General features: G+C 40.5%; 2 protein-coding genes and 2 non-coding genes across 7 annotated transcripts; 3 read left to right on the top strand and 1 right to left on the bottom strand.

Annotated features, from left to right (window-relative positions):
- Positions 1-4677: 4677 nt before the first annotated feature.
- Positions 4678-35574, bottom strand: LOC128586602 (MFS-type transporter SLC18B1). Of its 3 annotated transcripts, none has more exons than XM_053592576.1 (14): positions 35397-35574; positions 33952-34091; positions 29801-29896; positions 29400-29473; positions 27454-27601; positions 23671-23827; positions 18145-18281; positions 15366-15467; positions 12830-12921; positions 11202-11297; positions 10332-10406; positions 9193-9286; positions 9044-9096; positions 4678-8522 (listed from the first exon to the last, which is right to left on the bottom strand). In XM_053592576.1, the coding sequence occupies exons 1-14, from the start codon at positions 35437-35439 to the stop codon at positions 8456-8458; spliced, it is 1374 nt and encodes a 457-aa protein (XP_053448551.1). In that variant the 5' UTR covers positions 35440-35574; the 3' UTR covers positions 4678-8455. The 3 variants fall into 3 exon arrangements, with proteins under 3 accessions (XP_053448551.1, XP_053448550.1, XP_053448552.1); XM_053592575.1 differs by having other exon boundaries at positions 35382-35574; XM_053592577.1 differs by lacking the exon at positions 35397-35574 and adding an exon at positions 35300-35392.
- A 15349-nt stretch (positions 35575-50923) lies between these two features.
- Positions 50924-63305, top strand: LOC128586608 (uncharacterized). Of its 2 annotated transcripts, XM_053592596.1 has the most exons (4): positions 50924-51001; positions 51332-51448; positions 53296-53393; positions 60896-63305. In XM_053592596.1, the coding sequence occupies exon 4, from the start codon at positions 60911-60913 to the stop codon at positions 61946-61948; it is 1038 nt and encodes a 345-aa protein (XP_053448571.1). In that variant the 5' UTR covers positions 50924-51001; positions 51332-51448; positions 53296-53393; positions 60896-60910; the 3' UTR covers positions 61949-63305. The 2 variants fall into 2 exon arrangements, with proteins under 2 accessions (XP_053448571.1, XP_053448572.1); XM_053592597.1 differs by lacking the exons at positions 50924-51001; positions 51332-51448 and adding an exon at positions 52806-52844 and having other exon boundaries at positions 53294-53393.
- LOC128587018 (small nucleolar RNA SNORD101) lies at positions 51931-52003 on the top strand. Its single transcript, XR_008380452.1, has one exon. It is a non-coding gene; the product is annotated as a small nucleolar RNA SNORD101 (small nucleolar RNA).
- On the top strand, positions 53150-53225 carry LOC128587060 (small nucleolar RNA SNORD100). The gene has a single exon (XR_008380486.1). It is a non-coding gene; the product is annotated as a small nucleolar RNA SNORD100 (small nucleolar RNA).
- Positions 63306-72089: the final 8784 nt, after the last annotated feature.

Genomic DNA, 72089 nt, shown 5'->3' on the forward strand with positions numbered 1-72089 from the left:
GTCCTTTGAAAATCTTCCTGGTTAGGGTGGCACCCGTAGCTCAGTGAGTAGGGCGCCAGCCACATACAGTGAGGGTGGCAGACCTGGCCCAAGCCAGCTAAACAACAAAGACAAGTGCAACAAAAATAGCCGGGTGTTGTGGTGGGTGCCTGTAGTTCCAGCTACTTGGAAGGCTGAGACAAGAGACTCGCTTAAGTCCAAGATTTTGAGGTTTTCTGTGAGCTGTGACGCCATGGCACTCTACCAAGGGCGACATAGTGAGACTGTCTCAAAAAGAAAAAAAATCTTCCTGGTTAGTCCAGGCGTGGTGGCTCATGCTTGTAATCCCTAGCACTCTGGGAGGCGAAGGTGTGTGGATTGCATGAGCTCAGGAGTTTGACACCAGCCTGAGTAATATGGACACTGCATCTCTAAAATAGCCAGGCATTGTGGCAAGTGCCTGTAGTCCCAGCTACTTGGGAGGCTGAGGCAAGAGAATCACTTGAGCCCAAGAGTGTGAAGCTGCTGTGAGCAGTGGTGCCATGGCACTCTACCAAGGGATGACAAAGTGAGACCTGTCTTAAAAAAAAAAAAAGAATTCAACCAGGACACAATGGAAATAAATCCAAAGAAGCTAGATCAAACGCACTGGTTTATTTATGCAAGTGATTGGAGAGATATACATTTGAAAAGTACTATACAAAAATTAAACTGAAATCTCAGACATGGGAAAAATTAACAGATAGATTAAAAATAAAAAAGCTGTGGTGCATTTTGTTGTTTTATTGAAAAATAGGAGTATGTCACAATAATTCACCAGTAATTCAACTTTTTTGTTTTCAGGTTGAATAAAAGAGGACATAAAGAAAAAATATATTTGCAGACTAAGATGACTTACAGCTCTCTCCAGGCCAAAGCCATCCTGTTCTCTGTAGACCAGCTGCTTTCTTCTTTCCAAGGCATGTGCTTCTGGTGTTCCCCTGGACTCTCTGTTTTGGTTTCCCTTTCTGGGACAGCTCTAGGATGATAGCAGTCACTGGTTTTAGGATTCTTTCCCTTAGGTACCAGGAGATAAGACTACCTGTTTTAGCCTAGCCTGGAGGTTTTGATCCCCAGGCTTTCAGCCATGTTGCTTTGGCATGATTTCCACTAAATAGAGACCAAATCTAGCAGGAGAAGAATCAGAGTAATAGAAGCTGGAGATGCTCTCACCTGTAATGCCAAAGTTCATTCTTATATTTATGCCATATTCTTTCTCTGTAGCACATTAGTCTTTCACTGTAACACAGATCCCACCCTAGACCTTTCTCCAAAGTAGAGGGAAATAAATTACAGATAGTCCTGTATCTAGTTATGATGTTTTTATTTATTTATTGAGACAGAGTTTCACGTTGTTGCCCTTGGTAGAGTGCTGTGGAGTCACAGCTCACAGCAACCTCAAACTTCTGGGTTTAAGCGATTCTCTTGCCTCAGCCTCCCAAGTAGCTGGGACTACAGGCACCCACCACAGCGCCCGGCTATTTTTAGAGACGCCTTGCTCTGGCTCAGGCTGGTTTCGAACCTGTGAACTCAGGTGATCCACTGCCTTGGCCTCCCAGAGTGGTTATGATGAGTTTTTCTCACTAGTTACAAGAGTCATGGTGGCATCTTATATGCCTGAGTTTGAACCACTTCCTAGATGTCTGACTATGACCAACTTATGTGTCCACTCCGTGCCTCAGGTTTCCCTTATGTGCAAAATGGTGATAATATGGGCTGAATAATGTTTGCTGTTATTATCGTTCTTGCCTGGGTCCCACAAGATGAAGGCCCTAGGCAGGGCCATGCCCATGTGGGTGTGATCTGTGTCTTCGACCACCCCGGTCAGATACCCACCTGTGCTTGGTACCACCTTGTTAAAAGAGCCTCAATGAGTCCACTTTCTCTGTGTTCTCATTGTTCTTTCTGTCTGCACAAAGTCTTTCAAGTTTTGGGGTTTTTTTCCCTTCTGGGGCAACTAGATCTGAATGGCTTCTCCAAAATTCATGATGGCTTTCCTTCTAACAGTACCATAGATTCTGGCCTCTGATCAAGGGCTCTCACTATTTCAGGCATCATACTATTAAAAAAAACAATAACAACGAACTCACACCTACACAAAACTTGCCGAGAAAATAAATTACTCATACTTTGCTGTTGGGAATGTGAAGTGGTATAGCCACTCTGGAAAATAGCTTGCCATTTCCTTGAAAAAATGAATTACAACCTCACCTCTCCCCTCCCAAGGTAACAGCAACAGGGAGGCCAGGCAAAGTCATAGCACCTCCTTCAGCCTCTTGATTCCTCTGGGGGAGGAGGGTAAAGCAGGCCAGCAGGACAGGATTGTGTTTGTGGGGAATTTAATTCCCCAGTCCAGGAGGAATTCTTTATGAGCAGTTCCTTCAGTTTCTCATAGGCTGTGCCATGAATTAAAGTGACTGCAAGTAAAAACAAAGAATAGGGGAAGTCTTGCATTTGTCTGCTTTAAAGACCCAGACTATAACTCTTATGCCATGATTCTGCAAAATGGAAGATCATTTATATGGAAGATCAATTAATGTACACTATCATTTTGGAAATTCTCTCTCTTCTGAATCAACTAACTAAAGCTTTAAACACTGTTAAGATAAATTGCCACAGCTATATGGATGAAGAACGTGTGGACAGATAGTTGCCACACGTTCTTTGCCACGTAGTTCTTTCCAATTAATAATGCTGCTTCAACTCAAAAATATTATTTTTCTTTCAAAAATGCAACAGCAAATGTACAACCCAAAACTATAGCTTCCTTCCCACATAAGATAACCTCAAATTTCTTAATTCACATTCAAGTCTTCCTCATTAAATCATGTTCCAGATCTAGAGGTAAGACCCAGCTCACCAATACCCGAGGACTCACCAAGTGAGTCAGATCGGATCTTTATCAGGTAAGTAACCAAAAAGGCAAGAGCAAGCCAGGAATAGTAATAGTATGACCAAAAAAAAAAAAAATAGAGAAAATAAACATTGGCCAAAGTTCTGAAAATGGAAGAAGAAAAAGTATTAGCATTATGTTCAAATGAAAGTTTTATCTGCCCTGGTTGTAATGTTATTAAAAGGAAAAAATCCAACGTATATCATTCAATAATCAATTTCATGACTATCATTTTTGAAGTATGAATAAAAGTGGCAATCTATTTGGTAGTCAATTTTTATCTTGATTGACAAAAACTTACAAATGGTATGATGTACCTGCTTTTTGTATTTGTCAAGATACTGCTGGTCTACTGTCAATAAGAAATGCACTTGGAGCTGTTTATTTTAGTACTGATGATAACATTGTACTAAACTATAAGCCAAAAATTATCACTGAACACCATGCTTTCCTAAATTATCCCCTACAACACTCACCTATAATAGGCTGAAATTAGAAGAGAAGCTGTAGATTTTCTAAAAGAACAAATATTTCAATTGCAAATTGTTCTTAAAAAAAGACTGAATATACAGGCTTTAGTTTCTTTTTTAATACTTTACATAACATTTCATTTTTTCCACTTAAATATGTTGTTTCCAAGCCTTACTCTGCTATGGATCTATTTCATAAAATGGGGACATATGGTAATATGTGATTTGTATTTATCCTTTTATTTTGGATTGATTTGTGTATCATACATATAGGTTACAATATGATCTTTGAAGGATTTTTTTTTTTTTGCAGTTTTTTTGGCTGGGGCTGGGTTTGAACCCACCACCTCTGGCATATGGGGTCGGCACCCTACCCCTTTGAGCCACAGGCACCGCCCACAATATGATCTTAACAAAAAATTTTTTTTATTACTAATGCATTCCACATTCAGCTACATAAAATAGTAATTCTCATTGTGATTTCTTTTTTTGTTGTTCTTTTCTAGTTTTGTTTTTGAGATAGTGTCTCACCTTGTTGCCTTTGATAGAGTGCCATGGCCTTATAGCTCAAATTTTTGAGTTCCAGAGATCCTCTTGCCTCAGCCTCCCAAGTAGCTGGGACTACAGGCACTCACCACAACGCCTGGCTATTTTTAGAGACGGGGTCTCACTGTTGCTCAGGCTGGTCTCAAGCTTGTGAGCTCAAGCAATCCACCTGCCTCGGCCTCACCGAGTGCTAGGATTGCAAGTGTGATCTAGGATTGCACCTTGCTCAGCCTTATTTCTTTTTTTTTATTTTTAAAATATGGGGTAAAAATGTTTCTAGTTGTATGTATTGACTTTGTTATGCTTGCGTCAGGGTTGTAAGTGTGCCCATCACCTAGTGTTCATCATACCATTAGGTGGGTTTTCACACTTTCTCACCTACCCCTTCTGCCTGTTTGATTTCCACTGAGTTTTCCTACCCTCTGTGCACATGTGTGCTTACTGGTTAGTTGCAATTTAATAGTGAGTACATATGGTATTTGTTTCTCCATTCTTTAAATGGAGATACTTAAGATAATGGTCTCCATTTAAGATAATGGTCTCCATTTCCATCCAAATTGTTGATAAATTCCTTAATTCATCCTTGTTCAGGGCTGTGTGTGTTAACATTTTGTTAATCCACTCAAATTGATGGGCACTTGAATCAATTCCACATGTTTCCAGGTGTGACCTGTAAACATTGGCAGGTGTCTTTTTAATAAAATGACTTCCTTTCATAATTCTCATTTCAAAAATTTATTTTCAGCTGAGTATCTTTGTTACGCTTAGAAGATTATAAATATATAAAAATATAAACACAGAAATTTCCTTTGATAGTTTTGATCTACATTTTGGTTTCATTTTTTTAAAGTGTTCTTTCATCTTCTTACATCAAAAAAATACACACACACACACATACATACACTTTTGATCTTTTTTTTTTTAGGCCTGCATGTTTATTTTCTGAAATATAGCACAACACAGCATGGATTGCTACATGTTCTGAATGTTTTAACAGACTCCAGAGGCAGAGAAAGACCTTTTGTTCTCTCATTCACCCAACAGACATTTTCTGGATGATTTCTGTATGTCAGGCACTGTGCTAAGCACCAAGGAATAAGACAGGGTCCCTGTTATCAAAAGACTAAGACTTCAATAGGAAAGACAGACTTATAAGCTATTTTTTAAATATTATGACACAGTGTAAGTGCAACAACAGGAGTACCTAGAAAATATATAGAAATATAAAGAAATCAGAATGAATGAGAACATTTCTTTCTACCTATAGAGACTCCTTCCGAGGAGAGATGATGTCTGAGGTGGTCTTTGGTGACCAAATAGGAATGTCAAGCTCAACTTCTCTTATGTACACTATCCCCCAGTTTTCATATATATCTGGTGCTTAGAAATACACTGAAAAATTATTTGTTATTTTAATAATTATTAAGCATGTAATATTTGTGCAGCATTCAAAGAAGAATAAAGGTAAGTATTTAATTCATCAAACAGATTATAAAACAATAGAGAAAACAGACATGTTCCAACATAATAAAAAAAATGAACAATAATGGGTAAAGTATTTAACATAACACAGGTTATATAACACAGGTTATAAAAGATCAGTCAGGCAAAATGGAAACTTGTGAATCAACAGGAAGACAGTAGGGTCAATGATCGAAGCTTCCATCTTAAAAAGCTAAGATTTCTTATCTAGGGGAGTCACTGAGATTTTTCTGAATCCAAAGTTTCACAGAAACCCCTTTCTGTCTCCTGTCATAGATGCAGGGTAGCCAGTCATTATCTTGTGCCCCAGAAATATCCTCAGCAGAACAGGGTGAGGCATCAACCTGGCTTTCCCACTCCGATGAAAAGTTTGTAGAATGCCTACAAGTCATTAGAACCAGTGCCAGGGTAGGGAAATCTGAGGTGTAACTGAGGTATTGCTGGAAGCTCAGTGCAGACAAATCTGAGCGATAAAAACTTCAGGGGGTCCCAGTCATGAGGGCCACACACTTCTGTGAAGTTTTACCTCCTGCAGCTCTAACAAGTTCTCACAGTAAATATGGGGGAAACGCCCCTCTACTTCATGGTGGGTGGGGGGAGGCACTTTTGGTCATTTTATCTTTGTACTTGTAAAATCATAAAATATGAGTTAAGAGCTAAATTTGGTTAAATACAAATACACTGGTATCCGAGGCATATATTGAAAATAGTATCTTGGGAATGGGAACAAAGGAAGTTCAGCGGAAATGCTGGAATCTTTGCCCTGACCTTGAACTCTCGACAGTCCACTGCGCTGCTAACAAACAGACTAGCGATCCCGAATGGTGCCACATACCCGGTTGGGGAGGTGCGAGCCGCCCCGCAGGCGCGAACCCGGGCAGACAGCGGGAAAGCTCCAAGGCGATTGAACTCAGGAGACCCAAGCCCCACCCAGCACAGGTGCAGCGCTCTAGGTCACACCCTTTCCCTGTTCTGCTCCAGGGAAAAGAAGGACCGGCCGTTTCTCACGCGCTTGACCACCCTGTGCGGGTCAAGGGCGAAGGGCCTGGAGGGAGGAGGGATATGAAGAGCTTGTGAGACAGACGCACACCCAACCTCTACAGTTAACGTCAATGGCACACCACCGTTTTTTGTTTTGCTTTGTTTTGTTTTGTTTTGTTTTGTTTTTTAGACAGAGTCTCACCGTGTCGCCCAGTGTAGAATGCCACGGCGTCATAGCTCACAGCAACCTCAAACTCCTGGGCTCCAGCGATCCTGCCTCCGCCTCCCAAGCAGCTGGGACTGCAGGCGCCCGCCACAACGCCCAGCAGTTGGAACCCGCCAGCCTCGGTGTATGTGGCTGGCGCTGTACACTGGGCCTCCCATCGTGGTTTTAATCGGCTCCTTAAGGATCCGTTTTGCTCCCGATTGCCTCTATCTGGCTAAGAAGCATTGCCATCTACGCACACCCTCAAACCGAAACCTGCGGGGTCATCCTAGGTTCCTCTCTCCTCTCTCCAGATGCTCAGTATACCCCTTTTGCTCTAATTCCACTGCCACCTCCCTGGTCAAAACCATGATTATTTCTCTCAAAGCCGCTAAAGTTCTCCCCCCATTCCTATTTACATGCCTTCCCGCTCACAGTCCGTGTGCAGACATTATGTACTGCCTGAAAACGGGAGTCAGATTTTGGAATCACCCCTTTAAAAGCCGGTTCTTCCCCCACACCCCTACCTCGTGTTTACTAGACTCTACGTCTACACAAACTATGAGCTAGTCCCCCTCACAAATGGCTTCTCATTCTCATCCAGCGGCCTCATTCTCATCCTTCAGGTCTCAGCTCAGAAGTCTCACCATCCCAGGGACAGGCCTTATCCAAATTAGGCCTCCACATCCGACTACTCTAGCAGGTGGCAGGTTTTTCCTTCTTAGCATTTCTGTAAGAACATTAGAGATTCTAGTATCTGTTTATTGTTTGTCCCTTCCACTGGTATAAGTTACATAAAAGCAGAAATTGTTCTTCTTCCAAGTTGTGGCAGAGAAAAAAAAGAGAGAGAGAGAAAGCAGAAATTGTTTTATCTATATGATCACAGCTAACCCTCTAGCATCTAGCACAGTGCCAAGTCCAGAGAAGCCATTCAATACCCAGGTGTTTTTGAACGAAGGAATAGATAATACTGGAAATGTGGCTACCACCCCATGAAAATAGATTGGGAGGTATGAGAGTTGTATAGCAAATATCTGCTCACATCAAAAAACAGCAGGGATTACACCTGAAGTCAAAGGAAGCTGTCCATGGGAGGATGGGGTGACCTGATGATGAAATATATCCACCAAGAATATGGGGGGAAAAGACAAAAAATGAAACATATGGAAGAATTGAAAAACAGAGACATTAGGGAATGAATGGTGTTACACCAAGTAATGTTTATAAATCCAGGTTATAATTGAAAGTAGATTATAAAAATAGAAGTTGTAAATATTATTCTTGTAAGTTTCACAGAAATAAAATTTTCATAAAATCTTAAGACTCTACAGAGTTTTTACATAAAAGGCAGGAATTTTGCCTTTGTCTCATGATACAAAGTATATCTTTTAAAAACTGATTTCAGAATAATTATTATATATATTTTGAGTTACTTTATATATTTAGAAGAGCATATTAAATCAATTCATCTCTTTCCCCATTAGCAACAACAAAAAAGGTATATTCACAGAATTAATGTACTTAGAATAAAAAATAAGCAAAGGAAATAAGAGACCTAAATAGAGTCAATAACAGCATCTTCAAGGAAAGTTCAGTCACTTAAGAACACAAACTTTTGCTGGTTTCCATCTATACTTATCAGTTAATGTTTCAAGTATAGCTGGTTCGGCAGGCCAGCTTTTTGGGACAATAGTAAGTGAAACCCAACACAGGATAGTCCAAAAACACATTCATACTTCCAAGATACCGGTGTGGGTCCACGGAGTTCTGTGTGTAAAATTAAGAAAACTTTTTCAGCAGTAATGTTCAAGGCCAGAAGCATCCACCTTCCAACTTTGTATCAATCCAGGATTCATCAAGCTACAGTTCATGAGGCAAGAGAGCAGTTTGCTCATCCTCTGTACTGAAGATGTTTTGAGATTTAGATCTACATTAAGAGAAAGAAGAGAAGAATTTCAATATTTCCCATCTTTAAAAAATAAAAAAAAACCCAGCCGGGCGCAGTGGCTCACGCCTGTAATCCCAGCACTGTGGGAGGCTGAGGAGGGAGGATTGCTTGAGCTCAGGAGTTCGAGGCTTGTCTGAGCGAGAGTGAGACCCCCGACTCATGGAAAAAAATGGAAAAACCCAGCCGGGCGCCACTGCGAGCGCCTGTAATCCCAGCGGCTTCGGAGGCTGAGGCAGCAGGATGACCACAGCCAGAGTCTGAGGTTGCAGTGAGCTACGATGCCATTGTCCTCTGCTCAGGGCATAAGGTAGAACTCTGTCTCGACAAAAAAAAAAAAAAAAAAAAACCAGTATCTACTTATCTATCCAACTGTCTCCTGAAAAGGGTCTACCAAGCTCAGAGTGCCTAGAAAGCTGGTGATGTATGTAAAATGTTATTTCTGTTCTATTTACACACATTAACTTTTAAAAAAGAGAAAAAAGTCCAAAAGTTGGCCTTACCTTCTTCTTCTCCTTGAATGTTCCAGTACATAAAATAAGCCCATGGCTAATCCCTTTAACACAATTAACACAAAAGGTTAAGGTAAATTCTCTAAGTCAAGTTTCTCCACAAATATAACAAAAATGAAAATAAAAAACTGGTTACTCACACTTATCAAAGCCCACAGGCCTTGTAAAGCTGCTGCCCATTCAAAACCAATTTTTTCATACAGAAATCCACCCAATGTTGGTCCTATAAAAGCACTAATAATAGAAAGAAGAGTATACAATAGTGAACAGAAGTATTACTACAGAAAAGTTGCCCAATCCCTCAGTCATAGGGCTTCCTTAAATTGGAAGCATAAATACTGAAGGAAAAAGCAATTCCTCAGCATAGCACTGGGTGTAAGAAAATAATTCTAACTGACAATGAACCATAAGGACTAAAAAAAAAAAGCCAATTCCTCAGCGTAGCATTGGATATAAAAAAAAAAAAAAAAAAAAAATTCGAGCTCAGCACCTGTAGCACAGTGGTTGCAGCACTGGCCACATACACTGAGGCTGGCGGGTTCTAACCCAGCCCAGGCCAGCTAAACAACAATGACAACTGCAACAAAAAAATAGGCGGGCATTGTGGCGAGTGCCTGTGGTCCCAGCTACTTGGGAGGCTGAGGCAAGAGAATGGCTTAAGCCCAAGAGTCTGAGGTTGCTGTGAGCTGTGATGCCACAGCACTCTACTGAGGGCTACATACTGAGACTCTATCTCAAAAAAAAAAAAAAATTCTACCTGATAATTTTTAAATAATTGTAAAATTATATCTTCTTCTGAAAAGTTGGTAGCTTATACAAAAGTAAAAAAGATGACACATTCAAAAAATTCTTTATATTATTTTGTTCTCAGCATTTTCATCTAATATAACTCAATTCAATACATGTTTGTTAACTATATGCTACATTGTAACCATACAGTTACACTTCTGATAGAGTAGAAGTTAGAAAATAAATAAGAAAATGAATGAATTGAATAAATGTTTAAAATCTGAGACATGCTTTTGTTAAAGGAACTTACAAATATCATTTAAATAAGATAAAGTATATGAAATCATTTGATGGTCTCAAAAAATGGCTGGCATAATCACTGATTGTGGAGTTGGAGGATATGGATTAGAATTCCGGCTCTACCCTAGATGAAGTTTTGTCTTTGAGAAACTCATCTGATCACTGAGCACCTCAATTTCTTCATCTGTAGCATGGAGATAGTATTTTCCATCTTGCAGGTATAAATGACTAAAATGCAATGACTACTCACCCCACTGACCACATTGCACTAAAGAGACCTGATACGAGTCCCAGTGTACTTAATCCCTCTTCAAATCCATTTTCACTGCAAAGAGAGACATGAGGGTATCCATTATTAAAAGGAAAACCTGCATGAAAGAAAAATTTATTGTAGATAAACTAAGCTAGTCAAGGAAAATCTGGACAAAACCCATAGCAAAAACACTCTATTTCTAAGATAAATAATGAACCTCATTGGAAGGAATGTTCATAGTTTTACTCCATGGTTTTCTAAAAATAATTTTATTACATATATAAGATATGATATTAAGAATCATGAATTGTTTGCCTTAAATATTTATAAAATATACAATTAACTAAGAAATTCTTAAAATTAGATAAACATATAAAGAGAACAATGGCAACTTTCAACAAACACAGAGATAGCTGCTGATTCCTAAGACAATTGTTGAACTGACCCGGCACAGCCATAGTATCTAGTGATCTTTATGATCATCCCTATTCAACAAAGATGATGACCAAGTGACAGATGCCTGGTCACTCTGTATGCTTTTGTTTGGACCTTTTCTATGCAAGAGGAACAATGCTAGCCCTTTCCATCTTGCTTTAGCTTTGAAAAATTATATATATACTGAGACATAAAGCAAGTGAAGCATCTTTCCACAACCCATTTTAGCTATTACTGTACTAGTATTACCATCTATATTATTGTATTATTATTTACACTTATTTATATCACAATATTATAGGCTATAAAATCATCAAGATTTAATATTGAGGAAAACTATCCAACATGCAAAAATACTGAGAAATTCTAGAAAAGTCTGTGATGCTCACTTCTGTCTAAAATACAGCTCTTCAAGCAACAGCAGTAACTTACTATGCACAGCTGAGAATTTCTGGGAAAGTTGGAACTATACTCATTCCAGCAGAGATGCCGTGTACAACTAATACCAGCACCAGAAGCCAGAGCTGACTACAAAGAGATTTGGGGAAAACAAAAACAAAAATGTTAGCATTTTAAGAGACACAAATCTTAATGCTAAGAAGGGCAGGATCCCAAAGAAATTAGTTACACAGATTCTGTGCCTCGTCTCATTCTCATTCCCATGTGACCCCATTCCATTGGGTTAGAACCCCCATTAGCTTTTTATATTTTGAGGTTAAAAAATTCACCCTAATATCTCAATCTCTTTAGTCACACATATTGTATGCCTGAAGCCAACCTGCTGTCTTCTCATAAAATATTTTCAAAATTGGTTAAAATGTCAATAACAATATTGTTCATTTAATCACTTGGCTTTGAAATTTAATTAACTAAAAAATGGCATAGAGGGAAGTGGTAAAGGAAGAGACAGGAAGCTAACATTTGGTCCATGCCCATAACTTAATACACATCATCCTATTTCATTCTTGGGATGTAAGTACTATGATCAGCTCCTTTTTGTAGATGAGAAAACTGAAGCTCTTAGAAGGTAAGTGGTTTGCCCCAGTTCACACTACTAGTAAACGGTAAAGCCAAAATCCAAACCTAGGTCTGAAAGACTTCGAAATCCTTCTCTTTCCATGAAAATGTGTTTAATCCCAGAAGTACCAGAAAAGGTTAAAAAGCTCACTTCATTTTAGCAAATAAATTACACTAAACAAGCTTTAATGAACAGTTACTGCATGTTAACGATACAGAAACCAGAAAACAATTTGGTCCTGGTCTCAAGGAATAAGGAGAAAGAGTAGAAAAAGTAAAAAAATATGTTCTAAGAACTATGAACTAAAGTGGGTAGATGCTAAAATAGATGCTATTTTCACATAAAGTACAAACAAGTGTGTGATTGAAATAGAAGGAGAAGCATTTTTGTCTTTTGATAGAGACTTTATGCATTCCTGTCTGCTGGTAGGAAGGTAAAATGCCATCAGTGTAACTGAGAGCACATGTAGAAGAAGATGGAGTCGGTCAGGCTAGGGCTACATGACACAGCTGGTCTGATCCGTTTTGGTCCTACCTGACTGTCACCTCTGGTTTCCCATTCTTATTGTTTTGTAAATTTAGCTCCCACCCTAAGGATGCCCAGTTTGAATAGTTGAACAAGATTGATTTAGGAAATTAACTTTTGAATTGGAAATGTTGTATTAGATTGCCAATGATGTGTGCTGATTATTTAAAATAAGTTAATGTGCTCTTTCCTTTGAACCTTTATGTATAAAACCCTGATTCTGGAAACAGAAGAACAGAACAGTCTTGGAGAGGCTACTCTCATTGTTCTCCAGAATCCCAGGCCTGAGAAATAAAGTTTGGTGGGCCTATCCCCGTCTCTGCATATTGGCTGACGGTGACAGGTGGGCTAACCTTTGTCTGGTAACATAATGAGCAATTCAACGGAGTCCTAAATCAAAATAATTATTTAAATATTAAGGCTCAAAATACTAAGCCATAACAGAATTATGAAAAAATAATTTGAAATCATTCCTAATGCTATTCAACCAAAAATATAGAAGAAGGAAAAAAATTACCTTTTTATGTGCAAAATTGGGATAGGTCCTAAGAACATGTAGCACCCTGCCGTGATTAAGTTTCCAAAAACCAGAAGCCATTTCCTTAGATGCTGGGAAAGAGAAAGAGAGTTCAAAGAACCTCCATGATTAAACAAGATGAATAATTATTAAAGAACACAAGTCATGATATTCAAAAACTCAAATAATAAAAAAAGAAGATGAATAATTATTAAAGAAATCATGATATTCAAAAACTCAAATAATAAAAAAACAAGATGAATAATTATTAAAGAACACAAGTCATGATATTCAAAACTCAAATAATAAAAAAAAATTGTTTACATTTAAGAGAAAATAAGTAGATGATAAAGTCCGAAGCAAGGACAATGTCCCACAAGACAGAGGGTGAGTAAAAACCAAGGATTCCTCAGAAGGGGAGTGCGCTGCAGATTTTGTACTTGATGAACTCTTTCAAATATAACAATTTACAAACAGTGACCACAAGGCACCCACCAAATAGTTACAATATCTAGTAAAATTCTAGTATTAAAAAATGGAGTGAAGTATAGTAGCTTATATCTATAATCCTAGCCCTTAGAGAAGTCATGGAGGGAGGATCACTTGAGGTCAGGAGTTCAAAACTAGCCTAAGCATGAGCAAGACCCCATCTCTACAAAAACTAGAAAAATTAGCCAGGCAAGGTGGTGAGTACCTGCAGTCCCAGCTACTTGGGAGGCTGAGGCAGGAGAATTGCTTGACCCCAGGAGTTGGAGGTTACTGTGAGCTAGGCAGATGCCACTATACTCTAGCCCAGGTGAGACCTGTCTCAAAAAAAAAGTGTCCCTTATAGACTGAATGCTGTGTCTCCCCTCAAATTCATGTGTTAAATCCTAACATCCAACATGATGGCTTTTGGAGGTAATTAGGTCACAGAAGTGGAGTCCTCATGAACGAGATTAGTATCCTTATAAAACAGACCCCAAATTGGGCTCACCAGCTCTCACCTCTAATCCCAGCTACTTGGGAGATTGAGACAGGAACATCACTTGAGCCCAGGAGTTCAAGACCAGCCTGGGCAATATAGCAAGTCCCAGTCCCAAAAGAATAAAGAAAGAAATTTAAAAGGCCCCAGAAGGCTTCCTTGCCACTTCAGGCACTTGAGGTGACAGTGAAAAGATGGCCAGCTACGAACCAGGAAATAAGCCATCACCAGACACCAAATCTGCCAGCATCCGAATCTCAGACTTAGCCTCCCACACTGTGAGAAATAAATTTCTATTGTTTACAAGCCCCCCAGTTTAAGGTATTTTGTTATAATATCTCAAACAGACTAAGACTGTGCCCAGAGAATCTTGACTCTTGTACTGTAGGTTTGGGGGGGAGGGAGATAGTACCCAATAAAATTACCCTTTATAAACTATTTTAATAAAAATTACAGGGGTACTGTATCTGCTCAGTTATATAAGATGCTACCTTAAATTCAAAACTCCATATGCTGTTCAAGATATTTGCTTTTTGTCACCTGGGTTACTAAGTAATTTCCATATAATTTAGTTCTTGAGGGCTGCCCGGAAAGTATCCAGCCATGTAATATGAAAAACAAAGCCACACGTGGCTAGATACTTTCTGGACAACTCTGTATATCAGTGGTTCTCAACCTTCCTAACGCTGCGGCCCTTTAATACAGTTCCTGTGGGTCGAGACCCACAGGGTGAGAATCGCTGCTGTATATGCAAATGTAATAAAGAGAGGAAATGCAAAAAATAAGTCAGAGACATTTGAGATTGGCTAATAGTACCAGTTTTGTGTATTAGTCATCTGGACTGAATGGTTTAAACTAGTTAAGAGAACAGAAGAGATTTTCTGTCAGGATGGCCATGGGATAACCAATGTGTCTTTACACAGCCAATCCTTTCACCCCCACAAAAATTCCAAATTACATCCTCCTAAAGAAGAATCTTTCAACTTGATCAAGTCACATATTGTTCTCTGGGACTCTGCCCTAATTATTAAGATTAATTGTTTTGTTTTGTTTTGCTTTTTGCATCAAGGGAGCATCTCCCTTTAGAAAGTCAAATTCAATTGTTTCTCTATAAAGTAATTAAAAGTGAATCTGCTGAGCTGGGTGTGGTGCCTCATGCCTGTAATCCTAGAACTCTGGGAGGCCAAGGCGAGAGGATTGCCTGAGCTCACGGGTTTGAGACCATTCTGAGCCACAGCAAGATCCCATCTCTAAAAATAGCCAGGCGTTGTGGCAGGTGCCTGTAGTCCCAGCTACTCGGGAGGCTGAGGCAAGAGTTTGAGATTGCTGTGAGCTGTGACACCATAGTACTCTACTGAGGGTGACCAAGTAAGACTCTGTCCAAAAAAAAAAAAAGTAAATAAATAAAAATGAATCTGCTCAGGGTGATGGCTGATGTTAGAAGACCCTGGAACCTCTCCAGTTGAATGTGTCAATTCTAACCAACAAATCCCCGGAGTTACAGAGAAATAATTGGACAACCACTAATTTAAACAATCAAAGGCAACTAAAATCTAAGTTAAGGGTACGTACAGGCATCTTATCACTTAGTAGGCCAAATAGTGGTGAAGAAATGGCGTAGGACAGTGCCAAACCCAGGAATACCAGTCCCACATATCCAGCTGGTAAATTAAACTGTAAAACAAATCCTATATTAAAATTACATGATTAAATAATTGTAGACAAACATCCAACTTTTCCCTCTATCATTTCTTCAGCTCTTGTTATTACCGTGAGTCCGCTAATAACACTTATTTTTTGTCTTTGTAAATGGGTTCCTTTTTCTCCATGAGAGGGAAGAAAAACCTATTTAAGAGGTCAGAAGACCTAAATTTTTTGCTTTTAGCTTTTGACGTTACATATATAATTCTACTTCTATGAATCATAACATTTCTATATGTAAAATAGTGTTTTGCAAACTTCAGTGTGCATAAAAATTATCAGCTTGTTAAAAGAGATTCCTGGTCCTCAGTAGTTCATACCCAGGTAATTCTGACAGTCCACAGGCTGCAGTTTAAGGTCTAAAAGGTACTAATAATAATATTTCCCTTATCCAACTCAATGGGATGTTAATATCGAATTTAAAAATTAGATGGTAAGACATGCAGTGTTTTAAAAGGCCTCTAAAACGGTAACTCTGATACTGTTACTATTACCAACATGGGATAAATGCCTCTTTTTATCTAGTTGTTTTCATTTTCCTTTATTGAATTTCCTCAAATAATTTTCTTAATTAAGTCCACAGGATTTATTTATGAGGTTATGTGTTTTAATAGTTTTTGTGATAAATATTAATTTTGCTAAGAAATTAGTTCTTTCAAGATGGTAGCAGGTTGCTAAAGTCAGAAATGTCCTCTTCTCGTCTTATAACTGGAGGGATAAGATGTAGAACCATCCTACCCTGAAAAGCCAGACAACCAGTGGCTGTCCAGCAAACTGCCCATTAAATGACAAGTCAGAAGAATAAAAAAATTTGATTAGGGCGGCACCTATGGCTCAAAGGAGTAGGGCGCTGGCCCCATATACCAGAAGTGGTGGGTTCAAACCCAGCCTCGGCCAAAAACTGCAAAAGAAAAAAAATTTTTTGGATAAAAATACAAGAAAATAAATTTCTAAAAATGTCTTAGGTTGGAGTTGGCTAATGGAATGGGGAAAAATGTCAGCAGTGATGAGCCTCCACCAATATCCCTGTGGTCATCGAAGTTCTGACAGAGTCCATCTACCTGGCACAAGCTGTGCCAACATAGGCTACATACCACGCCACAAATGAGTCAACCATAGTTATCTTTGGCAAAAACCTCCTGTCTTCCTCTTCTCTTATGAATAAACTACATTTTCTTGAGGAAAAACAGAAAATTTTTTCCCAGTGATAAGTTATAGATTTTTTCATTATTGAGACATAACCTCCTAAAAGCACAGAAACAAAATGGCTTAAAGAGACATGTTATTGATGATATAAATGGATCATGTCAGCATAACCACAAAATATCTTTTATGTGTTCTCTCACAGATGCTCATAGGTTAAATACAATATTATGTTATTCCCTAAATCGTGGCCCAGACACTAAAACTACAGTCCGGTTTATCCATGAAATACCCAAAACTATCTTTAGTGACTTCAAAGGATAGTGTGAAATTATAAAAAAATAATAATAATAATCTTCACATTCTATGATAAGTCAATATTCAGAAATCACCAAGTTTTAACTTTGTTAAAACTTAACGTTTCTGGGCTCAGTGGCTAAACCGCCAGGCATACACATGATGGCTGATGGGTTGGAACCCGTCCCAGGCCTACTAAACAGCAATGCCAGCTACAACAAAAAAATAGCCAGGTGTTGTGGTGGGCACCTATAGTCCCAGCTACTTGGGAGGCTGAGGCAAGAGAATCGCTGAAGCCTAAGAGTTGGAGGTTGCTGTGAGCTGTAACGCCATGGCATTCTACCCAGGGCAACATAGTGAGACTCTGTCTCAAAAAAACAAAAACAAAAAAATTACGTTTCTGGCAGTTGTGCTATTTTAAATCTAGTGCCTTAAATTAAATTAGTATAGGCTGAAGTTAATCATTAATGCTTTTTATAGACACACATTAATTCTCCATTATAATTAACTACCAGACTCGGTAATGAACTTAATAGCATCATTAATAATGTTTTCTTCAAAAATATCTAAGAACACAAGTTTCTATGCCATCAAACTTGTAGAATTCAACATTATTCTTCAGCACTAGAGACCCTGGTTATATTCTCCTATGCCAGATTAATACAATACACAATCATCTGATTATACGATTAATCTAAAAAGTAGTAAGATCCCTCGTAGTAGTAAGATCTAACAGTGCAGATCTCCTAGAGCAGAGGTTCTCAACCTGTGGGTCGCAACCCCTTTTAACTGTATTAAAGGGTTGCGGCATTAGGAAGGTTGAGAACCACTGTCCCAGAGAAGAACACCTCACATTAAACAAGCTGTTGAGTACCCCGACGCCTACTGAAATTGAAACAAATAGAGGAAAAGTGTCCTTATTAAACAGCACAATGATGCCCAAGCCAGGCCTACAGTGGCGTGAGCAAGGTCTTGGAAAGAAGGAGACCATGTTTTGGCCACTTAGCGAAAGCCTTCTTTCTTTGGCAATGACTCAGACCCCCAGTTCATAGGGCCGTCCCGGGGAGGCACAGGGTGCCCTGACGTGCAGTTCCCATTCTGCTTCCCTCTCACAGTCACGCAAAGATCATTCCACAAGGCGGGCCCAGAGCAAGCAGTCACGTCGTCCACCTGCTACAGTGCAGAGCTCTTCAGTAATCAGACCGCTTACCTTTTCCAAAACAAAGAGAGACAGAGTAGGATCAAGGAAGCCAAAACAGGAGCTGAGCGAGTTGATGGTGAAAACTATAAAGCCGACCTTGGGTAGAGAGATCAGTTTCCAGAACGAGTGCTGTCCTGGATCAGATACTTTGGAGGAAAAATGAAAAAAAAATGAGAGCAACTAAATATTAACTTTATCCTTTAACTTATTATTATTTTTTTTTTTTTTTTTTTTTTTTTGCAGTTTTCGGCCAGGGCTGGGTTTGAACCCACCACCTCTGGCGTATGGGGCTGGCACCCTACTCCTTTGAGCCATAGGTGCCGCCTCCTTTAACTTATTTTTAAAAGTAAACTGGCAAGGCCATCTTTATCTGGTAATCAGATAAACAACTGTACCTCTGAGCTTGCCTAAAATTATCAACCACATTCGCATATAACTTATACAAACCCAGAAGTTACATTGAATTTTATCAAAAATAATTTCCCAAATTTAACAAGAATCAGTTGCAATCAGAGTGTGAGGGGAAGAAAAGGTTGTAACCTAGAAGTAAGGCCTTCCTCAGACGGGAGAGAGAATACAGAGAGTTTGACTTGGTGCATGGGAAAAGCATCAACAGAGCTTTGCCAAGGACAAAGTGTGTGGGTGCTTAGAAGGAACCTGAATTCATAAAAAGACACAAATTTCATTCTGTTCTCAAAGCAAACATGGAATTGAAAGTGCCACTGGGCTGGGTACTGGGGCTCACGCCTATAATCCTAGCTCTCTGGGAGGCAAAGGCATGTGGATCCCCTGAGCTCAGGAATTCAAGTCCAGCCTGAGCAAGAGTGAGACCCTCCTGTAAAAACCTAGCTGAGCTAGGTGATGGGCACCTATAGTCTCAGCTAGTCCAGAGGCTGAGGCAAAACGATCACTGTAACCCAAGGGTTTTGAGGTTGCTGTGATCTGTGATGCCACAGCACTCCACCCAGGGTGACAGAGTAAGACTCTGTCACAAAAAAAAAAAAAAAAAGAGAGAGTACTACTGAATCTTGTGTAAATTACATTTAGCATTCAAGGTCAGTTGAGCACCAACCGTAATTCCCATCATTCTCCCCAAGTAACCCAAACTTCTTCACTTTTCCAAACAGCAGACATGGTTATCTTTAAGCTGTAGTCATACTGCATCACTCATCTTTTTCCCTGCTGATTTTTCCAATTCCATTCACTCTGTAAGTCTGGCTCTCACCCTAATTCTTCCATAAGTTTAACCTCTCTCTGCTTTCCCACTGCACTGCGAGTCTATACTATATAATGTAACATCAAATTGTATTTTGCTTTGTAATAAATCCTGGCCTTCCCATCTTCTAATTAATATAACATATAAAGGAATCATACAAAATACTTGGCATACAAAGGTATACAAGACAGACCCAGTTCCTGTCCTTGCAGGGAATTACATTAAGGAGGGGAAAGAGTAGGATGGGGCTGGGAGGGCCCCTATGGGAACACAGAAGAGGGCTGCCCTAACACAGGGAGAGTGGTGTGCAAAAGGCTTTCTGAAGCAGTGGTCTCTAAGATGAGTTTGTGGTGAACAAGCAAAAAAGGGAGAATGAATAATCCAGGCATGTTATTCCAAGACTAAAAAGTGAGTGTAAACTATTCTGTGTTTGAGAAAATGACTGAAGAGAAGCAAAGTTGGAAGGAGATTGGAGTAAGTGTTGCCAATAGTAGGAAGAGATGATACTGCAGGAGAAAGTATAAAGACTAGGGAGGACCTTGTAAAATATGCTAAGAAGCCTGAGAAATAACTAGGGAGATCAAGCAGGGAATTAGGATCAGGTGTGTGGCTTAAGAACATTCTCTTCCTGGCGCTGAGGAGAATGGAGGCAGGGGGCTAGTCAGGAGGTTGTTATAGTGATCCTGGCCCGAGATGATATTGGATTTGGACATGAAGCTCTTTGACAAGCAGGATCAGCCCTCATGTATCCCCAAGTCTGCCACAGCACCCAAAACAGTTCATTATTCCATAAATACTTGAATTATGACCAAGTATGAGGCTAGGTATAAAAAATATCATTTAAGTGTGGTTTAACTACTTTAAGTGCTACACTTAGACTTTTTCTGGATGCAGGAGGTAAAATTAACCCAAATAAAATTTCTTAATTACCAGCCCAACATTCAACAGCAAACCAGATCTCAGCACAGCCCAACTACAGAAACAATATGTAGTTTGATTTAGAAAGAGAACAAGCACCACCGTGTGGCTCAGTCAGGTATTGCCAGCAGGGAGACAATTCCGCGTGAATTTTGAAAAGTATGCTAAGGATGCTAGTAGCCTTTAAAATAAACTTACAAAAATTCCAATTTTAATTGGTTACATTTATTGTGCATATAAAAATTATTATGTATTTGGGGTATAAGAGAAACTGTTATGGTATAAATTGTCCGCTTCCCTAAAATCTAGGATGGGAAAAGAGGTTATCATAATAAGAATATATAAAAACATCCATGAAAATGAACACATAGTATAACCAAGCAGTTCAAGAAGACCAAATAATGAAAACTTCAGGTGGTACTTGCTTGAAAGGATGAATGGCAGAATTACTTCGGTAGTTTTTTAAAGCTACTTAGTACCAAAGGAGGGAGAATTGGCATGCCCCCACTTAATGGGCACACCTCTTGGGGACAAGACACAACTACAACAGGGACTATACTTAACAAATGCATACACTGTAATCTAATTCTGTGTACCCTCAAATTAATCTGAAAAAAACAAACAAACACAAAGCTATGCCCCCCCCCAAAAAAAAAAGCTACTTAGTACTCTATTTGCATCCCCCAAATTCTGATATAGAGTTGGTCCTCTGTATCCATGGGCTTGGCAAGGATCAAAAATAGGTTTTAAAAATTGTATCTGGGGGCGGCAGATACAATGGTTTAGTGAATAGGACGCCGGCCCCATATACCGGGGGTGGTGGGTTCAAACCCAGCCCCAGCCAAACTGCAACAAAAAAATAGCCCGGCTTTGTGGTTGGTGCCTGTAGTCCAAGCTACTCAGGGACTTGAGTATCTGTGGATTTTGGAGCCATGGAAGGTCCTGGAACCAAACCCCCCCCCCTCTATAGTTACTGAGGAACATCTGTATTCTCCTTGGAGGGACATGACTGTCTGGTTGACAGTGCCTGACACAGGGAGCTCCTGTTAGAGATGTGGGAATGGGGTGGTCCTCAGTTGAGGGGCAAGAAAAAAGTTAAGCTCTGTGGCTCTACTTTTCAACATCTAGTCCAATGATCAAGGTTGTTAAACACTCCCCAGAAGAGGCAAGATAAAGTAAGTCTTGCAGGACGAGTAGAGGTTATGCAGAGTGGAAGAGAGAGATTCCAGATTGTATGATTCCTCTACTTAAATCTAACAATAGCTTCTAATGGCTTCCAGAATAAAGTTCGTATTTCATGGATTTAAGAATTTTTTAATTCTTTGGCATTGTGGTGGGCGCCTGTAGTCCTGGCTACTTGGGAGGCTGAGGCAAGAGAATCACTTAAGCCCAGGACTTTGAGGTTGCTGTGAACTGTGATGCCACAGCACTCTCCTGAGGACAACATAGTGAGACTCTGTCTCAAAAAAAAAAAAGAATTATTTTCCAAATTGACAAGACAAAATAATAGTACATAATTTTGGCATATAGCATGATGTTTTGATGTATATACATATACACTGGTATATAGCATGTTTTGATGTATGTATATACTGTAGAACAACTAAATCTAATTAGCTCATCAACCATTAACGTATGTATTACCTCACATACTTATCTACTCTCAGCAATTTTCAAGTATACAATATAGTTACTAACCATAGTCACCATGCCATGTAATAGGTCTCCTGAATTTATTGGATGTAAGAATTTTAATAAGAGCACTGATATCTCCAGGGCTCTATTTTAGAAATATTTCTTTCAGGCAGTATAGAACAGGGGACTTGTGAGCAGATGGAAAGGAAGGAAGGAGAGGAGCTCTTAGCCATCCAGAGCAAAGCCACGTTGTCTGTGAGTCCAGAAGAAGGTAAAGAGGCGGGCAGAACTTAGAGAATATAAAATTCTGGTAATACCAGAAAAATAAAATTTGGTTAATTTTCTTGCTGCTATCTGTAACCTTCCTACAATAACACTCTTCAAAAAGGTACTGTAAATGGGAACATTTTAATCTATTTTTAGAGCTTTAACAATGACAATCTTAGAGAGGTTTTTAAAATACCAGTTCTTTTTTCTATTCAATCTAAATAAAAAAGCCTTCAGTGGATAAACACTGAGCTTGTCAAACCCTTTTGTTCATAAAAATTCAGCTAACGGGGATTTTTGTTAAGTTCAAGACAGACGCAGGGAAAATAGAGAAATTGTCTGAGAAGAGAAACAAGCCTCGAGTAGCCAGGTCGGTGGCGACTGGGAGGGGCTGCAGAAGATCCCGAGGAGAGAGGAAGGGACGGGATGAGGAGGGCGGGCCGAGCCTCAGGGGTAACAGACACTGGGCCAGTCCAGCTCCTAACCCCAGAAGTTCTAGATATCTAGTTCCACCACTAACTAGGATGTCTCGGCAAAGTCTCTTTCCTTGTCTGGTGTGGTACAGAGTTAACAAACGTTTTGCTCCTGCTACGTGAGAATCTGACCCGGTGTTTATTTCTTAATTACCAGCCAAGTACCGAACCAACCAACCTGAGCACAGCCGGGACGCTCAACTGCAGAAGCGACGGGGTCGTCACACTCAGAGAGGGGACGAGCGCCACCGTGTGGCTCCATGTGGCTCTGCCTCTCTAACCTGTTCTCTGAGTGAACGCTCTAGCTCGGTGCCACTAGAACAATGCCCGAGTAATGCCAAGTAACAATGTTACTTGTTTATATGAATAACTCTGATTGGTAAATTTCAGCTGGACAAAGGGAAATGCAAGTGAACCACGAACAACTGATGAGGACATGATGTTTTGTGTCTCCCTGACTGTGCTGACTCTTACACCTGACATGTTTCCCCATAGAGACACTAGGACTGATATCCATGCATTTATTACAGGGCAGGTTGACTCCTGTGGAACGTGTGGTTTTGAATCCTGGGTGGCTCCCGCTGCTGCCTGAAGTGGGCCTGTGTCTTTACGCGTGGGCGCTGCTGCATGGACAGCTGCAAGGGCTGCTGGGAAAGAAGGGCGGATCTTGCTCTACCAGCTAACAGCCTTCTAGGAAGACAGAGGCCAGAAGTGGCTCATAATAACTCATTGTCCTGACATTTAGTTCACTTCAAGAAGACCTATGATGGACACTGCATATGGTGATGGTTTATGATCAGAAATTAAATATTTGCTTGTTCCTAAGGTTGGAAAAAAAATTGTGGTACATAGAAATTCATATAAACTAATTGCCTATAATATTTCTGAAAAGAGAATCAGTTCTTTTACAGTGTTCTGTAAAGCTTGCATTGGTTACATGAAAGTGAATATCTGGCAAATTGGTTTGTTTTAAAGGCATAAAAATACATTCAAGATTTTTAAAATGAGTAATAAGGGTGGACTTACCATAATTGGGTAAAATATACATGTTGAGTGGTACCATCAGCAGAACTAAGCAACCCAGAAAAATAAAAGGCACCTCATAGCCGAAGGATTGATACAAAAAGCCACCTACAGGAGGACCCACTATCAGCCCCAGTCCAGAGAAGGTCTCAAGACTTCCCTAAAATGGAAATGGGGAGAAAAAAACTGGGTTACTGTATTTCATTTGAAGGATTATAAGGTACTATCTGATAAAAATTCTATCACCTTCACAAGTACACAGCCCACACAAACTCAAGATGGAAAAAAAACTTAAATAACCATATTAAAATCATAAAAGTACCAGGGAAATAAAACATGGGAGGTTTTTCTTTTTTAATTCTTATATGGGGAAGGTATTCTAATTATGACATAAACCTCAGAAGACATAAAAAAGATTACTAAATCTAATTACATGAAAATATGAAAAACTATACATAGAAAAATACATCAAAAGACAAATGAAAACTAGAAAAAATCCTGATAAAGAACTACTTCCCCCAAAATATTAAGAATTACTAATCAAGGAGGGGGAAAAAATGAACAACTTAATAGGAAAATGGGTAAATGCTGTAAATAAACTGTTGTCACATAAAGTGAAATATAAATAGCTCTTAGAAGAAGTAGCTCGCTGTCACTTTTTAAAAGAAACGAACAAATATAAACCACAAGATGCCAGTTTTTACCTAGCACCCATCAAACACACTATGTTTCCAAGTGGGGCAGAGGCACTCTTACACACTGCTGGTGAGCAAACACAGAAGGGCGATTTGGCAAATCTATCAACATTACAACTGCACATACTCTTTGATCCAGAATTCCACTTCTAGGACTTAACTTACGGGGTCCAGCATGAAGATGCAACACGACATATATACAACTTTATGCATTATAGCATTGTTTACAATGGCAAAAGATGTAAGCAATCTCAATATTAATCAACAATGTCCATAAAGTAGGTTATAGCTGTGCAGTGAAATAGTATAGAAAAGGAAAAAAGAAAGCTCTTTCTACGTAGGTACAGAAAGATCTCCAAGATGATCTCATTGGCAGTGTAATCAGCAAGGTGCTGAACAGGTTATGTGGAATGCTACCATTTGTGAAAAGAAAAAAAGGGAAAGGAAAATCATGTTCGGTGTGTGTGTGTGTGTGTGTGTGTGTGTACATGTGTGCATGTGTGTACATACATGCCCAAGGTATCTCTCTGGGAGAAACCTGCAGCCACTTTTGCTTTCTCGGAGGGGGTTGGAAGGTTGATCACCTGGTGTGTATATGAATAGTGAGCAACAGTAATGTGTAGAATATATTTACCATATTCTATATTTCTCTGTACCATATAAAAATGTTAATTAAACTGGGTGGCACCTGTGGCTCAGTTGGTAAGGCGCCGAGCCCCATATACTGAGGGTTGTGGGTTCAAAACCGGCCCCAGCTGAACTGCAACCAAAAAATAGCTGGGCGTTGTGGCAGGCGCCTGTAGTCCCAGCGACTTGGGAGGCTGAGGCAACAGAATCACTTAAGCCCAGGAGTTGGAGGTTGCTGTGAGCTGTGTGATGCCATAGCACTCTACCAAGGGCCATAAAGTAAGACTCTGTCTTTACAAAAAAAAAAAAAATGTTAATTAAACCAAACAGTGCTATGGAAAGTTTACTGCTACAAAAATAGCACCATTTCGAATCAATCTAGTTTTTAAGAGACTTGTGGCTTGCAACCTTACATCCCCAGATCTCGCAGACTGCACAAAAATAGTCCATTAATAACTTTCTGCATTTCATAATGAACATAGGAATTCTATCTTTACTCACAATGAGGCCATCCAGATCAACTACCATGTTAGATGTGTTAGCTTTTGGCTGCAATTTTATATAGAAGCATCAAATGACAACACTGGTGTCCCTTCCTGATCAGAAAATCCAAAGGACTGCTGCCAACTGCACAGGAATCTCCTGGGCAGTGTTTTCTGGTACTTTCCGGAGTGTCAGCTATATAATACCAGCTCTTTTAAAGGTCAAAAAATGGCTGGACGTAGTGGCTCACAGCTGTAATCCTAGCACTCTGGGAGGCCGAGGTGGGTGAATTTCTTGAACTTCAGGAGTTGGAGACCAGACTAAGCAACAGCGAGACCCCGTCTCTAAAAATAGCAGGGTTTATGATGGGCGCCTGTAGTCCCAGCTACTTCAGACACTGAGGCAAGAGGATTTCTGGAACCCAAGAGTTTGAGGTTGCTGTGAGCTGTGAAAAAGTGGGGTGAAAAAGTGAGACTCTGTCTCAAAGTAAATAAAAAAATAAAGGTCAAAAAGTCTTGTTTGGAACAAGTGGCTTCATGGTAAAATTGAGTTGTGGAACATTTAATAAAGTATCTTTATTCTAGGATTTTTCAGAGTCTTAAAATACTGATGTGAACTGAACGCCTCTACATTGGAGAACAGCATAAAACACTCTCCAAACTTGTTTAGTGATAAACCCTTGTTTTACAGAACATGTCAACAGACTAGTGTTCTTCTGAATGCTTTTTGAGAAATGTAGAACTGGGAAATGTAAACAGTAGCCCTATCACGGTGTCCACCCCTGCATGCTAAGGTGGCAATAGAACCTAAAATGAACCCATCCTGCTGTATACATAAGTTACTTTTTAAAAAAAAAAGGGAGGGGGGACATTATTTATGTGGCAAATAGTTTATCTGATAGAAGAAACTTTAAAACTAAAGTATTAAATGAGTAAATGAGGGAGTCCTTGGTACTAAACTGATGAAACTCCGAGGTCTAGAGAAAGTTACATGCTATGAGGGTGGTGTGTGGTCTGCTATGCAGACCCTGGGTCTCCCTATGGGAAAGCCTTCTGGGGACCAAGGAGGCAGCTGCCCAGAGCTGAGACAGGAATCTGGCAGGTCATTATACCGGGTCTTCATGCACCTAGACAATACACAAGAGTTATGTCAATATGAGGCCACCAATTTGATACAAACAGGTGTTGCATGTTTGTATCAAAATGAGAGGGCACTCCTCACACAGCACTGAAGTGCTTAAGGACTTCAAGATGAACTCCAGGATCCCTTATACAAATCCGGGGAAAATGGAAGAAGTACTCGTATGAACTGAGTGTTCTGCAAAGAAATTCTTAGGCAATTGAGCCACAATCTAGGCTACGGAGAGATAGAAAAGTACTCTTTAGGAAGTTAAAAAAAACGTGGTAGAAAGAATACCTGTCAAACTGTGTGCAGACCTCTCCTACAGAAATTTTTTAAAACATCTACTTCACTTAATATAACATTTTTCAAAAAAAATAAATAAATAACCTTTTTCTTGAGTCTATTTCATCCTAACCTTAGCATTCTCTTATCATTCCTGTGTACTTGCATCAGCGCTTCCATATTATTTGCCACGATGCTGCTAGATTAAGGTCTCTATGCTTAAGAACTTTCATAGCAGTTTTGCCTCTGGCAACTCATTTCCCGTTTCTGAAAACAGCAGTAGGGGGAACCCATGCTGCTCCTCTCTCAAGTGAGCACCCAACCTGGCCTGGCCAATCAAAACTTTATTTCCGGGAATTTCAGGGATCAGGAAGAGCAACAGCTCACAGCCTTACTGACACGTGTATTCACAGTTTTGCTGACAGAAGTAGAAATTGGAGTAAAAAGGCAACAAAAACACAGAAAGGAGAGATAAGAAGTAAGGAAGAATGAATCCCAGCTTTAACTTGGAAGGTCAAGGAAATATTTTGGCCTACATTCAAGGGAAAATAGGGGAAACAAACTCTAAAATACATACCAATACTGTAGCCACATTATTTGGAAAAGCTTTTGCAAGGATAGAAGATGATGCAGTTATTGCCGCAGCAAAGCTTATCGCATCCATTACTCTCACTAGAAAACACATAGTAATAAATATTGGTCCTTCTGGAACTTGATCCAATAAACTAAAAAGAGAATAAGACAGTTCTCAAGGGTCAAGCTGGTTTTTATTTATTCCTCCTTTTTAATTGTACTCACGGAAAAGAGTAATACGTCACTCATAGTTATTAGAATAAATCTATGTGGAACATGATTTTTTTAAGAGTTGTTCTGTTATATTTTCAGAAGAAGGAAATTCCCTATTTATTTTTGGTAAAAATCTGAGTCACAAGGACAGCTTAGGTTGCCCTTTTCTGCTGATATCATTGGCCTCCTAGAGGAGAATAACAAATAGGTCCTTTTGGAATATGTAGATTACTCTGAAAGACCTGAAATATCTCCCATGGTGGGACTCAAACTTTTAAATAAAAAAGTGTGAATGCAGACAAGAGAAAACCCCTCCTGCCGAAAATTTTGTACAACATCCACTTTGTTGAACATAATGGTTTCCCTGAGTTTATCTCATCATAATCTTGCCATCCTATTATCATTCCCTTACGTTCCCCAAGTACTTATATAAGCTCTTCCATAGTATTTGCCTCTATGCTGAATAACTTTCAAAGCTATTTTGTGTTTGGCACACATTTCCCCTTTTCCTGGAAACAGCAACAGGGAAAACCAGGCTAATCCCCACTCTGAAGCGAGCACACCACCAACCTGACCAATCAGAATATTATTTACCCCTAGCCATAGAGATGGGCCATCAATAAATACCCAGTGAGTGAGGCTTCATCTGCTGCCCTACCAGGCACCACTGAGAGAGTGGCACCCCTCCTGGAGCTTCTTGGGGTCATCTTGCCACCACAAAGGGAGAGATCACCCAGGAGCAAATCACAAGAAGAAAGCAAAGCTAAGAAGTCAAGAAAAATTTCTGATGACACTGTTTTAACATCTATATCCTGATGTTTTTGAGCTGATTCTTTAGGAGAGAAATTCAACCTTTTGCTTAAGCCAAAAAGTTTCTGTGACTAGGAAAAGTAAGTTAAGATTCTGTCCACTCTTGCTGGGCCTGGTGGCTCATGCCTGTAATCCTAGCACTCTCGGAGGCAGGTGGATTTCTTGAACTCAGGAGTTTGAGACCAGCATGATCAAGAGCAATGTCACTACTAAAAACAGAAAAACTAGGTGGGTGCTGTGGCATGCCTGCCTGTAGTCCGGAAGCTGAGGCAAGAGGATCACTGAGCCCAAGAGTTTGAGGTTGCTATGAGCTACGATGCCACAGCACTCTACTCCAGGTGACAGAGAGTGACTCTGTTTAAAAAAAAGAAAAAAATCTGTCACTCCAAGTCATAGGAGTTCTAAAGAATAGATTCAGTGGTTCAGCATCCATAGCTCAATGGTTAGGGCACTGGCCACATATGCCAGGGCTGGCAGGTTCAAACCTGGCCTGGGCCTGCTAAACAACAATGACAACTACAACAAAAAAATAGCTGGTTGTTGTGGCAGGAGCCTGTAGTCCCGGGTACTTGGGAGGCTGAGGCAAGAGAATCGCTTAAGCTGAAGAGTTTGAGGTTGCTGTGAACTGGGAGGCCACAGCACTCTACTGAGGGCAACATAATGAGACTTTGTCTCAAAAAAAAAAAAAAAAAAGAAAAAGAATAGATTCAATGGCCAGTGTAATGGTGATCCCCTGGAGGACTGTTTCCATGAGATTAATGCCATCCATTCCTGTTCACTACTCACCAACTCCTTCCGCCGTTTGTCACATGGTATGCCTTCAACAGACAATAATGGTGCCATTGACTTAAAGAGCTATTTATATTTAAACTAAAGATAGATTATACAATCTGTTCAAGTTCCCAAACAAATCAGAAAATGACTTACCCAAAGAGAACTGTAACTCCTCCTGAGACAAACATTCCTGTCACAAACATAAATTTTGCTCCAATATGTATAATCTACAATAAATGTCAAAGAAAAGTGGCAAATTGATGACTTCTACAAGCTTATATTAACATAAACCAATCTACTATATCGGAAAATACAGGATTAGGGGAAGACATATAGAGTTAATATAATAATTCTTTAATGGAGTGCCAATACACATTGCTTAAAAACATGGAAGGAGTTTAAAATCAATCAATGCTAAGGAGGGAACTGTCAATAGCAGTATAAAACTGGAACAGTGGTTATTTCTGCATCGACGCAAATTCTAGATTAGTAAATTAGAATAACTCATTACTCAATTAAAAAAATTAGACATGCACATGAACTTTAATACTTACATAATTTCCAAATAGCAAACATGCCAGCAACTCAAACAAAGCATAACATCCAAAAATCATACCAATAATGGTATTGCTGGCTCCCTTCTTTTCAGCCTTTAAAGAAAGAGAAATGAGAACTAAGTTTGAAAGATAACTTAGGATCAGTATGGAAAAAATGGAATACTGGATTACAACATTATCTTTTTGTGTTCTTTATTTGTATAGTAATTTCAAAGATTATGTTAAAATAACAGAAAAGGGAAGGAAGGTTAACCAGTTTAGATAGTAACACTTAGTCCCTAGTCCCCCTCCAATCCTAAATTTGATATGGCATTTATCCTAAATCTACTTCTTTTGAACTTCAAATGCTATTCCTATGATATACTACTAAATTCACATAAAGAAATAGAAAGTTTAAAAAGCTTTTTCAACCCCTGGAAATAAGGCAGATCTTCACATTAGGTTCTAGCTATAGCAATTTCAAGAATCAAAATATGAGTTAATTTCTTTAAGAGAGGATTGACAACTTAGCATTCTATGAAGTGCAAAGCCCGAACTACAGAAGTCTTCCAAGAAGTCATTTACTGAGCGCCTTTGGTGTGCCAGGCATGGTACCAGTAGTGACTATTTATGATCAGAAGAGTCCAATTTCGATCCATTTTTTCACCAGTCTCAGTTTTTTCACAAACAACTTCATCGTTAATATTGAAATGTGTGGAAGTCAGGTGTAGGTCATTTTCCGATTTGTTTGGGAACTTGAACAGATCATTAATACTGAAATGTGCACACGCAGACTTCCAGGGGCGTGCACGTGAAATGTGTGCATATCCACTTCCAGGGGGGCACGTGCACACACATTATATACCCTTCAAAATCCATTTCCTACAACAGCTATAATCACATTTCTTTACTTTTTCTAACTATAATTTTTAGATAAAAACTTTCTCCATACCTTCCTCGTAAAGATACCATCATCGTTCGATCCTTGTCTTTTTCAAGGACATGCTTTTCACGTCACACTATGCGTCTTTAAATAAACCCTACATTTCTGCTACCATCATATGACAGGAAACCAGACAGGTAAAGTCTATTGTTCTAAGCTAAGTCTTAGGAAGAGTCAACCCCCTTGCTCTAGGAAGGTCCAGGTAGTCAGGGACCAGACGGTGGGTGGGGGCAGAAAATATAGTTCTATAGTAATTACTGAGGCAGAATTTTAAGCTCATAATTCTATGAGCTTCATAATTGGCCATTCCCAGCTAGAGACCTAAACAAAAACCTCTCTCATGAGGACAGATGAATGGCCAACAAACATATGAAAAAATGTTGATCATCCCTAATCATCAGAAAAATATAAATCAAAACCACTTTGAGATATCTTCTAGCCCCATTTAGAATGACCCACATTGCAAAGTTCCAAAGCAATAGATGCTTGCATAGGTACAGAAAGAAGGGAACACTCTTACAGTGCTGGTAGGACTGCAAAGTAGTACAGCTTTTGTAGAAAGAAGTATGGAGAGTCCTCAAAGAACTAAAAGTAGACCTACCATTTGATTCTGCAATCCATTACTAGGTATCTACCCGAAAGAAAAAAATTATTTTATCATTAAGGACATTTGCACTAGAATGTTTACAGCAACATGATTCATAACTGCAAAGATGTGGAAACAACCCAGGTGCCCTTCAACATAGGAATGGATTAATAAGCTGTGGTATATGTATACCATAGAACACTATTCAGCCATAACCGGCTATTCCCTTTCCGTATAGTAATAGCCACAGGAGATGTGGAGACAACAGAGATCTCATTATTAAGATACTTTTAATGGCACTGCAGCAAAAAGCTACGCTGTTTGTGGATTGGAAAATGAAGCCTACATTTCTACTACACACAGGTTAGGTTCCTCAAAGGGCAAGTATTATCAAAAGAGTTGATTAAAATGCAGGCAGAACATTCCTTGGTTAAATTACATTATCTGTGTTCTTTGCTTAATAGATCTGGTAGGTATTTAATTCCAGAACCTAGCATGAAATGTATAATGGTTATAGCATCTAGTGTTTATTGGAACCCTCACTATGAGCCAGCATCCCTGTTAAGTGCTGTAGAACTGCTCCAGGGCTACAAATGTCTGTCTATAGCCCCCAGTAGCACTTCTGAATAAAACATATTTTAATTCTTTAAAAGCATGACTTTTTTCTTTAGTTGAAACCTCCAATAAGTAAAACATTCAGTCCAAAACTTAAAAGCACACACCCACAGCCTGGTTTTACTTTGTCCCTATTCACTTGGAGGACACTAACATTAGTTGCATTCACTGAGTTCCAGCTGAGCCGTGAAATGTTTTCCCAACTGGTCTGATCCGCTCTATGTCTTCTCCATCTTAAATCTACAGATCCCCATCATGGACATTATTATGGCCAGGCTACTCTACCTTGCTCAGTCACCTTGATGACTTCCCACTAAGTCCTTGGCATGTATACAAGTACTTTTTGCGTGCTAGCTCGAGCCTGCCCCCAGAACCTCTGTCTCTTAGACCTCACTCCACCCGAGGCTCAAGCCATTTCAAGTGGTCTGTTATTTTCCAAAAACAAGCCACTCACTTTTCTATTTCTGTGACCTAGAATGCCAGTAACACTGGTGTTCACCTGAGGAACTACTACCTCTCAAGATCTCCCTAAGATTTTTCCTATGAAGTCCCTTTCAGTAGCCCCCTTCTTCTGCCCCTATTCCACCATGGCACCCATTCCTCTTTTGAAAGTCTCGTAACATGGGTGGCACCTGTGGCTCAGTGAGCAGGGCACTGGCCCCGTATACCGATGGTGGTGGGTTCAAACCCAGCCCCAGCCAAACTGCAACAAAAAAAAATAGCTGGGCATTGTGGCAGACGCCTGTAGTCCCAGCTACTGGGGAGGCTGAGGCAAGAGAATTGCCTAAACCCAGGAGTTGGAGGTTGCTGTGAGCTGTGATGTCATAGCACTCTACCAAGGGTGATAAAGTGAGACTCTGTCTCTAAAAAAAAGAAAGTCTCATAACATTCTGGACATCCTTTTCTTAAAGCATATCCAAACAATCTTAAACCCTTTTTTCCCCCCATATTTTTTCATTCCCAATGGACAAAGAAGGGACATTTTCCTGAATTATTTTCTGGCCTAATAACTCCAAACTCCAGAGCAGGAACTCACTGAAACTCTAGTTAATGTAACTGAATTGGTGAGGTCACAGCTTCTGAAACTATTTCTTCATTTGCAAAATGATGAGTGTCTCACCATATAGACGGATGGAAACAAGCCTTGAAACCCAAGGAGTACTCTGAGAGCACAGAGCGGTATTGTTCCTTTATCAGAGAAGCCTCTTGATCTTCTTTTGTGGCACACAGAAGTAAGCACTACATGTTATCAAAGCAATTAGAGGACTGAGGAGCATTGCCATCCAAGTATTTGGCAAAGAGCACAAAATAAATACACAGGCATATTACTCAATTTCACTCAAGCCAGCCCCATTCGTGTCATATTACATCCCATTAACATCCAGAATCCAGCGGGACTCAACTAAGGGTTATTCCCTTTCAGTCTGTTCCATTAGCTACAGATCCTAACACTATATAAAAGGCTGTGATTAGAGGGAACTAGGTGCTATTAATCAGAATTCATCCTCTTTTTCAAATATTGCCACTGGAATCCTTACAAATTCAAGTTAGAAGCTTTTAGATATTAAAGATAACAATCCTGTGCCACATTAGTTAAAAAAAAAAAAAACAAAAAAACTGAAGTCAGAAGAGGGGGACTCAGTAAATCACAACTTCCTAATTCCAAAATATTAATAAACCAGAAACTCCAGGAGAGAGTTACTGTCTCAACACAGCTTTGCAATAGCATTTAAATCTCAGTTTTATCAGTTGCAGAAACCACAGAAAGATTAATCAAACTACGTGATAAGCAAAGTAATCTTTGGAAGATGGATTATATTTAGGTGAATTACCTCCCAAGAGGATGTTCTTTCTGACTGGATTTTTCCCCCCAGGTATCAAGCATTCTACAAGTACCCTATCGGCTGAAGTTCTATACATTATCTGTACTTTTTTACAGATTTTTACATTTTACATATTGTAAAATGAAATAATTCAAAAACTTTTTAAAAAATTAAAGGTCATATGGATATAAAAATGTCTTACCTCTTTGGGGAAAAAGGGTCCAAGGATAGAATAGCACATCATGGAACCTAAGTTCACAGAAGCTGCGGATATCAGTACGTAAAGCTGTTCCCGTGAGAATCGCCTGCGTGTTTCTCTTGCACATCCAGCAGGGCCATCACCTTGAATGCAAACATACTGCAATTAGGCATGTAACTGGGGCTACTGACGGAAGTATACCAGTGTCATTTCTGTGCACAGAAGATGCACTCTGAAGACATTTGCTGAGCGTCAAGCTATTTTGAATACAGCACATTTTATCAAAGCGAGCACAATCCTGTACATTACAGTAATTTTGAAACATACCACTTACATTTACATACTATTCCCCCTTAGAATTGCAATGCAGAAATTATCAAACCTGATCTGTTTTGTCTCCACTTCAAAGGCCTGTTTCTCTGTTCTTTCACAACTCCCGTCAAAACAGCAGGGGGAAGTATGTAACTAGCTTCATATAATACCAGGTGAACTCAATAATGTTTTAAGCATGTAATGTCAGCTGTTTATTAAGAATTCTAAGACAGGCTCGGCGTCTGTGGCTCAAGCGGTTAAGACACCAGCCACATACACCTGAGCAGGCCAGTTCCAATCCAGCCCAGTCGCCAAACAATAATGATGGCTGCAACCCAAAAAAAGCCGGGCATTGTGGCGGGCGCCTGTAGTCCCAGCTACTTGGGAGGTGGAGGCAGGAGAATCGCTTAAGCCCAGAAGTTGGAGGTTGCTGTGAGCTGTGATGCCACAGCACTCTACCCAGGGCAATAGCTTAAGGCTCTGTCTCAAAAAAAAAAGACTTCTAAGACAGTCTTGAGGTAAAATGCAGTGTAAGCAGGAGAAAACAAGATAAATAATTCAACTGATGAATGAGTACGTAAAAAGGTATGCCTCTGCAAAGGCAGGTCCCCCAGTTCTGTAAATCAATAGATTTTCACACTAATCACTGGTCTTTTGCATCAATTTATTTAATACTTTTTCTCCGATGTATTTGATCTGCTCTATTTTTCAAAAATTGCCGCTACAGTCCAGGAAAAAAAAAAATCTGTGCTACATGAGGAAGTCTTAAGAATCCTTGAAAAAAAATTGGAGTAGATAAAAAAGGGAAATGAGAAAAGTTAAAAAGAGGGGAACAACAGTGGGTATTCCAAAGATAATGTCTTACATTTGCCCAATGGCGTAGTTAATTTGAATTCATTGTTAATAATCACGTTATTAACAGAGCTATAGGGGGGGAAAGTTGTTAGAGACCGTAGTACCAAAAATAGCCCTTGAACTTTACGCCTTCCAGAGAGAAAAGAAACGCTGGCCTGAACCTCATAGGCAGGCCCAGCCTTACCAATCTCTCAGAAACAAACCAAGCTAAAGTCAATTCAATCGCTGCTAAAGAGAACCGAAGTCTCCGCGGCGCTGCGGGCCACCTCGCTCTCGGTCACCTCCTGGTGGGCGTGGGCCCTCTGGGTCCCCCGGCGCGTCCATGTGGAGAGCGCGGGCCCTCCGCCGCCGCCCCGGGTTCCAAACCCTGGACTCGACCTCCACGGAGCGGATGGGCGGCAGCTGCTCGGCGCGGCCCCGGCACCCGGTTTCTCTGCCGCAGAATCGGCCCGGAGCTCAGAGACGCGGTCAAGGACTCCAGTCACCGTGGGGGCGGGCCAGAGGCGGACCCGGGGCGGAGCAGGGCTGTTTTTCTACTATCCTAATCCACCACCTCAGCTGCTGAAACTCATGTGGTCCTTTTTCATCGCGTACCAAAAAAAAGTCTATATTCCATACAGTTGGGCCAGCTCTATCTTAAAATGAGTACATTTTTTTTTCTTATTAAAAGTAAGAAAGAAAGCTTATGTAGACACACAAAAAGGTAAAGGAGTATTTCAACTGAAAGACACAAAAGTGAATTAGAAATTTAGAGTTCTTTTTCTTTTTTTTATTTTTTATTTTTTACTTATTTATTTATTTATTTTTATTGTTGGGGATTCATTGAGGGTACAATAAGCCAGGTTACACTGATTGCAATTGTTAGGTAAAGTCCCTCTTGCAATCATGTCTTGCCCCCATAAAGTGTGACACACACCAAGGCCCCACCCCACTCCCTCCGTCCCTCTTTCTGCTTCTCCCCCCATAACCTTAATTGTCATTAATTGTCCTCATATCAAGATTGAGTACATAGGATTCATGCTTCTCCATTCTTGTGATGCTTTACTAAGAATAATGTCTTCCACTTCCATCCAGGTTAATACGAAGGATGTAAAGTCTCCATTTTTTTTAATGGCTGAATAGTATTCCATGGTATACATATACCACAGCTTGTTAATCCATTCCTGGGTTGGTGGGCATTTAGGCTGTTTCCACATTTTGGCGATTGTATATTGAGCTCCAATAAACAGTCTAGTACAAGTGTCCTTATGATAAAAGGATTTCTTTCCTTCTGGGTAGATGCCCAGTAATGGGATTGCAGGATCAAATGGGAGGTCTAGCTTGAGTGCTTTGAGGTTTCTCCATACTTCCTTCCAGAAAGGAAGGAAGTTTGCAGTCCCACCAGCAGTGTAAAAGTGTTCCCTTCTCTCCACATCCACGCCAGCATCAGCAGTTTTGAGATTTTGTGATGTGGGCATTCTCACTGGGGTTAGATGATATCTCAGGGTTGTTTTGATTTGCATTTCTCTAATATATAGAGATGATGAACATTTTTTCATGTGTTTGTTAGCCATTCGTCTGTCATCTTTAGAGAAGGTTCTATTCATGTCTCTTGCCCATTGATATATGGGATTGTTGGCTTTTTTCATGTGGATTAATTTGAGTTCTCTATAGATCCTAGTTATCAAGCTTTTGTCTGATTGAAAATATGCAAATATCCTTTCCCATTGTGTAGGTTGTCTCTTTGCTTTGGTTATTGTCTCCTTAGCTGTACAGAAGCTTTTCAGTTTAATGAAATCCCATTTGTTTATTTTTGTTGTTGTTGCAATTGCCATGGCAGTCTTCTTCATGAAGTCTTTCCCCAGGCCAATATCTTCCAGTGTTTTTCCTATGCTTAGAAAATTAGAGTTATTTTTCACAGTGGGTAAATGAGACCAGACCCTAGTAAACTGGAAATGAATTAACCAATGTGCAGCATCTGGAGTCAGAAAACTACTAGCAAGGATAGTAATGAAAGTTAAGGAAGCATGGTAGAGTGGCTATGACCCCTGGAGGGAGATGCTCTGTTTCAAGCCAGAGCACTTCCTAGCTCAGTGTGACTTTGGATGACAAGGTTGGTTTCTTCAACTGTTCAGCTACGATTAACTTAAGAGCAGCTGTGAGCATTGGTGATAAGGCATGTAAGTACCTGGCTCGTGAACATGATGGCTGCTGCCTTATCACTGCTACACTTAGAATTTTCTGACAAAAAAATAAGTTTCGTTTATCTTCACCGTGTTTACTATTTGGGAAGGGTAAAGTTTGGGGACTGAGAAATGCTTGATTTGAAGCCAAAGCAAAATAAAAGAGAGAGTTACCATCTTGTGCCAGGCATGTGCATTTAAAGAGGAAGGAGTCCATTCAACCTTTGTCCTCAAGTAGAAAGCACATCACCTTTCATCAGATATAACCAACACTAATTAATAATTAACTATAGGAAGGGTATGGTGGCTCACGACACACATATAATCCCAGCACTTTGGGAGGCCTAGGCAGGAGGATTGCCAGAGTTGAACAGTTTGAGAACAGACCGAACAACATATTTTCTACAGAAATATAAGAAAGAAAAAGTAACCAGGTGTGGTGGTACACACTTGTAGTCTCAGTTACTAAGGAAACTGAGGCAGGAGAATTGACTGAAGTCAGGAGTTTGAGGTTGCAGAGCGCTATGAAGATGCCACTGCGCTCTAGCCCAGTCAACAGAATAAGGCCTGTCTCTTAATAATAGTAATTATTATTATTACTATAATAATTACTAAAATGCAATGGATTCTATAACAATGATACAGGACAAGTGGTATCCCAGCCAGCTCGGTGGAGTTGGGGGTAGGGGGCAGAAGGGCTGCCTCTGCCTCGGCGGTGTTGGTGCGGTGGCAGCAAGCAGAGGAACCAGCAGGCTGGAGGGTAGGCAGGGGGGCCCCTCAGGAGGCTCCAGTAGCCGGAGGGGCTAGACAACTGCTGGGGAGACACCAGCACCTTAGGTTTTCCTCCCCTTACACTTATGGCTGAATAGGGAACCCCCATTTCCTAGGCCTGGTCACTTTCATGTAAGTTTCCTAGGCTTGGGAATGAAAGGGATTGTAGCCCTTCATTCACACCCCAGACTCGCTGTCCCAGACACTAAATTTAACTACAGAGGGTCCTCGAAACCCTAAGTGTAATTACAGAGCCCCCCGCTAAATGTAACTACAGAGGGCCCCATGTGACTATATATATATACCACTAGACAAGGGGGGGGAGCTTTTCTCTTCTGACTTGGGAGCTTTGGTGTTTTGTATTCTTTTCTATAAATAAATCCAGTCTTAGCACTGATCTGTGGTCCGTGGATTCATTCTTTGAATCACCAAGACCAAGAACCTACTGAAGACGAAATTCCGGTATCAGCAACATATTGAAGAACTGTTGGATTTGGCAAAATGGGTCCTGGATAGCTTCCTGAGGAAATGATGCTACCTTGGGTCTTGAAGATTATGTAAGAATTCCTGAACTGCCAAATATATTCACATGGTAGAGAGAGGCTTTAGAAAGTGGCCTTACAGAATCTTTAGCATCTAACCCCTACAGGCTTTTCTAATCTCCTTTAACTCTATGTTCTCTCTCCAAACTAACACCAAATTGTGGAGGGGGATTTTCCTGAATTATTTCTTTAATGATCACATTTCCTTTTTTGTTCTCTTTATGCAGATGTTGGGTCACTCGAATGAGTCCTTTTATTGCTTTTTAAATTTTTTTACATAAATTTTTTTGGTCTTTTTTATGTCAAGAGAGAATTTGAACACAGTCCCCTACTACCTACTACCACAAATTATGCAGCTGAGTTTCCCACATTTGGGGAGCACATCCAGAGTTCAATGGCTACTCCTCATTCTGAGAAAACAGCCTTTGTGATTGTGGTATCTCTCCTGCCGGGTGACTTATTGCTTTTTCTTCTTCTACTTTTCTTCGCTCTTTTTCTCAATCTCCATCGAATAGAAAGTTTTCCCAGCTTCATCTTGCAATCTTTCAACTGTATTTTTCATTTCTGTTGCCATCTAGTTCCCTCTCTCCATTAAGCAACCATTCATGCACATTCAATGCAAATCTTTTTTTTTTTTTTTTTTGAGGCCGAGTCTCACTTTGTCACCCTTGGTAGAGTGCTGTGGTGTCGTAGATCACAGCAATGTCAAACTCTTAGGCTCAGGTGATTCTCTTGCCTCATCCTCCCAAGTAGCTCGGACAACAGGTGCCTGCCACAACACCCAGCTATTTTTAGAGATGAGGTCTTGCTCTGGCTTAGGTTGGTCTCAAACTCCTGAGCTCAGGCATCTACCCATCTCAGCCTCCCAGAGTGCTAGGATTACAAGTGTGAGCTCCTGCGCCCGGCACAATGCAAATCTTTCGTATGTATGTCTTCAAAAAAATGTGTGTTCTTCTTTTGTGTCCATCTATATTTAATTTACATAAAGGCTATTCATACTCTTAACCTCTCTACTTGTAATCTTTGCCTCTCATCCTCACCCCAGATGATCAATGTTATAATACAATTAAATATATTGTTGTGTTAGTTTTCTGTGGCTGCTGTAACAAAGGACTGCAAACTATGTAGCTTAAAAAACTAGGTCTGTAGGCCAGAAGCTAAACGTCAGTTTCACTAAGCCAAAATCAAGGTGTTACCAGGATCTTGCTCTCTTCAGCAGCTCGAGGGGAGAGTCTGTTTCTTGCCTCTTGCAGTTTGTGGTGGCTGTTCTCATTCTTTGTGGCACATCATTCTGATCTCTGCCTCTGAAATCTTCCTTTGCTACTCTCTTGTTAGGATACTTTAATTATATATAGGGCCCATCTAAATAACACAGAATGATCTCCTCATCTCAAAATCTTCAATTTACTCACATCTGCACAGACCCTTTTTTCAAATAAGGTATCACTTATAGGTTCCAGGGATTAGGACATGCCTTTGGATGCCATTATCATCCCACCACAATTATCTATTCAGTTTTATATACTCATATATACATATACACACATATGGTACTTTTTTTAATAATATGGTCTCTGTTCAAATGCCACCACCCCTGAAAAATTCATTCATATCTTCTTATTCAAAATATAACCCCGGTCACCCTGTGTCCTTTCATCCTTCTTTATTTTTTTCCCTAGCATTTGTATCAATTTGTCTTTTTAGTTTCTTTTTGAGACAAAGTCTCACTATGTCGCCCTCAGTAGAGTGCTGTGGCGTCACAGCTCACAGCAACCTCAAACTCTTGGGCTTAAGCAATTCTCTTGCCTCAGCCTCCCAAGTAGCTGGGACCACAGGTGCTCGCCACAACATCCGGCCATTTTTTGGTTGCAGTTGTCATTGTTTTTTGGCAGGCCCGAGCTTTATTCGAACCCACCAGCTAGGGGTGGGTATGTGGCTGGAGCCCTAGCCGCTGGGCTACAGGCCCCAAGCCAATGCCCAGCTATTTTTTAGAGATGAGGTCTCGCTGTGGCTCAGGCTAATCTGAAACTGATGAGCTCAGGCAATCCACCTGCCTCGGCCTCCCAGAGTGCTAGGATTACAGGTGTGAGCCACTGCACCCAGCAGAAATAAATTTTTGTTGTTCATAAGCCACTCAGTCTTTGTCTTCTGTTATCACAGCCCAAACTGACTAAGACAATGTAGGTAGAGGTAATAAATCGTGCTGATTTTTGCAAAGAAGCAACCTTTAGTTTTTTATGTTTTCTAAATTGTTTGCCTGAGAGAATTTGAGATCATTTTTTCAATTATTTTCTAAGTAATGGATTTCTACTTTCTTTTTCTTTGAGACAGAGCCTCACTATGTCATCCTTGGTAGAGTGCTGTGGCATCACAGCTCACAGCAACCTCCAGCTCTTGGGCTTAGGCGATTCTCTTGCCTCAGCCTCCCCAGTAGCTGGGACTACAGGTGCCCTCCACAATGCCTGGCTATCTTTTTGTTGCAGTTTGGCCAGGGTCAGGTTCGAACCTGCCACGCCGAGTATATGGGGCTGGCGCCCTACTAACTGAGCCCCAGGCACCCCCCAGATTTCTGCTTTCATCTTTTTATTTTCTTTCTTCTACTTTCTTTTGGTTCACTTTGCCCTTATTTTCGAAGCTTCTTACAGCAGAAGCTTAGACCATTGATTTGAGCTCTTTCCTCTTTTATGATATTAGCATATAAAGCTTAAAATTTCCTTCTAAGCACTGCTTTAGCTACATTCCACACATTATCATTCACTTTGAAATATTTTCTAACTTTCTTTGTGTTTTCTTCTTTTATTCATGAGTTAATTGGAAGTATGTTTCTAATTTAAAATTACTTGGAGATTTTCTAGTATCTTTATATTGATTTCTAACTGAATTCTATTATGGTCAAATAATTCTATTATTCTGGAAGAATTCAATCCTTTAAAATCTATTGACATTTATTTTATGGCCTGGCATACATTCTTCTTTGTAAACAACACCATGCGTACTTGAAAATAGTAATATTGTATAGTTGTTGGATGTCAGGTTTTCTCAAAGTCAATTAGGTCAAAGTGATAGTTTTGCTCATATCTTCTGTGACTTTACTTATTTGGTCTAACCATTCTATTAATTAGTGAAAGAGGAATTATATAAATCCCTAATTTTGATTTTTGATTTGTTTATTATACCATTTAATTGTGTCAATTTCTGAAGCTGTTATTATTTATATCTAAAACACACACACATATTCACATATTTGTATATATTTATGAATGATTGTCATCTTTCCCCAGTGAATTCACTCATTTGTCATGGTGAAATTTCACTGCCATTACTAACACTCCTGAAGTATATCTTATCTGGTATTAACATAATCACTCCAGCTTTTTTATGTTTATTGGTTGCATGGTATATCTTTTCCCATCTTTTTTACTCTTCACCTGTCTGTGTCTCTATATTTAAAATGTATCTCTTGTAGACAGAATATAGTTGATTTATAAAAATTCATTCTGACAAGGCCAGATGCAGTGGCTCATAGCTGTAATCCTAGTACTCTGGGAGGCCAAGGAGGTGGATTGCTTGAGCTCACAAGGTAGAGACCAGCCCGAACAAGAGCAAGACCCCATCTCTACTAAAAATAGAAAACTATTTTGGAAGCTTGGCTTCATGGTGGGTGCCTGTAGTCCCAGCTAATCAGGAGGCTGAGGCAGGAAGATCACTTGAGCCCAAGAGTTTAAGGTTGCTGTGAGCTATGATGATACAGCACTCTACCCAGGGCAACAAAGTAAGACTCTGTCTCAAAAAAACAAAAAAAGTTCATTGTGACAATTTTTACCTTGTAATTTGAGATAGTCTACTTACATTTAAGATAAGTATTGACATGGTTGGCTTTAAATCTACCATTTTATTCTTTGTTTTATATCTTATAGTTTTTTGTTTCTTTCTATCTTCTTTTTGCTTTAATGGAAAACATTTTAGAATTTGACTTTAATTTATCTTTCTGTCTGTTTAACTATATCACTTTCAATTATTTTTAGTCATTGCTTAGGTTATTATAATACACATGCCCAAATTTTTTGGTCTACTTAGAGTTAATACTGTAGCATTTCATGTAAAAATAAGAAACTTGCAGATCCTTAGAATTGTAAAGAAGGCCTTACCTAGCAGCCACTTCTCTCTTTATTATGATGATGATGATAGTATTATCAACACTTTCTATAATGACCGTGCTTACTTGTCCTATTTAACAGCTCCTCACCGAATGGCTCCTCACCGAATCACAGTGGTTACAGCACTGGCCACAGGCACCAAGGCTGGCGGGTTTTTGAACTCAGCTAGAGCCAGCTAAATAACAATGACAACTGCAACCAAAAAATAGCTGGGCGGTTCGGTGCCTGTGGCTCAAGCGGCTTAGGCGCCAGCCACGTACACCTGAGCTGGCAGGTTCGTATCCAGCCCAGGCCCGCCAAACTACAAGGACGGCTGCAACCAAAAAACAGCCAGGCGTTGTGGTGGGCACCTGTAGTCCCAGCTACTTGGGAGGCGGAGGCAAGAGAATCGCTTGAGCCCAGGAGTTGGAGGTTGCTGTGAGCTATGATGCTACAGCATTCTATCCAGGGCGACAGCTTGAGGCTCTGTCTCAAAAAAAATAGCTGGGCCTTGTGGCGGGTGCCTACATTCCCAGCTACTTGAGAGGTTTAGGTAAGAGAATCGCTTAAGCCCAAGAGTTTGGGGTTACTGTGAGCTGTGATGCTACAGCACTCTACCGAGGGCGACATAGTGAGACTCTGTCTTAAATAAATAAATAAAATTAAAATAAAAAGCAAAAAATGTCATTGACAAATAAAGAAATCATCTGTAACCTGAACACAGGAGGGAAGCTAGCATCAGCTACAGCTCAGTGTCATGTGGGTGAAGCCACATGAAATAAGAAAACGAATGTGGCAGACAGCACAGATTTTCAACATCTTGTAATTATATAGTGCCATAGGATGCCTAAACCAAAAAAGTGCTCAAGGGTATCTTGTTCCATTGCCTACTTCACTTTTCAGAGGAAGCACTTAAGGTTCAGAGACTGGAAGTCTCTCAACCAAGGCTCCAGAGCCAGAACACGATGGAGAGGAGAATCTATATCAAAGAATCCTTTGAATAACAGCCCTTTCCATTCATTATTGGGGTTATATAACTAGGACTTTCTGAGGATTAAATAAGATGTTTGTTTAAAGGGTTTACTGCTGTGCCTGTAAAGCAATTTACCTTATAAAGACCTCGGTACGAAAATATATGGTCAGGTCCTTACATATGACCTTTCTCCTGTCCTAAATCATCCGGCACTTAGAACAGTGACTTGCAGATTGGAGGCACTAAACAAATGAATTCATTGAATGAAAAAATCAGAAAAGCCTATGGAGTTGATGTCATAGTTTACCAAAAGCCATGTTGTAGACTACTAATCTATAAAGTGATGTCCATTGTGAGTTAACTGGAGGCTCTGAGCATCCCTGAAAACTTTTTAATTTGCAAACTTTTAAACTGTCCCTGCTTTTTAGGGTAGAAAGTAAATACAATGGGTAGAAATAAATAGTAAGAAATAGGACTAAAAACTATAATATACTGCTATAGTCAGGACTGTGTAAGTCTAACCTTTGTTTATGACAGCATGTAGTTTTAACCTGAAGAAAAGTTTGACTTGAATCCCATTATGTCACAGGAAGAATCAAAGGAGAAAGAGAATTGGTAAGGGAAAAAATAAAAAAGAAAATAAGAAAGTATGTAGATGAGTAAGAGTGGAAAAGATTAACAAAGGCTTTGGTAGTAGCTTGTAAAGTAGTACGTAAGGAAGGCCTTTGATTGCAAAACCCAGTTTATAAAGGGTTAAAAAAAAAGGTTGTAGGGGAAAATGGGGCTAGATTATTATATAACTAAGTATGAAGCTTATGCTAATAGTTTTTATATTCGGAGGGTTTTGTGTAATTCTCATCCAGGTTCTTGTAAGTCTTACTGAAAATGTTTCTTTACTTGTTTTTATTCCTTCTAGATGCTACCCAGAACTGTTGGGGTGCTCTAGCTACTCACTGTAGGGCTGACTTAGTGTTTGTGTGAATATAACATACTGTGGATGATAATTAGTAATAATATTTAAAGTTTATAGACTAATTACAGACCAGCAACACAATAATTTATAAATGAAGAGTAGTGGCCAATAGAGCAAAGTCCAAACTGACATTAAATTTTTTTCCGTAGGATACCACATACAGGAGGGCCTTAGTGTGGGATTCTAGGCCCTAATGTTCCTTTCTATTTTCCCATAAAGTAGCTCTACTATTATCTGTGGAGTATTTCTTTTGAAAATGGGTTCTAATGCTATTTTAAAAAGTGTTTGATAATTGCACTTTTTATTAGAGGATCACTAGAATGAAGCCAGTATGACTCTTATCCTAAGAACTGGAGCTACATTTTATATATATACATATAATATGTATGAGGAGGACTCCTCAGGCAATTGAAGCAGTATCAAAAATACATTACTGGGACCTGATCAAACTAAAAAGCTTCTGCACAGCCAAGAACATAGTAAGTAAAGCAAGCAGACAGCCCTCAGAATGGGAGAAAATATTTGCAGGTTATACCTCCGATAAAGTTTTAATAACCAGAATCCACAGAGAACTCAAACGTATTAGCAAGAAAAGAACACGTGATCCCATGTCAGGGTGGGCAAAAACTTCAAGAGAAACTTCTCTAAAGAAGACAGACGCACGATCTACAGACACATGAAAAAATGCTCATCATCCTTAATCATCAGAGAAATGCAAATCAAAACTACTTTGAGATATCACCTAACCCCAGTAAGAGTAGCCCACATAACAAAATCCCAAAACCAGAGATGTTGGCGTAGATGCGGAGAAAAGGGCACACTTCTACACTGCTGGTGGGAATGCACACTAATACGTTCCTTTTGGAAGGATGTTTGGAGAATACTTAGAGATCTAAAAATAGACCTGCCATTTGATCCTATAATTCCTTTACTAGGAATTACCCAGAAGACCAAAAATCACAGTATAACAAAGACATCTGTCCCAGAATGTTTATTGCAGCCCAATTCATAATTGCTAAGTCATGGAAGAAGCCCAAGTGCCCATCCACCCATGAATGGACTAGCAAGTTGTGGTACATGTATACCATGGAATATTATGCAGCCTTAAAGAAAGATGGAGACTTTAACTCTTTCATGTTTACATGGATGGAGCTGGAACATATTCTTCTTAGTAAAGTATCTCAGGAATGGAAGAAAAAGTATCCAATGTACTCAACCCTACTATGAAGCTAATTTATAGCTTTCACATGAAGGCTATAACCCAACTATAGCACAAGACTATGAGGAAAGGGCCAAGGGAGGGAAAAGGAGGGGGGAAGTTAGGGTGGAGGCAGGGTAATGGGTGGGGCCACACCTACGGTGCATCTTAGAATGGGTACAGGAGAAACCTACTAAATGCAGAATACAAATGTCTACACACAATAACTAAGAAAATGCCATGAAGGCTACGTTGAACAGTTTGATGAGAATATTTCAGATTGTATATGAGACCAGCACATTGTACCCCTTGATTGCACAAATGTACACAGCTATAACAATAAAAAATAAAAATATATACATATATAATATATAATATAATAAATGTATAAATATATACATATATATGCACATATATATACGTGTGTGTGTGTGTGTGTGTGTGTGTGTGTGAGAGAGAGAGAGAGAGAGAGAGAGAGAAAGGTAATATGTAAGGACCTGTCCATATATTTTCATATGGAGTTCTTTATAAGGTTAATTGCTTTACAATTAATTGCTTTACTGCTTTAGCAGTAAACCCTTTAAACAACCATCTTATTTAATCCTCAGAACACTATTATACCATTTTCACCATTTTACTGGCTCAGAAATGCAAATGGCTTGCCAAAGGCCACAGAGTGAACTGAAATTTTAACTCATCTCAGTAGGGTCCTGACCACTTCAAGATATGAAATCTTTAATATGCCTTGATCCAACTTTTCTTCCCAGCTTTGGCCTTCCAAGTAAGTTTTGCAGTACAACTCAAAGATCCTATCATTCACTATGTTCTACAGTTCTTCCTTCTTTGGCATCTATTGTAAGTTGAACTGTGTCCCACAAAACTTACGTGTTGAAGTCCTAACTCCCAGTACCTCAGAAAAAGACTCTATTTGGGAAAATGATTTTTGTAGATGTAATTAGTTACATTAAAGTCAGGCCAAGTGCAGTGGCTCATGCCTGTAATCCTAGCACTCTGGGAGGCCAAGGCGGATGGATTACTTGAGCTCAGTTTTTGGAGAACAACCTGAGCAAGAGTGAAACCATGTCTCTAAAAAGAGACATGGCACCTGTAGCCCTAGCCGCTTGGGAGGCTGAGGCAAGAGGATCACTTGAGGCCTGGAGTTTGAGTTGCTGTGAGCTATGACAGCACGGTACTCTACCTAGGGTAATAAAGTGAGACTCTGTCTCAAAAAACAAACAAACAAACAGATAAGGTCAGACTAGAGTAGATAGGCCGCTAATCTGATAAGACTGGTATTCTTTCTTTCTTTTTTAGAGATGGGGTCTTCCTATGTTGCCCAGTCTAGAAGCAGTGGCAGGTGCAATGACAGCTCACAGAGATTGAGCTCCTGGGCTCAAGTAATCCTCCTGTCTTTGTCTCCCAAGTAGCTGGGACTACAAGCATGCACCACTGAGCCTGACTTTTGGTACTCTTATTTTTTTTTCAGACAGAGTCTCACTATGTTGCCATGTAGAGGGCTGTGATGTCACAGCTCACAGCAACCTCCAGCTCTTGGGCTTAAGCGATTCTTTTGCCTCAGCCTCCCAAGTAGCTGGGACTACAGGCACCCGCCACATGCCCGGCTGTTTTTTTTGTTTTTTTGGTTGGAGTTGTCACTGTTGTTTGGCAGGCCAGGGCTGGGTTCGAAACTGCCAATTCCGGTGTATGTGGCTGGTGCCCTAGCTGCTGAGCTACAAGTGCCGAGCTGGCTTTTGGTATTCTTATGGAAAGAAAAAATTGGGACACAGAGTTACACATGAATGTGGAGAGAATGTCATGTGAAGATTAGAGTTATGCTAACACAAGTCAAGCAATATCAAGATCACCAACAAATCCCCAGAAGCTAGGGAAGAGGCATGTAACATTCTCCAACTCAGAAGGAACTAACCCTGGCAACACCTTCATTTGGACTTTCAGCTTTCTGAACTATGAGATGATATGTTTCTGGTCTAAGCATCCCAGTTGTGGCACTTTGTTATTGGCAGCCCTAGCAACCTATACAGCATCTATACTTAGATGATTCAGAAATCCAAATTTCTACTGCCTTCTCTTTTCTCCATCTATGCAACTTTTTAGCGCAGTGAAGTAGAACCTGTAGTATCATTACCAAATGTGAGATACAAAGAGTCATCTTTGAATTCTTAGAGACCTCCCTCCCACAGTCCGGCAATCATTCAAATGGCTGAAGGGTTAGGAATAGGGGCTTTGAAGTTGACTGGGCTTAAATACCAGCTTCCACATTTATTAGCTGTGTGATCTTGGGCAACTCTCCAAGCCTTGGTTTCCTTGCCTATTATAGTGGGCTAATACTGGCAGCACCACACACGGTCCCTATAATCATCAAAGGAGAACATACATAATACGATTTTAGCACATTGCCTGGCATATAGAAAATGCTAAACAAAATAAACCACCCTTATTGTTCATAAAACAAACTTTAGAGCACATTCATTTTTCTTTTTTTTTTTTGAGATAGAGCCTCAAGCTCTCACCCTGGGTAGAGTGCCGTGGCATCACAGCTCACAGCAACCTCCAACTCCTGCGCTCAAGCGATTCTCCTGCCTCCGCCTCCCAAGTAGCTGGGACTACAGGCGCCCGCCATGACACCCGGCTACTTTTTGGTTGCAGCCGTCATTGTTGTTTGGCGGGCCAGGGCTGGATTTGAACCCACCAGCTCAGGTGCATGTGGCTGGCGCCTTAGCCGCTTGAGCCACAGGCGCCGAGCCCACATTCATTTTTCATATGTATTTCAGACTCATATGTGTATACATTATTGTAAGTGTTATTATCTGGTACTGTAAGAGTGACTACCCACCAAACTCTATTTAGTATTGTCTCCTACTTTTGCCAGTATCTTAAATCGAGAGGAAGTAATCCCCCAAATCTCAAATAAGTAATCTCTATGAAAGAAACCTTGCAACACCTTTATGTGCTTTTAACTTCATTTTGCAGGTTAGAGCTCGTCATATGTGTATTTCTAGATCTAAGTGGTATTAAGGCAGAGGTCCATGATATCTGTATTAACAGAATGAACAGAGTACGGGTAGCTAGAAGATAGACACAAAGTCTGAGTTTTGCAATGATTATTTTCCCCATTTATGTTTCTCAAGTCTTTATCAAATTCTCTTCTTCTTTCTTAAAATTATTTTTGTGAACAAAATCTAGTATGTGTAGCATATTAACTTCCACTAACCTTAGATAATAAGAAATGTGCTAAAACATTATTTATCACACTCTCTTTCAAAAATACAAGTGTGTTAAAGTAGCCTCCGAAAAAGCCAAGAAAGGCAGTCACGTCTTGGCCCTTAGATTTTTGTCTACTTAGAATACCCTCTGCTCTCCTCCTATGTTCTGCTGGGAAACTTACTTTTTTCTTGAGCCCTTTTCAAAGGCTACCACAAACCTTTCCACATCATTCCAATTCCCTAAGTCCCTGCACTGGAGTCTTCCTGTGGCCCTGAGATATCCAATCTTTCGCTCACCTCTTAATCCCAACAGAAAAATGTGAAGTAGAAGGAGTTAATCTCATCATCATACACTGTGGGTTTTTTTCTTTGAAGCAAAAGCTCAATGAACATTTGCACGACTTACTGATGGAGAGAAGCAGGTTCAGCATTTTAAAAATGAAACTCAAAGCATTTGAAAAGGTAAACACGAACTGTATCAATTTATTAAAGATCCAGTAGGTCTCTATTCCGGTTAACCCTCCCTGGCACATTTATTACCGAGTCTGTCTTGATGAGCTGCTCACGGTATCCACAATGCTAGCATTTAACAAGCGCTTAATAGCTGTTGACTGGTTTGGCGACTTCTCAAGAGAGTAACTAAAATAAACAAAAAAGGCAGTACTTAGAACATTTAGCTGTGTTTCCTGCGTTTAAAAGAATTGCCCACCACTTCGTTATCTATTATTCATTTATTCAGACACAGAGTCTTGTCTTGTCGCCCCTTGGTAGAGTGCCCTGGCTGCACAGGTTACAGCAACCTCAAACTCTTGGGCTCCAGAGATCCTCTTGCCTCAGCCTCCCCAGTAGCTGAGAATACAGGCGCCTGCCACTAAACCCAGCTAGTTTTTCTATTTTTAGTAGACACGGGGATCTCCCTCTTGTCCAGCCTGGTTTCTAACCCCTGAGCTCAACAATCCACCCGCCTTGTCCTCCCAAAATGCTAAGACTACAGGCGTTGAGCCACTACGCCCGGCCCCACTTCAAAATTTAAAACGTTGCTTCTGGGGTAAAAATTGGGAGTTTACGGGTTCTCGAATTTGATCCCTACCTCTGCCAGCTCCTGGATGAAAAAAGCAGGATTTCTCAAGAGTGCGTTTTTCATTTCTGTATTCCCAGAACCTATCCCTGTGTCAGGCACATGGTAAGTATTTCAAACGGATCTAAAGAATCCTAATTTGCGCGGGACAAGCAATGTAGGGCACGATCAAGCTTTCAAAACTAAACAAAAACAAACTTCGTTTAGAACCAACTCTCCCACTATGTTTAGAAACCAGAACTGACCAATACATGCCAGGAAAATGGGCTCTGTGAAGTGCTTAGAAAGAGAGAAAAGGCGTTGGCTGCAGTCTAATGCAAACAAAGAGGAGCGTCACCCACACCATGACACATTCGCGGACAAAGTGACTAAGAAGCAAAGGAGCACAATGCGCTCCACGGGAGCTCAGTCTAGTTGGATCAACTGGGAATCACCACCTGGTGGGGAAAGAGTTAAGCTGACGTTTTCGGGTCGCCAGAACTCGGGAGCTCTAAGACTAGGCAGACAACAGTGTTTGGCCCCTCTCGCGCTCCATAGAAAGAACTTTCTGGGCTTCCGCAGGCCACGCCCCGGGAAAAGACGTGAGGCTGCCCTCGTGATGCCTGCTGCGCGCGCCGCGGGCCGGCCGACCACGGGCGCACTCGTAATACTCTTGTCTCAGAATCGAATCGCCTCAATCCGGAAGGAGAAACGCGAGGCCCGGCACCGCGAGAGCCGCCTCTTTAGTGGGCGGGAGTGCGCATGCGCGCAGGGGGCCTAAGCGCCCTTAAATCCCGCCGTGCGTCTCGCGCGGGCTCGTCTCTGAGTACCTCGGCGGCGGATGTTTGGGGTGAGTGGAGGTCGCCGGGCGTTTCCTGACTGGTTTGTAACTCGGCTGGGATTGGTGGAGGTCTGAGTCAAGGCTGACTTCCTTAATAAGTTAGGGGGTTATTTTTTGTCTTTTTTCGGTGAGTTCAAGATTCACCTTCACGCGTAACCCACTGCCATGGCCGAGGAAGGGTGAGCGCAAAGGGTGGGGTCGGGCCGCCAGTGAGACGCGGCCGCGAGTCTGCGGCGCCGGGCTGGGCGGGCCGGGTCGCCGGGAGCGCGCCTGTTGTACGTTCGGTCTCTGTAGTCTACGGCGTTCAGTGAACTGAGGGTTTAACTTGGCGCGTTTCAGCTTTGCTGCTGCAGGTGTAATGGACGTTAACTTCTCTTTACAAGAGGTGCTGAAGACCGCCCTCATCCACGACGGCCTTGCACGTGGAATCCGCGAAGCTACCAAAGCCTCAGACAAGTACGTGTATCAGTCTCAATACTGTGGGTTGTTGCAACCGGAACAAAACAGCAGCCCAGGGAAGAAAGCGTGAAGTTCATGATGTTAGTACAAAAGTTCAGAGTAACATCCATATCCGTTCTAGGAAAAGGTATCGGAACTCGTGTGAGTTGCAGTTTGCAGTGTGGATGAAAACTTGCTTTTATTTTCAGTGTCTGTAGTTCAGTGGTTAGGGCATCGGCCACAGACACCAAGGCAGGAGATTTCGAACCCGGCCCTGGCCTGCTAAACGACAGTGACAGCAATAACAAAAAAATAGCTGGGCTTATGTTGGGCGCCTGTAGTCCCAGCTACTCTTGGGAGGCTGAGGCAAGAGAATCGCTTAAGCCCAAGAGTTTAAGGTTGCTGTGAGCTCTGACGCCACAGCGCTCTACCGAGGGTGACATAGTGAGACTCTGTCTCAAAACAAACAAACTTGCTTTTAGTCAAACAAAAACTACAGCGTTTGAATGATGACTTCAGTTGTCGGATACCCCTTCACTCTTTTTATGAGTGAAACATAACAGTCTGACAAACTGTAGGTTATGGGGTTAGCAGTTTTCTGTTTTCTGGAGGTTAATTGGACAGCCTTGTTGGATTTAACAGTTTACAAAATATCTGGTTAAATTAATAATGAGTAACCTAAGCGTTTTGTGCTGAGGTTATTGCAGAAGCATTTTGTAAGTACAGTAGCTGGGGGAATTTATTTGAATCTGGAATACTCATTACTTTGGCAGAACAGCTTAATACAGAGCTGAATTTAAGTGCATTTAAGGGCCTTCATTGCTTGCTTTGGTATAATCTAGCCAGGTGAATCCATCCACTGTGTTGTTTTATGTAGTTAGTGCATGCTGCAGTGCAGTGGACCCTTGTGCGAATTTTATGTAGTATTGACAGGTTGGCCATCTTGCACTGTATTTATTCAGTGGTTGGACCAGTAATGTTACAATTCTATTTGGTAGTTGACATAACACATCTCTTTGGATATATGAGACTAGTTTACCGGAAAGTTACCATTCTGACCACAAGTTTTTCAGTTATTTCCCCTATACAAACCTGGAATTTGGGGGAAAGAAATCTTAAGTGAAATTTACTTAGTTTTAGTATTTAAGTGAACAAGATGTGCTGGTAATAGTCATCAGACTTGAGCACTTGTATGCACATTTATGGGGTATTCTTCAATAAAGTGCAAGAGTGCTGGGTTTGGATCTGGATTTTAACTTCATTGTCGTGTTTTGAATTTCAGGCACACTTCATTGTCGTGTTTTGAATTTCAGGCACAAAGCCCATCTTCATGTGCTTGCATCCAACTGTGATGAGACTATGTATGTCAAATTGGTGTAGGCCCTTTGTGCTGAACACCAAATCAACCTAATTAAGATAAGTTACTCACCTAATTTGATGTGTCTGGTCTGTTAGTATATCCTTTAGATGAGGAGGATTGGACTAGTTAAGGTTCATGTTAGGACTGATGCTATCCATAGTGATATTTGTCATACTAGTATAAGTTTCGGCAATTCTTAGTCTGTTGGTTTTTGCAAGTGTAAACATGCCATGGACTTGCCATTGTTGGCTGTGTTAAGGCTATTAGTAAAAGCATTCTATACCTGTAGAACTAAAATGCTAATTTTGACGTTGATATAGAACAAAAGTAAGGTAAAGTGCATATAGGTCATCTTTTTTGCTTTACGTGTTGACAACTGGCTCCCACTACTGAATTGTCATGAAGAAACTGCCATGTCACCCTTCTGATTACAGCCACCTGTTAGCTTTATCGTTAATAGCATTAATGCTTACTAACGTGACTTTTTTTCTTATTCCCCTGATAGGTTGTTGACAAGAAGAAACAAGAAATGGGTAGGCCTTTGTAAAATTGACAGAGGGGAAACACCATAAAGTGGTTGGTTACAGTTGTGTAGTAGTTCAGGTAAGTCTTTTGTTTTTAGGATGAAGGAAGGTCATGCTGGGTAACCGCACAACTTTGTATTGAGTTAAGTTTGAGAACCTTTTAAAGGAAAGAATACAATACTCAGAAGGGTTAAAAACATTTTCTGTGTTTCAAAAAAGAAAAATTTGGTAATTAGTGTTATAGAAGCCTGCCAATTAATCTGCCCACCTGAAAGTGTTTCTGCAGAAATTTTCAAAAAGCTGGCATTGAGGTGGTGCTGTGGCTCAGTGAGTAGGGCGCTGGCCCCATATACCAAGGGTAGTGGGTTCAAACCCAGCCCCGGCCAAACTGCAACAAAAAAAATAGCCGGGCCTTGTGACAGGCACCTGTAATCCCAGCTACTTGGGAGGCTGAGGCAAGAGAATTGCCTAAACCCAGGAGTTGGAGGTTGCTGTGAGCTGTGATGTCATGGCACTCTATCGAGGGTGATTAAAGTGAGACTCTGCCTCTAAAAAAAAAAAAAAAAAACTGGCATTGAAGTCATGAAGGGCCCTGAAAATGGGTATAACAAATTTTAGTGATGTTACACATTTTCATAAGGCATAATTATTAAAGTTTGGCTGTGAGTAATGTTAAGAACTTAGTGGAATTTATAAATGTTAATAAGAAGTTGTGGCGGCGGCGCCTGTGGCTCAGTGAGTAGGGCGCCGGCCCCATATGCCAAGGGTGGCGGGTTCAAACCCAGCCCCGGCCAAACTGCAACAAAAAATAACTGGGCATTGTGACCTGTGCCAGCTACTCGGGAGGCTGAGGCAAGAGAATCGCTTAAGCCCAGGAGCTGGAGGTTGCTGTGAGCTGTGTGATGCCATGGCACTCTACCGAGGGCCATAAAGTGAGACTCTGTCTCTACAAAAAAAAAAAAAATAAGTTGCATGCGATTTTTTTTTTTTCTGAGACAATCTATATCTGTTGTGCTAGGTAGAATGCCGTATTGTCATAGCTCACAGAAACCTCAAACTCAATGAGCTTGAGTGATCCCTTTGCCTAAGCCTCCTGAGTAGCTGAGACTACAGGCACCCACCCCAATACCCAGGTATTTTTACTATTTTTAGTAAAGATAGAGTCTCACTCTTAGGCTGATCTGGAACTCCTGAGCTCAAACATTCCACCTGCCTGGGCCTCACAGAGTGCTAGGATTACAGGCGTGAACCACCACACCCAGCCAGTAATTTTTTTAAAGGACTATGACAAAGACTCTCAAGCCAATGATGTCATTGAAGAGTACTTCAAATGCAAGAAATGAATGAGTAAAACTTTGGCTTATGTTACTTATCTCTGACTTTATTTGGGGTAGTAATGTAAGGTCCCTGTTAATGAAGGGAAAGGTCATCGAGGAAAACGATTACTATGAATGAAATGGAAACATTCTATAAAACAGCTTCCTATTTTTGACCTTTCTTGATTTTAAATGAAAGTCTCTTCTAACCAACGCCAATGTTGGGGCAGTTAAAATATGGACACTTTAAGCAAAGATAGGCCTGCCAGTAGGGTGCTAGTGACAGATAGGGTTACTTGAATATGGTCATTTGCCACTTATACTAGGCCAACCTAGAACCTGGAGAAAGGCTGAAGTTAGGTAAGTGGATGTTAATAGATTGCAATCCTATGGCAGGACAGTGAGCAGCAAAGATGGAAAGTATAGAGGTGGGGTATTAGAAGTTCATGATAATCCAGGAATGCTTATGAGCATACCTATAAAGAAGGTCATAGCGACACTAGTTTTCACTGACTTGAGTGCTTTACAGAGAAAGAAGAGATGGCATTAGTTATCTCAGTCTTTAGGAACTTCTCAACTTTAGGTTGAGAAATGTATACTCATGTATATCAAGCTTCTGTACAGTTAATATGTTTTGAGGCCATGTACTGGGGCGAAACGTGGTTGTGAATGCTTTTCTTGTATTCGTGGTTTTTTTATATGTTTGGTATTCAGAGTTGTAGGCTTTCATCCATAGTCTGCCAGAGTAGGGTCTTTTGTTGTGGATAGCTTGGTTCTTTTGAGCATTGTAGTAGTCTCTAGCTAAACGCTGGTTGGCTTCAGTAAACCAGGTATTCATTATGGTGTATTGAATTACCACTGGTGTAAAATAAGAAGCTCTAGTGGTAACAGTACTTATAAACGGTGTGGGTATACCCTTTAGATGGTGTGACTTGGGATGATTTTATTGAATAGCACTTAAATGGCTATTTTGAGAAGCTCTTCAGTGTTTTCCCTTTTTTAATTTTAAATAGCTATTCAAGTTAATATGAGGTACAATATTTAGGTTACATTGTTTTCACTTCCGGGGTAAAGTTCATTTGTAGTGGAGCCCCTTACTGAGGGGGTGTATTATATATCCTCACAATGTGAACATTAGGTGAGATCCCACCTCCTGCCCTCCCTCCTCCTCCCTCTTCCTTCTACCCATGAACTGGACTATAATAGTGTTTCACTGGTTCTTAGGGACATGTAATTGTTCGTATATTGATTTCTTCTTAGTATGGAGTACATTGGATATGTATTTTTCCATTCTTGTGATACTTTACTAAAAAGAATGTATTTCAACTCCATCCAGGGAAATGTAAGAGATGTAAAGTCTCCATCTTTTTTAATGGCTGAGTAATATTCCATGGTGCATATACCACAGTTTGTTGATCCATTCAGGGGTTGATGGGCATTTAGATTCCTTCCACGACTTGACAATTATGAATTGAGCTGCAGTAAACATACTAGTGCAAATGTTTTTATGTTAAAATGATTTTCTTCTGGATAGATACCTAGTAATGGGATTGCAGGGTCACATGAAAGGTCTGCTTTTAGATTTTTGAGGATTCTCCATACTACTGTCCCATAGGGCTGTATTTGCAATCCCACCAGTATAGAAATGTTGCGGTGTCTTCTGAAGTTATTAGGAAAACTTTGCAGTCTGTGCTATATTCCCATTCTGTAAATCCTGCTTCCCACCTGCTCCTAGAATTAAATCAGCTTTATTTTGCTTTGATGTTTTTATGTCCATGGTTAACTTAGCTGCAAAAAGACAGCTTGCTTTGTTGCCCAGGCTGGAGTGGAGTGGTGAGCTCTTAGCTCATTGCATCCTTAAACTGAACTAAAATGATTCTCCTTTTTAAAATCATTGTATCTGGCTAGTGTTTTTGGTTTTCTTGTGGAGACCAGGTTGCATAGGCAGGTTACAACTCTGGGCTGTAAGGTTATCTTCTTGCCTCAGCTTTCTGAAGTGCTGGGTTGACATCTGTCATCCACCCTGCCAGGCTTTTTTTGTTTTGTTTTGTTTTAAATAAGCACTGTTTTACGTTGCCACTTTAACCTTTGCCACACTTTCCAATCCTGGTACTTACTCACCCCACCTTTGCAATTGTCATAGTTTTGAGAGTTCAGGCTGGGATTGGTTTACTTCTCTGCAGTGTTCCTGGAGCATTTTCCCACCCTTGTGATTCTCAAACCTACTTTATTTTCTTAACTTTGGTCATCTCTAGACTAACTGTGTTATGCTAAGTACATGGCGCACCTACTTGCACCTCAAGTTCCGTGTGCCTTGAAGTGAACTTTATCATAAAACATTTGAGAAGAGGGTTACTGAGAAATACTGGTATATACCAGACTCTGCACCATTTCCATATGTTAATTGTTGCTACCTAAAAATTTCCTCAGCCATAGTCCTCAGACTTTTCAACTCCTGCCTCTCCCTTCTCTTAACAGCCATCATACAGGTTCATCCAGATGATTTTCATGCTGTAATTCTATTTCAGTTATTGAAGCTTGAGAGTTAAAAAGTGAACATGCCTTTCTTTTTATGACTAGTTGTTCATTCCTTTCTGTCTGAAGTACCTTTTCTCCATCTGGATGTGTCCTTATCCTTAAAAACTCAGCCAAATATAATTTAAGCTTCATGACATGCCCGTGTAGCTTAATGTAGCTTAATTTAGGAGGGAGCCCATCAAGGCTAACCACCTATGACAGAAGCAGATGTCATTTTTTATTGGGGAAAATAGTTTTATGTAACTAGTTGATTCATGTGCTCAGAACCTTGAAGACATTGCTCATAAACCTCAAAGGAGATGTCTGAGCCAAGCTCTGGGGTTTTCTTGCTCCCATAGACAAGAGACCAGTGAGTCCTTGCTTGCTTTGGCTGTAGTAAACCAAATGTTCTATTTTCCTTCTGTTCTTTTTATTTTTGCCTGTTTCTGATTTTATAAAGTATATTACATATATTTTTGATTATCTACTGTAAATGCTTTAGAAAAATGCATCTGAGAACATTTACAGAGAAATTGTACAAAGGCTATGTTGTGTTACACTGCTATTAAAAAGAATTTGTCAAACTATTGTTGAGGCAATGGGAACACATAGATGGGAGAGTTAGAAACCCTAGAAAAGTGTGGGAGCATCTATTGTTCTTAATGAGAACTAATCTAGCCCTTAAGTGGAGCTTGTCTCTTTCTAGTTGAATATACTTTTAGACTGGTAGGCTTAAGAAATATGTTAAGCACAAGTGCTCCTGAGAGCCATGGGGGGTGGAGGGGAGAGAATATGTAGTCAAAGAGGGGAAATAAGTTCACAGCTTTCAGCACTCCACGTAGAGGCCGAGTGGGCCAGGATGTTGTCTTCCCAGGCTGGCGTTTTCACCACATGCCTAAAGAACACAACATGGCAGCAACCTCCAGCAAGAGTGATAGAGGCAGCATGGCTGGGCTAACACAGGTACCAGGAGAGAGGCCACAAGGCTCTCCTGTCCGCCTCTGCAGAACTTACTGGTAAAGGCTTTTGGTGCTGGGGGCGGAAGAATCATTGAGGTCAGAGTTGAAGGTGAATGTTACAGAGAATGATCAGGTATGTAGGATTTGGAGAGCAGAGTATTGATACATGAGCATAAAGGGACTGGGAACAAGTCTTCTCAGGCAAAAATAAATTATAAGTCCTTTTTAAAAATCATGACACTACCACATGAAAATCGAAATAGCTCTTCATTAGCCAGATGTTTCAACCTGCTGCTGAAAGTTGCGTAAAAATCTAGGGTTTGCTTGGAAAGACTTACAAACTAGGGACAAGGGTGGCTCTTCCCTTCAAGGTTTCTTTACCTACATGGATGGGTGGTTTTCTGTGCTCTGTCCTACTTTGCATGAATTGCCCCTTAAAGTTCTTTTTCTTCTTTCTTTTTCTTTCTTTCTTCCTTCCCTTTCTTCTTGTCTTTCTTTCTTTGCCAGAGTGTCACTCTGTCACTCTGGGTAGAGTGCCAGTGTCATCATAGCTTATAGCAACCTCAAACTCTTGGACTCAAGGGATTCTCTTCTATCAGCCTGCCAAGAAGCTGGGACTAGAGATGCCCACTATGACACCCAGCTAGTTTTTCTATTTTTCATAGAGGTGGGGGTCTTTTTCCTGCTCAGGGTGGTCTTGAACTCCTAAGCTCAAATAGTCCACCCACCTCAGCCTCCCAGAGTGCTAGGATTACAGGTGTGAGCCACCACACATACCTGCCACATTTTTTTTTCTTTTTGCTCCACGTTCAGTGACTGATGATCATACTCCTAATTTTGTTTCCACAGTGCCTTGACTTTCAACAAAAAATGTCATAGAGAAGAGAGAAAAGTGTTTTTAGTTTTGGTTCTGGATTTCTTTTTAATGTGAACTAAGCAAACCAAGTAACAAAGCCTGTAAAAATGGAGACCCTGAAGATCTTTCTGGGGCCTTGCCAGTTCATAAGGTTCTGTCAAATTTTCATTGTTTGATGATAAAGGGAGATAATATTTCCTAAGCATCAATTTGGAATGTCTTTAGAGAACACATTTGTTAGACTAGTTTCACATGAAAGAATAGGTATGCTATAAGTACGTTAGTCACAGAGCTATAAATACCTTTGTTGGTTGAAGGAGAATGATTAAGTGAAATGTACATTTGCATAATAGAACATTAGGATGCCATAGAAATGGAGATACGGAAGGACATTTTTTAATATAAATTATTTTTTAAAAGCATTGTTCAACACAAGAGGGACTCTACCTAACATGCAAACATTGTCACCTAGTTGAACCTTCACATCAACCTGAAATTTAAAAAAAATGAAAAGCAGTGAATAAAACAGGTATAGTACCATTTTATAAAAACAGCAGCCAGGGAAAATATAGGCCAGATGCAATAACTTGTGCCTATAATCCCAGCACTCTAGGAGCCGAAGACAAGAGGATTGCTTAAGGTCAGGAGTTCAGGACAAGCCTGGGCAACATAGATCTCATCTCTACAAAACAATTTTAAAATAATTTGGATGTGGTGGCATGTTTCTGTAGTCCTACCTGCTTAGAAGGCTAAGGTGGGAGGATCACTTGAACCAGGAGTTTAAGGCTGCAGTGAGCTATGATGCTACTGCACTCCAGCTGGAGTGATAGAGTAAGAAGAACCTTTTTTTTTTTTTGAGACAAAGTCATACTTTATTGCCCTTGGTAGAATGCTGTGGTGTCATAGCTCACAGCAACCTCAAACTATTGGGCTTAAGCGTTTCTCTTGCCTCAGCCTCCCAAGTAGCTGGGACTACAGGCACCCACCACAACATCCAGCTATTTTTTTTTTAAAGAGATGAGGTCTTGCTCTGGCTCAGACTAGTCTCGAATTCCTGAGGTCAGGTGATCCACCCACCTCAGCCTCCCAGAGTGCTAGGATTACAGGCGTGAGCCACTGTGCCCAGCGGAACCTATTTCTTTAAAAGGGGGAAAAAACAAAAGGCCAGGTGTCATGGCTCAGGCCTGTAATCCTAGCACTTTGGGAAGCCAAGGCAGGTAGATAGCTTGATGTCAGGAGTTGAAGACCAGCCTGACCAAGAGAAGACCTGTCTCTACTAAAAGTAGAAAAAAAATAGACCAGTGTGGTGGCAGGCACCTATAGTCCCAGCTACTTGAGAGCTTGAGAGGCTGAGGCCGAAGGATTGCTTGAACCCAGGAATCGGAAGTTGCTGTGAGCTGTGACGCCATGAGACTCTAACCAGGGTGACAAGAGTGAGTCTGTCTCTAAAGAAAAAAAAGTGTGTGTGTATATATACACACACACACAACACATATACCAGGTGTCCAAAGTGTATCCAGTTTAAAATAGTTGTAACTTTGTAAGTATATGTACTGTAAAGAATTCCTAAAAAGGATTAGAAAAAGGCTCACACCTGTAATCCCAGGATTTTTGGAGACCCAGGCAGTGGATTGCTTGAGCTCAGGAAGACCAACTGGAGTAAGAGCAAGACCTTGTCTCTAAAAAAATAGCTGGGCGTTGTGGCAGGTGCCTGTAGTCCTATAGTCCCGTAGTCCCAGCTACTGGGGAGGCTGAGGCAAGAGAATCACTTGAGCCCAAGAATTTAAGGTTGCTGTGAGCAGTGATGACACAGCACTCAACCCCAGGGTGACTGAGTTGAGACTGTCTCCAAAAAAAGAAAACCTTGATGGCTTGATATTTCTCATCTTTTTTTATCTTTAGAAATTTAACTTAAAAGTTACTTATTTTTCAGAATCATTGTTGACTCATGGCTTCACTAGAAGAGAAAGTAAATTGTGTTCTTTGGTTAATTGAACTAAAATCTACTGCTGCTGTCCAAAGAAGGTTTAGAACACATTACAATAAAGAAGCACCACACAGGAATTCCATATCCAAGTGGATGAAAAAATATAAAGAAACAGGTTCTGTCAATGATAAACCACGGTCTGGTAGGCCACGTGTTAGTGAAGAAACTGTAGCATCTGTAGAAGAAACCTTTGAGGCAAGTCCAAGAAAGTCATTAAGACAGGTATCACTGGAGCTGAGGCTTCCAAGGTCTACTGTGCAGAAGATTCTGCGGACAAGACTTCACACGAAAGCGTACAGAATTCAAGTACATCAAATGTTAGAAGAGGATTATCATGCACGACTAACTTTCTGCCATCAGTTCAACGAAAAACTTAGCAATGATGACACATTTTTGAGTAATTTAATGTTCTCTGGTGAAGCAACATTCCACATTAATGGCAAAGTCAACAGGCATAATTGCCATATTTGGGGAACTGAAAATCCACCTGAGTCTGTTGAACATGGAAGAGATTCTCCCAAAATTAATGTGTGGTGTGCTTTGGGAAAAAATCGAGTCATAGGGCCATTCTTTTCTGAAGGGTGTGTTGTTAATGGTGATAGCTATTTAGAAATGCTACAGAATTACTTCATTCCTCAGCTTGAACAATTAGGACTAATAGAGAATATAGTGTTTCAACAAGATCGTGCTCCTTGTCACTTTGCTTTGCAAGTTGGACAGTTTCTACATGAGAAATTCCCTAACAGATGGATTGGAAGCGGTGGACCATTTTCTTGGCCTCCACATTCTCCAGATTTGACCCCATTGGACTTCTTTTTATGGAGACATTTGAAAACTAATGTTCATTCAACCAAACCTCGATCTTTAGAAGACTTGCAAGCTAGGATAACTGATGTGATTGCTGGTATTACTGAACATCAGCTTGAAAATGTTTTCCTGGAGCTACAGAATCGTATTACCCTTTGTATTGGTAACGATGGTAGATGTGTTGAAAATTAGCAATAACAATAAACAGTGTTTCTTCTTTTTAATCCTTTTTTACAGATTGTATCACATAACACTTAAAAAAGTTGCAACTTTTAAATTGCACATAAACTTTATGGACACCTTGTATAGAAGGGTGAATGCCGGCAGAGAAGAGAAGTTGGAAGGATATATATCAAAATGTTAACAGTTCTGGAAAGGTTTTCATTAGCTTTTCTGTTCCTTTAATCAGCATGTATTGCTTTCGTAGTGAGAATTAATTGAAGAAATGAAATAATGGTATAGTACATTCTTGGAGTTAATTTTGAGTGTCATTAATGTAATAACTTTTTAACTTTGTTTTATGAATCAAATGAATTTATTATCTACTTGTCGAGTAAAATCATGTTCATATTATGAAACAGAACTACTTAAAAAAACTGAATTCATACCTGGCCAGTAGAGGGCAGTAAGAAGCTAATGCCAGGGAGGGACCTGTCAGTGAAAAATAGGAAGATTAGATAGGTAAGAAGCACTATAGTGGGTTTTCCAGAGTGCCAGGGACATCATAGCTCACAGCAACTTCAAACTCTTGGACTCAAGCAATCCTCTTATCTCAGCCTCCCGAGTAGCTGGGACTGAAAGCGCCTGCTGCAAGAATACGATATTTTTTTTAGAAATGGGATCTCGCTCTTCCTCAGGCTGGGCTTGAACTGCTAAGCTCAGGCAATCACCCGCCTCCTCCCAGAGTGCTAGGATTACAGGCATGAGCAACCATACCCGGCCTTTGGATTTAGTTTAATAAAAGTTTCCAATCATAGTAATACCTCAAAATCTAATTAGCCTTGCTTTTAGTCCATTTCAATTTTAAGCGCTTAAATTTAAAGGACATTGGAATTTTTTTGTTTGAGACAGAGTCATTGCTCTGTCACCCTGAGGTTGAGTGCAGTAGCATCATAGCTCACAGAAACCTCCAACTCTTGGGCTCAAGTGATTCTCTTGCTTAAGCCTCCCAAGTATGTACGACTATAGGCACCCTTTGCAATGCCCGGCTACTTTTAGAGACCAGCTCTGACTGGTGGACCTGTGAGTTCAGGGCAATCCACCTGCCTGGGCCTCCCAGAGTACTAGGATTACAGGCGTGAGACACCACACCCAGCCTGACATTGGAATTTTCTAGCTTGAATAACTATTTGTAATTAGTGATCATTTTCAGTTGTTTAATAGCAATACCAATTAGAATATGGAAACCACTAATGCACGCAGGTTTTTCATCTTCAAAGGTTGCTAATTTTGTTTCATTGTAATATATATGTATGAAATAATCCAACTGTAAGTACTTAAATAGTTCGTTCTCAGTAAATGCCTGCAATAAATTAATCGTGAAAGTCAATTTGGCATTCCCGCACTTGGTGTATATTCCTAATTAACTCCCACCCTTTTTTCTTTACTGTTCTAATTCAGGAATAAGTGAACCTCACTGGTCAAATTTCTTATTTAATCTTTTGAAAGTTTTTTTTTTTTTTTAGTTGTTGGGGATTCATTGAGGGTACAATAAGCCAGGTTACACTGATTGCATTTGTTAGGTAAAGTCCCTCTTACAATCATGTCTTGCCCCCACCCCTACCCTTCCCTCCCTCCTTTCTCTGCTCTGCTCCTCCACCCCCATCGTGACCTTAATTGTCATTAATTGTCCTCAGATCAAAATTGAGTACATAGGATTCATGCTTCTCCATTCTTATAATGCTTTACTGAGAATAATGCCTTCACTTCCATCCAGGTTAATACGAAGGATGTAAAGTCTCCATTTTTTTTTAATGGTTGAATAGTATTCCATGGTGTACATATACCACAGCTTGTTAATCCATTCCTGGGTTGGTGGGCATTTAGGCTATTTCCACATTTTGGCAATTGTAAATTGAGCTGCAATAAACAGTGTAGTACAAGTGTCCTTATGATAAAAGGATTTTTTTTCCTTCTGGGTAGATGCCCAGTATAATCTTTGGAAAGTCTTATGACAACATCCATGCTTAAAAGCATCAAAAAATATCAATAGGGAAGACAGCATTATAGTTTTTTTTTGGTGTGATTTTTTTCCCTTTAGTATCTCTTTTTGTTCATTTTTTTTGAAACAGTCTCATCATGTCATCCTTGGCAGAGTGCTGTGGCATCACAGTTCACAGCAACCTGAAACTCCTGGGCTTAAGAGATTCTCTTGCCTCAGCCTCCCAAGTATCTGGGACTACAGGCGCCCGCCACAATGCCCGGCTATTTTTCGTTTGTAATTGTTTGGCAGGCCCAGGCCAGTTTTGAACCTGCCAGCCTTGGTGAAGGGCTGGCGCCGTAACCACTGTGCTATGACCAGTGTTTTTTACAGAAGCAGATCTAGCAATTAGCAGAAAGGTGAACAATCTTCACAGCTCCAGCTCTTATCACTCATCACTCATCTCACTTTGCCCCAATCTGGGGGTGATGGATGGTGCCTGGCGCTGTCTCAGAGCTATGGTATTCATCTCACCCTCCCCTCACAATTCCTCCTGCCCTGCTCCCTGGTCTTGAGGAGGGGGGTGCAAGGCTGTGGCAGCCGGTCCTGGGGAGGGGGGGAGAATGGTGCAGCTGGCGACCATCTCACTCCCTCTGCTCAAATATGAATTTTTCTTTTCTTTTTTTTGGGGTGGGGGGACAGTCTCACGATGTCTCCCTGGGTAGAGTGTTGTGGCATCACAGCTCACAGCAACCTCAAACTCTTGGGCTTAAGCGATTCTCTTTTCTCAGCCTCCCAAGTAGCTGGGACTATCAGTGCCCTGCACAGTGCCCAGCTATTTTGTTGTAGTAGTCATTGTTGTTCGGCAGGCCTGGCCGGGTTCAAACTCACCACCTCTGATGTATGTGGCTGGTGCCCTAGTCACTGAGCTATAGGTGCCGAGCCAAGTTTTGTTTTTCTTTATTTTTTTGAAACAGAGTCTCTGTTGCCCAAGTTAGAGTGCCATGGCATCAGCCAAGCTCATTGCAACCTCAAACTCCTGGGTGTAAGCAGTCTTCCTCCTCAGCCTCTGAGTAGTTGGGACTACAGGTGCCTGCCACAAATTTTTCACTAATAGAGATGGGGGTCTCACTCTTGCTCAAGCTAGTCTTTTTTTTATTTATTTAAAATGTCAAGAGTTTAGTTAGCAGAAACTATATTAATAATGCAGTAATATTGGTTATCTTCTAAAGATCCAAAACTTGAATTGTGTAGTTCTTATTATTATAAGATGAGAAAACTAATTAATATATATATATAGTTTGACAGGAAAATAGTCCTTAGATTATAAAAGATAGGAGAAAGGTGTGATTATGGGATTTCTCTAGGGGATCTAAGATTTGTTTAATTAGGTATCCTAGGGTAGAGGGTGTATATACCAACAAAGTAGAAAACTTACAAAGAAGCTATTGGCACGGTGGCTCATGTCTAATCCTAGCACTGTGGGAGACCAAGGAGGGTGGATTTCTTGAGCTCAGGAGTTGGAGAACATCCTCACCAAAAATGAGACCCTGTTTCTACTAAAAATAGAAAAACTAGCTGGGTGTTGTGGTGGGTTCCTGTAGTCCCAGCTGCTGGGGAGGCCTAGGCAAGAGGATTGCTTGAGCCCAAGTGTTTGAGGTTGCTGTGAGCTGTGATGCTGTGGCACTCTATCGAGGGCAACAATGTAACACTCTCTTGCATTTGTCCCAGCTGTAAAGGATAAGGGAATAGAAAGTCATATTCCACACTGACTGTTCTGAAAAGGATACCCAGCCAAACTCCAGAGACACTCCAACATGTTCTTCAATCTTTTGTCCAAGTTTATGTGTGCTTGGGTGAGCCCGGCCTGGCTTTCCTGGCCCTCCTTGTCCCAGCTACTCCCAGCTCAAGCTAGTCTTGAACTCCTGAGCTCAAGTGATCCCCAGCCTCAGTCTCACAGGGAGTGCTAGGATTACAGTTGTGAGCCACTGCTCCCAGCCCTCCAAGTGCATGTTGTGCAGGTTGGCTAGGGGATTCTTCCCTGATTTCTGCCAGCTCATGGTAGTATTTGAGAAGACAAGCTTATTGGTGGCAAAACAGCTGCATAGTCTCTCCCCCCACATTAACAATTTTACCTGCCCTAGCTACTGGGGGCCTCTTAAAGGCTCCTTATAAAGGCTTCCATGCCAGGTAGCAGTAGTTTGGGGTCCTTGTTAAGGGGAGTGAAACGTATCTTAGTGGCAGCAAGAGTAAAAAATACTTGGTATAATTGTTCTTGTGGTATAAGCTTATCCTCCATACTTGCCCTTTTTTAGTAATTGGTGCTTTGCCAGAGATTGAGAATGTTCTATAATGGTTTTGCCTGTTGGATTATTGGGGGGGGGGGGTACCTATAGTATGTTTAATTTGCAATTGTTGACAAAATAAAGAGAAGGAATGAGAATTATATGCAGGACCATTATCTATTTTTATTTGTTGGAGAGTCCTAGAGTGAAAATAACTGATAATATATGGCACTCTACCGAGGGCAACAAAGTAAGTTGTCTCAAAAATAAAACATAAAAATAAATAAATAACTAGCACTGACGTGGAAGTTGTAAAGCTGCTACCAAAGCTTGTGCTTTATGGCTCTTGGTGCCAATATTCTGACAAGCTTTGTTCATATCAGCAATTCAGCAATGGTGAGATTACGTTCTTTTTTTTTTTTTTTTTTTGTGGTTTTTGGCCGGGGCTGGGTTTGAACCCGCCACCTCCGGCATTTGGGACTGGCGCCCTACTCCTTGAGCCACAGGTGCCACCTGAGATTACATTCTTTTAAAGGAGCCAGTACATTTTGTCAATCTGAATTAGCATTTTTATAAGCAAGCTGACTAGTAGCTTCTAGGTTCTCAATTTGGCAGGTTATGGCATTTTGCAAGCAATTAATGAAATCTAAATAAGGTTCAGTAGCTCCTTGGTATATGGTGGCAGACGAGCCAGCAGGTGCCTGGGAATGAAGAATTTTTGTCAGGGGCCAGGCACAGTGGCTCATGCTTGTAAACCTAGCACTCTGGGAGGCTGAGACAGACGGATTGCTTAAGCTCAGGAGTTTGAGACCAGCCTGAGCAAGAGTGAGACCCCGTCTCAAAAAAAAACCAGGCGTTACGGTGGGCACCTATAGTCCCAGCTACTCAGGAGGCTGAGGCAATCACTTTAGCCTAAGTGTTTGAGGGGACTGTGAGCTATGACACCATGGCATTTAACCCAAGGGCAACTGAGTCAGACTCTGCCTCAAAAAAAAAGACTTTTTGTCTAAGCTTGAAATGCTGCTTGGGAGCACTGAGTGCCTGGGGATTGCAGGCAGCCCGGCCTTGGGGAGTGGAATAAGCACCAGTCTCATAAGCCTGTCATAATCACAGGGACATTTACAAAAACATTTTCAAAAGAAAAAATTCAGAAAATATGAAATTCATGAACCCACGTACTGTACTGGCCAGGGGATAAGACAGTTTTAATTAAAGTATGCCAGTCCCAAGAGGTCATTTCATATCCACTGGCAATGGATCCTACTGTGCCCTTTGTTAAAGAGCTCTGTAATCTATTTTCACTTACACTCTATGTTCCTTAAAAACTAAATGGAAGCTTTTCAGGGCAGGCAGCTCAGCCACTCGCTATGAACACAGGGAAGACTTGGACACATTTGCCGTCCTCAGCAGCACCTTCCCTTAAATACCTTTCCATAATACTTTCAAATTTAGAGGAAGGCTGTATATTTTGATCAGAAAGAAGGGGAGATTTAATAGTTGGTAAAGATTCCCTGTCACTATATTAATAGGTAAATATTTAGGGGGCTTAGGAGGGGAATTTTCAAGAGGAGTGTTAGCTGGTGGATTGTTTCCTTGGATGGGGCAGAAGGCTAGGTGGCATTGATTCCATGTGGTTAGATGTTGAACAGCTACTGGGCCCAGAGACTGCCGTAGCCATCATCCCATCCTCTCCCAATCCTGGGAATTAAGGCTTTCCTCTTCAGGATACCAAGGACATTGGTGTTGGACTACAATTAAAAATTCTGTCACCCTATGATCGCATTAATGTACACAGCTATGATTTAATTTTAAAAAAAAAGAGTTTGTGGTTGCTGTGAGCTATGACTTCACAGCGCTCTACCGTGAGGGCGACAAAGTGAGACTCTGTCTTGGAATAATAAATAAATAAATAAATAAAAATGAAAAAAAAAAATTCTGTCAATTGGCTCAACATCCATAGCTCAGTGGTTAGGGTGCTGGCCACATCATAGGGCTGGCAGGTTCGAACCCAGCCCGGGGCCTGCTAAAAACAACAATGACAACTACAACAAAAAAATAGCTGGATGTTGTGGCAGGTGCCTGTAGTCCCAGCAAGAGTTTGAGGTTGCTGTGAGCTCTCTACTGAGGGCGACATAGTGACACTCTGTCTCAAGAAAAAAAAAATTCTGTCAATTGTTGATCTGACATCTTGCAGCCAGCCGCCTGGAGCAGACCTTGTAATTGGAGCTTACCAGGCTTTTTTTTTTAGTGAGAGTATTTCTCAGCTTAGAAAAATAAAAATTGATAGCTTAAGAAAGACGAGGGCAGGCTGGAGTAAGCTCCTGGCACAGAACACTCACTGCGACAAGAATACCGCCTCTCATGGGGAAAAAAGAGAGCATAAAAGCCTTAGTTGCTGGGCAACCAACCACCTACCTTCCACTGGTCAAAGACTCTCAATTGGAACCTTTCTTCCAAGCAGATGGGGCAACCAGGATGAAAAACAGAACATAAGGAGAAATGACATCTTTTACCTAATTGCACGATCTTTCTAGGGCTTGTCCCTTAGCACCCACTGTCTCTTACCTGGGATGAGAGACCTTGTCCCCTTCTTCCTGGACTTTGGGAGATAGTCCTTGCCATCACTTGTCAGTGTCCTGGAGGGCCACCATTCAAAGTCTGTGTTTGGGCACCACTTGTAGTTGTTCACTACCTGTGGATAAGCTGGCGAGGGGGTGGCATGGGAAGAAAACTCTCACCTCAGGTATTTGCAGGGGAATAACCAAGGAGGCGAGCAATTTCACATGCTCAGAGAGTAGCAAGAGAGTGCTACATGGAATGAAAACCTCAGGAGTCTTACTGAGCATGAAAAATGTATACATGTAACACAGCATGGAACAGAAAGTTAATATTAACAAAAAGAAACTCTAACCTTATTACTTAACATAAGGATGAGTTATTTTTTACCATGACAGTAAAGAACAAGGTAGTAACAGGAAAAAGCAAAAGAGAATATCTTAAGAACAATGTCATATAATCATAAGGTCAAAAAGTTAATAAAAGAAATGGGTACAATGCTTAGGAGGCGAAGTTAGCTTCCTTGACTCTGTCAGTTGGTCCTAGTCTATACTTTGACATGCCCAGCAGATCTTAATTTATAATTTCTAAACACTGCATTCAGACCACAGCTGGCACTGTGTGCAGCACAGGTTGATTTGCAGGTACAAAGAATTAGGTTATAATGTTTGCATTTGTTAGGTAGAGTCCCTCTTATAATTGTGTCCCACAATTCTGAATCTTTTTATGAGCATTAAAGAGTGGAGCTTTTAGGATTGTCTGGGTATCTGTTTATTGGCCACAATAGGCTATGTAGAAGAAGGGTGTATTAACAAGACTCAGCTGGTACATATCAGGAACAATATTTTCTCATTCTGAAACACCCCTAAGAAACTACACTTTGAATGCCAATGTCTTATTAAATTGAATCTCTGACCCAGATGTCATATTCACATGGACCTGTAGAGGGCAACCCTCTACAAAGTTTTGTAGGACGTGGCTTTGTATACCAGGTTGCTCTTCTGTTCTCCCAAAGGTCTCAGAATGGAGTGACCCAAAATGAAATAACTGCCTCTCTCATGTTTCCTCCAGTGGAAGGGGAAAGGTCGCAAGAAATTGGAACAACAATTTATAATAGTGGATTTTCCATAGTGTGTTACTCACATTCTTGTATCTCGGGAACTCTCAAAGGCAGAACATGAACAAAGTGCTTGTACAGGCACAGTCTAAGTTTGCCATTGCCAGTAAGGACAAAGAGGAGTAGTGAGAAGAAGAGAAGGAGAGGAGGAGGGCAGAGGAGAAAGGGAATAAGAAGAAATATGGAAGGAGGAGAAGGGAGAGGAAGAAAAGGTAGGAAGGAGAGGAGAATTTTTACTAACCCTATACCAGTCACAAGGCTAAGAGCATGTCATGAAATCCTAAATTTATTCTCACAACTCTAAATAATAGATATTCTTTTAAACCATTTCTTTAACAAAGGAAGGAACACAGATAAATATTAAGGACAGCAATGGTATTTGATTCCACATTTCTTTGACTTCAGAGTTCTAGCTACTAACCACTACCAAGAATTTGGAAAAAAAATTTTGAATGAAGATTTTCCTTTCCACTATAGCTGGTTTCTTCCATGGACCCTCTAAATACCTGGAGAGAGGAAACTAAGATTAGTACATTAGTGAGAAGTTTACTTAACACCCATTGGCAATGGAATATTATTAATTACAAGTTAGGCAGGTAAGATACTAAGAGTAATTTCAAAACTTTATTTTTTTTTGAAACAGGGTCTTTCTCTGTCTCCTAGGCTTCAGTGTAGTGGTCTCATTGCAACTCACTGTACCCTCAAACTCCTAGGCTCAATCCTCCTGCCTCAGCCTTCTGAGTAGCTGAGACTACAGGTGCCTGCCACCATGCCTGGCTAATTTTTCTATTTTTGGTAGAGATAGGGCTCTCACTTTTGTTTAGGCTGGTCTCCAACTCCTGAACTACAGGGATCCTCCACCTCAGCCTCCCAAAGTGATAGAATGACAGGTGTGAGCCACTGGACCCCACCATCAAAACATTTAAAAAATAATACTTGTAATTATCTTAATCACTGAAAGTATTCTATTTGTATCACCAGTCTCTGAAGATAACTTCTACATATTTATTTCTGTTAAAATGAAATGATTTGTGTAAACTTAAGGAGTTATTTTCAGGCTATCTGATTTTATGTTCTTGCCACGTGCTTTTATAATTAATCTTTACAACAAGCAGTTTCCTAGTCCTAGGTACACATGATGACAGGCTTTTCGGTTAATTTTTACTCATATTGCGATACCAAATAAACCCTCAGTTAATTGTATTTGATGGAGTAAAACAAAATTTTGCCATAAACGAGAACAACAGACTCAGCTGGTTCACAACCAATTTCATAAAATCAACATCATAATCTATCAAAGCAACATTATGTGATACTAATATTTTCATAATTCAATTTGAATTTTATCCAATTAACATGTCTAGAATGCACTTCACCCAAACATTAACTTATCTGTCAGATAGTACACCACCATGCTGACAGCTGGGCCATGTTTTTGGCAGTTGTTAAGTTTCTAGAAAGTATCGATAGCTAAATAGCTATTCATGCTGATGAGCACTTTTGCTGTATTTCTGTGGCTGGACCACCATATGGATCTAATTTTAAATCAGCAAGATTAAAGCAGTAGTTCTCTGTTAACGTATTTCATTGGTCCTTCTAAACTTAACTCTCAAGTCTTCTCCCAGTATCTCAAGGAAAATTTTTGTTCTTTATGCTGCATCAACACATATAATCCAATAACTTCAATCTTTTTTCCTTATACATACATTTTAATATCGGTACTTTCACCTTAGCCTTTACCCTGAATTGTATCAAGGTGTGCAGCTATTGACCCTACAAGTTTGACTATGAGGAATGCATCTTATCTCTGAAAGATTAAGGATCCAACAGAAATCTGGCTTTAATAATCATTGAGCAACAAATCAGTGTCCAGCACTTAAACAAGATTGACATTTAGTGCCTCAGGAAGCTACAGGTCAGCATGGCTGTGCAAGAAAATATTAACAATCTACAGTGATAGAAGAATCATTAAACATGAAGTTAATGATTCTGGTTTGATGATTTGATACACAGTAAGTTAGAAGTTTAAAACATGACACTTTGCTCTCTAATGCAAAATGGAGAAAATATACCTACCCTCTATCAACATAGAGTGACAGAGAAAGCAGTAAACATGAGGTTAAACAAATTCCGGTATCAGGTTGGAGAATGAAGCTTGCTAACTCATCCTAGAAAAACTGCTACATACCCTAACTCATTGCTGATATCACTATGGTCACCTTCTAAGTACTCCCT

Source organism: Nycticebus coucang, chromosome 5, assembly GCF_027406575.1.
Source record: "Nycticebus coucang isolate mNycCou1 chromosome 5, mNycCou1.pri, whole genome shotgun sequence".
Lineage (NCBI taxonomy): Eukaryota > Metazoa > Chordata > Mammalia > Primates > Lorisidae > Nycticebus > Nycticebus coucang.

Bases quoted from the DNA above. Each gene is read 5' to 3' on its own strand.
- LOC128586602 (XM_053592575.1), bottom strand. From the start codon at position 35,439: ATGGACGCGCCGGGGGACCCAGAGGGCCCACGCCCACCAGGAGGTGAC. The intron at 18,282-23,670 runs GTAAGTCCACCC...TTTCCTCCAAAG, and splicing joins GTATATTTTACCCAATTATG to TATCTGATCCAGGACAGCAC. The intron at 10,407-11,201 runs GTAAGTTACTGC...CTCTCTTTGCAG, and splicing joins GAAATTCTCAGCTGTGCATA to TGAAAATGGATTTGAAGAGG.
- LOC128586608 (XM_053592596.1), top strand. From the start codon at position 60,911: ATGGCTTCACTAGAAGAGAAAGTAAATTGTGTTCTTTGGTTAATTGAA.